This window comes from Macaca nemestrina, chromosome 7 (genome assembly GCF_043159975.1).
Source record: "Macaca nemestrina isolate mMacNem1 chromosome 7, mMacNem.hap1, whole genome shotgun sequence".
Lineage (NCBI taxonomy): Eukaryota > Metazoa > Chordata > Mammalia > Primates > Cercopithecidae > Macaca > Macaca nemestrina.
Window position 1 is genome coordinate 98,798,001 of NC_092131.1, and position 70,915 is coordinate 98,868,915.

At 46.1% G+C, this 70,915-nt stretch overlaps 1 protein-coding gene and 2 long non-coding RNA genes across 5 annotated transcripts; 1 reads left to right on the plus strand and 2 right to left on the minus strand.

Moving 5' to 3' along the window:
• The first annotated feature begins 5,840 nt into the window (after positions 1-5,840).
• On the plus strand, positions 5,841-43,011 carry LOC105479352 (family with sequence similarity 174 member B). Its single transcript, XM_011737299.3, has 3 exons — positions 5,841-6,304; positions 31,505-31,636; positions 42,397-43,011. Exons 1-3 carry the CDS (start codon positions 5,967-5,969, stop codon positions 42,398-42,400), a joined length of 474 nt encoding a protein of 157 aa, XP_011735601.1. The 5' UTR covers positions 5,841-5,966; the 3' UTR covers positions 42,401-43,011.
• On the minus strand, positions 11,221-15,121 carry LOC105479350 (uncharacterized). The gene is made up of 3 exons (XR_985824.3): positions 15,046-15,121; positions 12,366-12,554; positions 11,221-11,346 (listed from the first exon to the last, which is right to left on the minus strand). It is a non-coding gene; the product is annotated as an uncharacterized lncRNA (long non-coding RNA).
• On the minus strand, positions 28,644-38,271 carry LOC105479351 (uncharacterized). 3 transcript variants are annotated; one of them, XR_011626111.1, is made up of 4 exons: positions 38,140-38,271; positions 37,476-37,609; positions 29,308-29,479; positions 28,644-28,765 (listed from the first exon to the last, which is right to left on the minus strand). It is a non-coding gene; the product is annotated as an uncharacterized lncRNA (long non-coding RNA). The 3 variants fall into 3 exon arrangements; XR_011626112.1 differs by lacking the exons at positions 28,644-28,765; positions 29,308-29,479 and adding an exon at positions 35,807-35,937; XR_011626110.1 differs by lacking the exons at positions 28,644-28,765; positions 29,308-29,479 and adding an exon at positions 35,951-36,088.
• Positions 43,012-70,915: the final 27,904 nt, after the last annotated feature.

Below are 70,915 nucleotides of genomic sequence, written 5' to 3' on the forward strand. Positions count from 1 at the left end.
GCCAGTGATGGAATTCACAGGCAGTTAAGGAGACACTCTTACAAGCCTGGTGCATTGGCTCACACTTGTTATCCCAGCACTTTGGGAGGCCCACGTGGGCAGATCACTTGAGGTCAGGAGTTTGAGACCAGCCTGGCCAACATGGTGAAACCCTCTCTCTACCAAAAATTGGCCAGGAGTGGTGGCACATGCCTGTAGTCCCAGCTACTCAGGAAGCTGATCTGAGGTGTGAGAATTGCTTGAACCTGGGAGGCAGAGGTTGCAGTGAGCCAAGATCTGAGATCGTGCCACTGCACTCCAGCCTGGACAACAGAGTGAGTGAGACCCTGTCTCAAAAAAATAAATAAATAAATAAATAAAAATGCACTCTTTGAGCCATGGTCACAGTAGTGGCATCTACTGTCTGGTGGCTTTAGGAGGCAGTGGTGATGGTGGAGCCTGCGAGACATCTGCTGGACAGTGCTGTTTCCTAACCAGATCCTTCCTGGGTCTGATTTTGGCTTTGGTTCTATAAATCCAGACAGACTCAGTTCCTTGTTTCTTGCTTGTTGGAATGGGCGTTGCAGCCTGTTAAGTATCCATGTCTTCCCCTTTGTTCCCAACACAACCTTTTCTTTTTCTTTAATTTTCCTAGGGAGGGGGGTGGAACTAACCGTAGTTCCAAGGTCCAATCAGGGCATGATAGTCCTCGGGCTGTGACTCAAGATGGACTGATCAGACTGAGAGGAGGGTTTATGTTCCATAGTTGGAAAAAGTATTTTCCTCTCTCACCTGCTATATGTGAGCAAGAAAGCATTCCACCCTGATTGCCACTCCAGCTATCCTTGTGGATCTTGTGACCAGGCGGCCACCCTTCTAAGGTTGAAGTCAATGCTGTGGCCAGCAGTGGAGAGATTGAAAGATTTAGGACCCTTGACATTATGCACATGGCTGAATGAACCAATCCTGAAACCTCCCCTCCCAGGCACTTCCTTTATGTGCAAGAAGAGATTTCATTTTCATCTTTTAGTTTTGGTACAATGTGATTTAAAAAAACATTTTATGTAAATAATTTAAAAAATATTACGGGCACATCATAGTCATGTATATATTCATGGAGTACATGTGATGTTCTGATCGCATGTGTAACAATCACATCAGAGTAATTGGGGTGAAATTTCCTTTTTTATTTAAGTCAGCTCAGGTTGAATTTTCTGTTTTTTTATAGCAGAAAGTATCCTAATTGGTTTGCTTGTTTGGTTTGGTTTTGTTTCCCTAAGCTTGTTCCTCTGAAGTTAGCATTTCTTAGATAACTTTTTGGTCTCAGGAATCTTTTCCATTCTAAGAAATATTGAGGACCTCGAAGAGCTTTGGTTTATTTTGTTTTATATCAATATACATATTGATATTTGCTGCATTATAAATTAAAATGAAGTCTAAAATATTTTAAAATTCATTTAAAAACAAAAATAATACATTAGCATATTAACATCAATAAGATATTTTTTGGCTGGGTACAGTGGCTCATGCCTGTAACCCCAGTGCTTTAGGGGTGCTGAAGCCAAAGGATGGCTTAAGGCCAGGAATCCAAGACCAGCCTGGGCAACATAGCAAGATCCTGTCTCTACCAAAAAAAATGAAAGATATTTTAATGAAAAATAACTAATTTTCTAAAACAAAAATATTAGAGAGAAGCATGCCTTTCTTTAACTTTTTTTGCAAATCTCTCTAATGTATGGCTTAATAGAAAATAGCTGGATTCTCATATCTGCTTTTGCATTCAATCTGTTGCAGTTGGTTGTTTTGGTTGAAGAACATGAAGAAAATCCAGCCTCGGCCTGGCGCGGTGTCTCAAGCCTGTAATCCCAGCACTTTTGGAGGCCGAGGCGGGTGGATCACGAGGTCAGGAGATCGAGACCATCCTGGCTAACATGGTGAAACCCCGTCTCTACTAAAAATACAAAAAACTAGCCGGGCGTGCCGGCGGGCGCCTGTAGTCCCAGCTACTCGGAGGCTGAGGCAGGAGAATGGCGTAAACCCGGGAGGCGGAGCTTGCAGTGAGCCGAGATCGTGCCACTGCACTCCAGCCTGGGAGACACAGCGAGACTCCGTCTCAAAAAAAAAAAAAAAAAAAAAAAAAAGAAAAAAGAAAATCCAGCCTCACCTATATATTTAGTCAGAAAAGAGAGGAAAATTTTAGTAGCCTTTTCAGGTAGTTGTGGAGATTCTTCTTTGATACTATACCAAAATTTGCAGGTAGTAGTTTCTTAAAGATTATTTGCAATGTGGAATATGAAACCATGCAATGAATATTTTATATTTTGTTTCATCAGAATCTATTGGTCTGTCTTATACTTTGAGTGGATCATTTACTCAGAAATGAGTTTGTAACACTGTGCATTGGCCATTTGGAAAAATTTATGCAAATCTTTCAAATTTTGATATGTTTCATTACATAATATAAAAAACCCATACTTTCTAATATCACCACCAAGATCATCATAAAAATTTTGAAGCATTGGGAAGCTGTCAAGTTCATAGCAAAAACATCCTAATTGACAAGTTTTCTTAAAAATTCTAATTTTCACCTGAAGGCTTGCATTTTGTCATTGGCTACAATACTGTCAGTGGGTGTCCCTGAAGTGACAGCCTCATTTTGCTCATTTTTGACAAAATGCCTGCCAAAGGCCAAGTGTAAAGTTTATCAGTCACTCTCTTAATTAAAAATGTTGTTCCACGAAAAAAGTGGCTAGTTCAGTTTGCAACTCTAGGAATTGTAAACATACTTTTTCTTGAGTCAATCATTATGCGTAAGTGTACAGCAGAAGTGATTTATTCCTATTTCTCATTTCATCATGTATAATATTAAAAGGGTCTCAAGGGTCAAGATTTTAATATTTTCATGGCTACCTGAAGGGCATTCTAAAGTGAAACTGATTTTTTTTTCCTATAGTGTATAGTTGTGAAGAATACAATGACTATGAATATTGTTTACCTTGATTTGTGCTAAGGCACCATCAGTTTTCCTCACTGTTGCTTTTGCACTATTGGTGCAAATGTCAACATAGTGAAAAAGACACATAACATCTTATCATTATGGAATTAGTTTTCACTTCGAAGATTCCCTGAAAGGATCTGAGAGACCCCAGGAGTCCACAAATCCCACTGTTAGAATTTCTGCTTTAGCTTACAGTCATTTCTGGAAGCAACATGACATGCTTCCAATAATCTCCCCTTCTTTGAAATCAACCAGATTTGGTTTTGTTGCCCATTTACCATGTTAAAAATGTCATTGTTTATGGTTATTTGAATTAAAATGTTTTTAAGGAACTCTAATTGAGGGCAATTTTTAAGTAAGCAAATGATTAGAAGGAAAGATTCTAAAGTTTCACTTTATGAAAAAAGTCTAACATTTATGCTTTCTACATTCTTGAGGTTAACATTAAACAATCAAGCATTGTTTAATGACTGATGTAGACCATCAGTCCACAAATTGTGGCAAAATAAGGAAAATAGCACTGATATTTTCTCTGTTCTGTGGAAGCTCCCAGTGGCCTTGAGCTGGGTACTATTTGTCCCTACTTCAGATTTTTTTTTTTTTTTTGAGATGGAGTTTTGCTTTTGTTGTCCAGATTGGAGTGCAATGGTGCGATCTCAGTTCACTGCAACCTCTGCCTCCTGGGTTCAAGCGATTCTCCTGCCTCAGCCTCCTGAATAGCTGGGAACACAGGCATGCACCACCACACCCAGCTAATTTTTTATTTTTAGTAGGGACAGGGGTTTCACCATGTTGGTCAGGCTGGTCTCAAACTCCTGACCTCAGGTGATCCGCCCACCTTGGCCTCCCAAAGTGCTGGGATTACAGGCGTGAGCCACCGCACCCAGCCTATTTCAGGTATTAGAAACCTGGCATTCAGTGGTTAAATACTTGGCCAAGGCCATTCAGTGGTCAAACCTTTCATCCTGGCTAAGAGGCTCAAAGCCCAGGACCTCTTTGCTATATCGTGCAGGAATTTCTGATAAGTACAAAAATACAAAAATAAGAGGCTGTGATGGCTGAGGTTTATGCCCTGGAGAACAGTGCTCCAAAATCATGGACTCAGAGGTATTTCTTTAAAAATTTTCTTTTACATCTTCTATCATACTGATATGATGATGTTGACTTTTTACTAATGCAACATTTTTAACATACCAGAAGGTATGTTTCAGAGTTAGAAGAGACCTAAATTATGTGATCTATCCATATCTCATATCACTGGGACATATTTAACATGACATGCATATTTAACATGCATTTCAAAAGTACCTTCTGGATGATGGCTTCTGATAATCCGATTGTTGTCCATCTCCCCAAATCAAAATGAATTACACTGTATGTGGCAGGCAGCTTCTAGGATGGCCCCAATGATCCCTGCTTCCTGATATTCATGCCATTGTGTAATTCCTTCTGCTTGTGTGTGGATGAAACCTGTGACTTGCTTCTAACCACCAGAATATGACAAAGGTGTGAGAATGTCACTTCTGTGATGAGGTTTCATAAGACAATGACTTCTGTCTTGCTAGGTGACTCTTTCTATTGCTATCTTGACTTGCACACTTTGATGAAGCAAGTTGCTATGTTGGAAGGGCCCCATGCCAAGGAACTGAGGGCAGCCTTTGGCCAACTGCCCCAGGGGAACTGAGGCTCCAGTCCAACAGCCAGTGCAGGGCTGAATCTGGCCAAAAAATGCTGATTGAGCTTGGAAGCAGATCCTTCCCCAGCTGAGCCTTCAGAGGACACCCCAGCCCCAGCTGACACCTTGATTGTACCTTTGGGAGAGGCCCTGAAGCAGAGGACCCAGGTAACCTATGGTCAGTTTCCTGACCCACAGACTGTGAGATACTAAATGCATGTTGTTTTAAGCTGCTAGGTTTTAGGGCAATTTGTTATGCTGCAATAGACAACGAATACACTGTACTATATTTGTCTCTTTTTCCAGCAGGACCAGAAATGGGTCGTTTAAGGTCCCTGGGACCTTGTCATGTGTGTTTAACTGTTTACCCACCACTGAAAAGCTTCCTGCCAGGACCCATCTGCAGTGTAAAAGGGGAACCCTGAAGCCCTGGGAATGGCTTCTAGTACTTCAGGTAGGGGCTCTGTGCCCCCATCAATTCCCACCTTTGGACCTCCCACTAGAAACTCCTTAATTGTCTTTCTTCACCTAAGCATCATTTAGCTTTGTTACAAACCAGAGGCAGCAAGCCAACTATTCCCTGGAGAAACTTCAGCCAGGCAGGAGGGCATTAACCACACCAACTGGTGTTCCGCAGCAAAGGTATGAATGCAGAGATTCACATCCCAGTCCGGTTCATAAGCAGAGGCGCAGGAAATAAGAAACTCCTTTTGAGAAAGAGGGAAATTAGGAGAGATACTGAAATTATGCGTCACATAGGACATCAGGCAACCACTGTCGGCTTCAGTTTTTGATCTGCAAAATGGGAGTCTACTTCTAGGTCCCATAGTCTTTGATTCTTAGTCTGATACAATCGGGGTTGCTGTGAGCTGGCTCTTTGGGTACTAAGTCGACTATCAAATGTGGATAACAGAATACCTGTCTTCAAAGGGGGTTGTAGAATTAAATGAAATAAATAAAACACGTGAAACTTGCATCACAGGGCCAGCACGAGCGTCATCGTGGCAGTTGCTGCTTCACCACGGGGTCTCAGGTCCCAAGGAATTGGGGTCGCGGGCGGGCGGAGCGCAGCTGGGACCCAGGCCGGGCGGCCTGCCCCGCCCACGTGGGGCCGCGGCCCGTCGAATGACTCCTTGCAACGTGTTGGTGGTGGCGGCGGCGGTGGCGCGGGCTCTTCCGGGCGCCGCAGCTTCCTGCCAAGCACCGCGCAGCCGCCTCCGCTGCAGGATCCCCCGGTGCAGGCCTCCGTGCTGGTGCGGATCCTGGGGCTCAGCCGCGCGCGCCCTGCCTGATCCTGCGCCGACCCACCGCACTATGCGCGCGGTGCCGCCGCCCGCTCAGCTCCTGCCGCTGCTGCTGCTCGCGCTCCTGGCAGCTCCTGCCGCTCGCGCCAACAGAGCCGAGTCCATCTCCGCGCCGCGGCCGGAACCCGAGCGCGAGTCGCGGCCACCTCCCGGCCCGGGGCCCGGGAACACTACACGGATTGGGTTTGGGGCGGCGGGCGGCAGCGGCAGCTCCAACAGCAGCGGCGACGCCTTGGTGACCCGCATTTCCACCCTCCTCCGCGACCTACCCACCCTCAAGGCGGCCGTGATCGTGGCGTTCGCCTTCACCACCCTCCTCATCGCCTGCCTGCTGCTGCGCGTCTTCAGGTGGGCCTCCCGCCCTCTTCCTTCCCCCGCCGGTCGACAGGGCGGCATTGCCAACCTGCTGTCGCCGCGCGCCCGCCCCACCTGCACGCACAGGTGCCCTGGTGCGCCCCAGCCAGACGTGTGCCTCCTGCCCTGCCCGGGAGGGTGGGTGGGGGGCCGGGGTGGGCTCGTCTGGATTTTCCTGGTACACGTTTTAGGAATTTTCTTTCCTCTCTTTAACTATATATATAAAATAAATATTTGGTTCCATTTGTTGACTTTCTGCTAATGCTGAACACTAACAAGAGTGCTCCGAATTCTGACAGCTTTTTCCATAATTTATTTTTATAATCATTTCACAGATGAGGAAAACATTTTCAGAGGCAAAATGGCTTATCTAAGTAAACTCAGTGGTGGAGGTAGGATATGAACCCGGACCTGTGTAACTTTAATCTCGCTACTCCTTCTCCTTTCTACCATCTGCAGCTCCCTCACGCCGCGCCTACTTTTTCTTTCTCTTTTTTCTTTCTTCTTTCTTCCTTCTCCTTCTCCTTCTTCTTCTTTTCTTCTTCTTCTTCTTCTTCTTCTTTTTTTTTTTTTTTGCTACTGAAAGAAGCAGTTTCTAGCGTGGGGGGTGGGAGAATTGCCTGCAGGATTACACTGGAGGGGTGTTTTGCACCAGGGGTTGGAGCTGGGCTTCAGGATTCTTGGTGACCCTTGGTGGCCTCCCTTACTTTCTGTTAGTGGGGTACGCAGACGACTTTCTTAGGCTCCTGCCTAAGTTGCATTAGATGAACATTCACAGGGGCACGAGGGATCTTGGAGAGCCTTTTGTAGGTTGCTCACGTTCAGGGATAAAGTGTCTGGCAAATTAGGAAGGATGTCCCAGGTCCTTGATCCCTGTCCATCCTGGGGGACAGGGGTAAGAGGAATGCAAGGACATTTCCTTTAATGCCTGGGAAATCCTGTTTTTGCAGGAAATGAACCAAACCTGTCCTGTTACTGAGGCCCGCCCGCCTGGAAGTCTGGGTGTGTGTGTCAGCTGTTCAATGCTGCCTCCCTCTGCTTCCAAGCCTACACACTGTGCTTTGGTGTTTGATCAGCTGTGGAAGTTGGGCTTCAGGGCTTGCTCTCCTGGGAAGCATTTCCAGTGCAGGAGCAGAAAACAGACCAGGAAAAGGCAGAGTTGGGAGCCATCTATGTATTGAGCTTTGCTGTCAGTTGTGTGTGACTTTGGGTCCAGGTGTTTCCTTCTATGTAGAATTAGATGCCAGTGGTCTGAGAAAATGGAGAAAGGGGAAGTACGGTCCCACGCTCACCCCACCATTCCCTGCCTTGTCTCAGGCCACATCGTTCCTCACTCTGCTGGTCTCCTTGATGTACTCTGGGTTGAAATACTCCTGTCTTCTTCCCACTCTACCCCCTGGCCTTAATCCTCTGTTTACAAACTCTAGCAGCTCCCTGTGGCCCTACCTAGGTATGACAATACCTGGGTGTGGCATTCGGGGCCCTTGCAAGCTGGCCCCAGTCCACAATGCAGACATCAACCAGCGCTTCTCAGCCTAGTCCCTTGTCACTTGCTCCTTATGCTCTGTGGTTTCCCGTTTCTAGCCTAACTATATTCTACAAGTGCGTGCAGCCACCAAGGCCCAGCTCCCATCCTCCTTCCTCTGTATATTTTTCCTGGACATTTGAATGAGGTCACTATTTTCTGACCTCCTCATCCCTAATCTGTGCATCCTTCAGTCCAACCGTGCCATGCTGGCTTCTGCACTCAGCAGAGAGCCCTGGAGGTTGGCAAGTCCAGTCCATCTTCGTGTCTCCATGCCTGATGAGGGCCTGCCATCCAGCAGAGGTGCCATTGTCATTTACGTACTTCCTGATTGTTCAGTTGGAGTGAAGGTTAATGCCTAGAGCAGCTCTGAGTCTGGAGGTTTGAAACATTTAGCTCAAAATAGGCCATGGAGTCCACAAGGCTGTGTATTTCTTTTTTAGAAGGTATTTGAACTATTTTGCTAGTCTGCTGTTTATTACTCAGGAGTAGGGGAGAAAAGAAGGCAGCATGCACCCAGATGTGAGGGGTGCGAACCTCATGTTGGAGTGGGTAAGCCAGCACTCTGGCCTGGAAGAGATGGATCTTTAGTGGCTTGGGTGTGGAGTGTTGAAAGAAGTTTACGACTTCATAGGAGAAGCTGGTTATGGACATGATCTATGTCTCTTCCCAGGAAGGCAATCTTGTTAGGGTGAATTTTCAGGTGGACAGCTGCCACCCCAGATTCTGATCTAGACGGGACTTTGTAACATTTTACAGCTTGGAAGGGCCCTTATGGTGCACAGTCCCCATATGTTTCTTTGCAGATGAGAAAGTTGTATCCCAGGAAGTGGAATAAGTCATTGCTAGATTCTAGAACACTCTGCAAGTCTGTGTAGCCAAGGCAGGGCCAGCACCTCATCTGTGCTATTCGGTCTGTACTGTGGCCTTTCCCTTGTCCCAAGCTCGCCTGTAACCTTGGTTAGTCAGTTCACCAAATGCCTGCTGGGCTAGCTGGGGGCCCTCCTTCCTTTCTCCCTCTGCAACTCCTTAGCATGCAGGCACCGATCCTGGAAATTCCACCACCTGAGTCTCCTAGAGACTGTCTCACCTCTGCCCACACCAACTTCCCTGGTGGAGCTTCTCCACCTGCCACTGTTTCTACCTTGTCGCTCCTGAATTGCAATAATATCTCTTCAGCTGGGGTTCCTGCCTCCAACCTTGTCCCTCTCCAGTCCATCCTCCCTCGTCTGCAGGAATGCCTGTCTCATCCTTCTTCCACCCCTCCCTGCCAATTCTCCCTGCATACAAACTCCTTAATGTGTGGGCAAGGCTGACTCTTTAGACCGGGGTGCCGCTTCCCTCTTGAGCCCCCATCCCGGCTCTGCTCAGTGCGCCTCCTGCTTTGCTGGACTTCCGGGGGTTCTCCGGAGGCATTGCGTGGCCTGAGCATCTTGTCCCACTCTAACCCTCTGCCTGGAGTCCCCTCTGTCACTAAGACTGTATGGTCAGTTCGGTGCTGTTTGACATCATTGCCATTGCCTCCTCTGAGAAGCCTCCACAGCTAGGGCGCCTCTGTGCTTCCAAAGCACATTCGATTTTTGAATTCCATCTCTTCAGAGTCAAGTGTCGCTGAACTTCTTCTGAGCAGGACTAGGCATTAATCTTCTGTGTTTCCCTAATACCTAGTGTGGTTCCAGGCACAAGCTGGCATTTAATAAAGATATTTTTAGCAAAAGAATGTTGAGCTCTCAAGGATTTTACATTGCTGATGTCTCTCAAAATGTGCCAGACTAGCTGCATGATTGATGCTGGATACCTGCAAGGTAGGAATTTGTACAGTGTAGATAAAAGGGAGTGTAGTAAGTATGATTGCTTATAAAATGGCAGTCCTAGCCTATTTGTCTGTTTTCTCTGAAAGAGTCACCTTACCAGACAACAGAAAAAATTTGGATCCAAGGAAATTAGAAGCAAAGAATATGTATTTTAATGAAAAAGATGTATACTTTCAATCAAGCGATTCCATTCTTAAAGGATGTACATTTTCCACCGCACTATATATTCTTTGCTTCTAATGTTAATGATTAGAAGAGAAAGCCAAGATGCACTGCAATGATATTCAGAGAAGTTCTGTTTGACAGTGAAAAAGTTTAAGTAATCTAAGTATCCAACAATGGGACATTGGTTAAGCAAATTATGGTAATCTTTATGGCAGAATACTATGCAGCTGTTAAAAATGATGACATTGAGATAATACTTGCTATATATTTTTGAGTGTGAAACAGGTCACAAAGTGACATGTATCAGCTCATTTAAATAAATTATAAACATGTATAGATGAATGTGCAAATAAATCTCTGTGATTGTGGATGACTATAATTTTTTTATTATTCGTGATATGTTTCTGCATAGTTTGAATTCTTTTACAATCCAGAAGCATGTAGTTATGATGTGTGTATGCTGCATACCCCTGTGTGTATACTCACCTCCTGGCTGCATTCTTGGATGTGTCTTTCTGAGGACCAGTATGAGAGCATCTGGGGTGTATACCTGGGAGTGGGGCTTCTGGATCCTGGGGGGTGCTCATTCTTGATTTCCTTGAGTAGGCACCAGTGTAGGTTTCCATCTGCAGAGCCTGAGGGTTCTCAGATTCTCACATCATATCCAACACTTAGTATTGTCTGACTTTCTAATGCTTTCCAATCTGATGGGTATAATTTGGTATTAATTGTTTTGTTTTATATTTCTTCATTTTCTACCAAAGTTGAGCCTCTGTCTCTTCCAAATGTTCTCCTTAATCAATCTGATTTCCCCATCTATAGAATCATGTCCACCTTTTTAAATGTATTTCATCATTAAGGCAAACCGTTTTTACACAGGAGACAAAAATCGGAAGGAGGGAAAGCTGGTTGGAGACTGAGTGCCCTCTGCCGGGTACCTTCACATGTGTGAGAGCAGTCCTGTAGGCACCCGGTGTGGTGGACCCCCTGGGTCTGCTACTTGGCAGGTTTATGGGAGCTGAAAGGGAATCAGCAAAGAGGCTGTCTCTAGGAAGTAAAAAGCTGTGTTTCTCCTAATTTTTTGATATTGGGAAACGTCTGGTGATGTTACATGGATTCAGGACAACACACATAAGCCAAGGACTGCTGGTATCAGTACCCTTTGGCCCCTACATTCACTCAGAACACTTTATTGTCTGAGTTCTGGAAGGAATCTGACTTTACGCTCTGGTGTCTCATGAGCAGAGTGGGGGCAAGTCAGGAAAACCCTGCCACCTTGAAACCACAATGTTCCTTTCATCCTGGGGATCCTTTCCCAGTCTTGGAGAGTCTCCCATCTCCACAATGCAGGCTCCACTTCTCCCAGATCTCTGTTGGCTGCATGCCCAGCCACTTCTTATTTCAAAATCTCTGTAAAATCCTCTTATCTGAAAGGAGGGTTCTTTTGGTGCTTCCCGAGGGATTGGGAGGTTGAATTCTAAACGGTCTGACGTTGCCCAGCTGTCAGTGGAAAAGGTGCACACTGCCATGCCCTGAAGACATTGGAACCACAGATGCTTAGTTAATTTTACTAAGCCTGGTCTTTGAAAAGGACGAGAACTGTCCTACTTATCTTGTATTTCCTAAATTTTTTATTGTGTGTGTATTTACATTTGTAATAAGAACAGTTATTTAAAAGAAAATATAAAAGCTTAATACTTTTAGCATTTAGGGAAAGTTACCATTAAATTTTTTTTGTCATTGCTTATTATTTAATAGTATATCAATGTTATTTTAATAAATTGGAATTTTGGGTGGAGCCATGGTTAGAAGATCCAGCCCCATTTTCAGGTTTGAGAAAGGATGTGGGACTTGTTTAGCATCAGTCAGTCATTTCTCATTGCTTGCCCGAGGCTTTGAATTGAAGGGAAAAAACTATAGAAGTGACAAATGTTCATCTTCTTTCATGTTTGATATTATATGCCACAGTGAAGAAGTGTTAAACAAATTGGATACAGCCAAAATCCAGATTCTTTAAATAAGAGAGTAGAGAGCAAGCCCTAGATTCAATTCTCCAAAACATCATGGTATAGGGAGAGAACAAGATCGCTCAAATGTTTCTTAACTGGGGAGGATTTTGCCCTCTGGTGTTATTTTGTCATATCTGGAGACATTTTTGGTTGTCAGGGTGGGGAGCGGCTGTAGGGATAGGGAGAATTTACTACTGGCATCTAGTGGGTAGAGGCCAAGATGCTGCTAAACATACTACAGTACACAGAACAGCACCTCCACCCCCACCCAAAGAATTATCCAGCCCCGAATTTCAAGGGTGCCAGGGTTGAGATATGCCGAGAATCTCAGCTTCAAGGCCTGCTGGTTGTCTGATACGGTCAGTTTATTGAACCTTTCTGGGCGCTGTTTCTCATCATTAATTAGAGTACATGCTTCCAAGGGCTATTGGATGTTTAGAATGAGAGTGTGTCAACTAAGTCTCTGGCTCTCCTTTAAGCAGCCAAGTGTCCTGTTGTATTGAAAAATATGATTCTGAAAACAGATGTAATTTACACCCAACCTTTTGGTCTTGCTTCTGTCCATAAATGAGGATGCAGCCATATGACCACAATTATCAGGCAGGTGCATCTGTTTCTGGACTTAAGTCTAGGGGCTTGGATGCTCAGCTTGGCCCTTTCTGGGCCTCCAAGATGTGGTAGGCTGAGTTTGGCCCTGTCCAGCCAGGTCTCCCCAACACTGAACCCAGCACCTAGGAGAAAACATGGCTGAGTAGATAGTGTTCTTCCCATGGTGTTTAGTTAGCACCCACTGTGAACATAGGGGTGCCATGGGACACATCAGAGGTCAAGGACCATCCAGCTCAATCTAGGGGATAGGATAATGCCCTTTGTTGACAAAAACCCCAAACTCTATATGAGTGACCATATTGGCTTGGGGAACAATATCAAGAGGTCCTGAGAACATGGGCCTGAGGTGGTCAGGTTTCAGCCTGGCTTTCTACATTTTAGGGAGATAGAAGTTACAGGCAAAGACATGAATCAATATATGGATGGTTTACTTTGGTTCAGCACAGAAAGGTAGGGCATCTTGAAGTGGGGCCTATAACCCTATAGGCCATAGGCAGATTCAAAGAGGTTTTGATTGACAGTTGGTTGAAAGAGTTAAGCTTTGTCTAAAGACTTGAAGGCAATAGAAAGAAATGCTTGAGTTCAGATAAGAGGGGTTGTGGAGACCAAGGTTCTTGTTATGTAGATGAAGCCTCCAGGTAGCAGGCTTCAGAGAGAATAGGTGGTAAATGTCTCTTTTCAGACCGTAAAAGGTGTCAGACTTTTAGTTAATCTCTCCTAGATCCACCAAAGGCCTAGCTGCATTAATGAAGATTCTCTACAGATGCAAAAATTTCCCCATAAAAGATGGCTTTGCAGGGCCATTTCAAACTATGTCACAGATATTTTTGGGTAAAATTTCATTTCCTTCGGGGCCTGCTATTTGTCATGTGATGCTATACAGAATCAGGTTGGAATTTGCTATCTTATTGCCACAAAGAGCCTTGTTTTGCCAGTCTTATGATCTCTATTTCATTATTGATGCTGGTCATTTGTGCCTAAACTCCAAAAGGGAGGGATATAATACAGCATGTCTGACCTTCTTTCTTGTCTAGGCCTGGAATTTAGTTTTTCAGGTTTGAACAGCCATGTCTGTTCAACTGGCTGGGGGGCTTAGAATTTTATTTTTGACTTATGCCTTGAATGATTCTACTTGGCAGATAAGGAGCCATCCAGTCCCACAGGGGAGCCATGTATTAAAAGCAGTGCTAGATAAACTGAGAAAGGATGGGTACGGTGGCTTTGGTTAGGGACCAGAATAGTCTGGGAAGGCATGGTGGTGGAGGAGGACTATTAGGACTTGGCAGGATGGGAGGAAGAAGAGGTTCTTCCAGGACCAGATGGGTGAAGCAAGCTTTGCCGAGGGTAGGGTTTGTGAAAAATGATCACTTGGAAATATGTGATGATGATGACCATAATGACAACTAATATTTATTAAGCCTTACTGTGTAATGGACTCTGTAATAAGCATTTTATATGTTTTCCTCGTGCCTATGAGTGGTGTACTGTCAGTCCTGTCAACAAAAAGAGTCAAGCTCTGTAAAATATTTAAAGAGATTTATTCTGAGCCAAATATGAGTGGCCACTGGCCCATGACTCAGCCCTCAGGAGATCCTGAGAACAGGTGCCCAAGGTGGTTGGGGTACAGCTTAGTTTTATACATATTAGGGAGACATGAGACATCAAATACATGTAAGATGTACATTGGTTTGGTCCAGAAAAGGCAGGACAACTGGAAGTGGGGATGGCTTCCAAGCCATAGGTGGATTCAAAGATTTTCTGATTGGCAATTGGTTGAAAGAGTTAAGTTATTGTCTAAAGACTTAGAATGTCTGGGTTAAGATAAGTGGTTGTGGAGACCAAGGTTTTATTATGCAGGTGAAGCCTCCAGGTAGCAGGTTTTGGAGAAAATAGATTGTAAATGTTTCTTGTCAGACTTAAAGGGTCTATCAATAATTCCAAAGGGGAGGAGGGTAGAATCAGGTATGTCCAGCCCCCTACCCTTCCCAGCATGGCCTGAATTAGTTTTTCAGGTTAGCTTTGGCACTGCCGAGATTCCAAATTGCCATCAATAGCCTTCCTGAGAGGACGGGTTCATTCATGTGGTCGAGGGGCTTAGAATTTTAATTTTGGTTTATCATCCCCATTTCACAGATGAGAAAACCAAGGCTCAAGTGGTGAAGTGTCTTGCCTGAGGATGAGCAGCTGGGGAAGGGGAGGAGTCTGGCTCACCCTTCCCATCGCAGCTGGATTTTGGAAGTCAATTCTAGCTGGAGGATTTGGGGATTTGTAGTGGGTGAGAGGAGCAAATGGAGGATTTGAACACAGGAGTAAAGTAATCACAGGGCTTCTGTAGAAATGTTGGTCCAGATTAGATTGTACCAGGGATTTACCAAGAATGCATGAATAGTTACGTGGCTGGTGTAGGGGGTGCAGGATGGCTGGGGAGACCTGTGGAAGGTGCTGGAAGGACCACTTGGGAGGACTGGAGGCCTGAGTGGATGAAGAGGAGAAAGAGGAACGTGTTAGACTGTCCTGAAGGGCCCAGAGAAGGAGGGCATTGTGAAGGACGTGGCCAGAAAGGGAAGGGTGTAGGTTTGGTGAGGAAGAAGAGGACTCATAGGTGAAACTTACTCATGAAAACTCCAGTCATGTAGCTGGGCCTTGGGGCTGGGTGGAGGGGGCATTGGGAGCATCTGCCTAGAAGGAGTGGGTGGTGAGGACTGACATTCCCATGCCTCCCCTACCCAGGCTGCAGGGATAAGTGGTACTGAAAGGGCCCCTTATGACTTGTGTCCCAAAGCACTGTGACCTCAGAGTTTCCAGGTGGTGGTCAGGTCCCCTGGGTCCACCAAGGGCCCCTCTGAGTCATCTTGCCACTGTCCTTGACTCCATGGAGCTGCCCCTAGAGGCTACCTTCTCTGCTTTAAACCTCACTTCCCTCCCCTGGCACCTTATATAAAAACAAAGCAGAACCAACCCTTTGCAAACACACCCGAGAGCTGGAGGAACAGGTCTTGGGGCATTTGCTGTTGCTGGATTTAATGTGTACTGCTTTTGTCTTGGAAGAGTAAGCATTGGATCTGTCCCTCAGGGACTGAGAGAGGGAAAGAGAAACAAGGTGGGGAGCAGATGGAGGGTAAACACTTTACTGTAATGAAGAAAACCTGAAGACTTGTCATTGAGCTCTTCAGGTTTGTCTGGACCATGCTGGATGATCCTCTATGAAGCATAAGCCCCCAGGGGCATAGTCTGTGCAGTGTGCTGCATGCCCATCCTGGGGTCAATCAACAGTGCTAACACTTGGTTAACTAACCCCAATGGGATGGTGCCCAGGAGGGAGAGGAAGCAGCTAGGTTATATAAATAATGGTCAACACTCCTTAGTCATGGTTGAACTGTTGGTGAACAGAGATAAGGAAGGATTTGGTGGAACGTGCATATCATTACATCTCTCTGGACTCATGATTTTGAGCCAAATTACTAAATATCACTCATGCTTGGCACATAGGACCTAATGAACCATGGTCAGGGAACCAAGTCAGAGATGGCAAACTGATGGCCTGGGGCCGAAAAATCTGGCCCACAGACATTTGTTTTGTTTTTTGGTCTGCACGGTGTTTTAAAAACTAAGATAGTTGAGAACACTTATAAGTTAGGAGCCTTTATATAAAAATCTAGATTTCCTGCTTCTTTTGACAGAAGGGGATACATGGAAGTGCAAGACCTCTGTTCCAGGGGCAGCCGGACAGGAACTGGGTGGCTGCCACTCTACCTAGGCTGGGCAGGGTGCCGCTATTTGTGCCTTTTTGACTCGAAGACAGAGCATTGTCCACCACTTGTCACTGTTGTTTGTTCCCTCGTTTAGGTCTTGGCAATCCTGCTGCTCTGGTTTCTTTTGTGTACAAGGCCTTCGGGCATTTGAGTTATTGACCTGGTATGTTGAGCCATGGTGCTTGACTGGGTGACTGGGTGCTGAGTGCTGGAACAGAGGGGCTACAGTGTGGTGGGAGGGGGTGCCCCAGGACAGGGGTGAGTCGAGGGTGCATCCAAGGTCTCCCCAGCCTCTGTGTTGGGGAGGGATCTGCCGGAGCTGGATTGTGTTGGAGCTTGGCTGCTGGAGATCTGGAGGCTCTTGCTGCACTATAGGAAAATACTTCTGCCTCGTGTGACTTATTGTTTGTCTGAAGTGGCCCACCTGCAGTGGAATAAGATGAGATTTCTATCACACTGGTGTTTGCCTCTCAGTGGCATGTCAAAAATGCTCTAGGTGGAAGGTGTCGGGTGGAGCTCAGAGGGCTGTGCCCAGGGCAGAAAGGGAGGTAGGCTGGTTATTGGGAATGTGTCTTGGTGGCAGGCCATGGTGGCAAGACCCTGGCTAGCCTGTTGATTGTCCAGGGGCCTCCAACACCTGCTTCCTTAGAGGGTGGGGCAGAGGCTAGGGCTGAAGAGTGGGTTCTGAGTCATGTTCTTCATTTCTTCAAGTGTAGCTGGTTTTCTAAGGGAAGCTCTGTTACTTCTTGTGTCCTGAGGAGGAGGTGCAGTGTAGAGCCTGTTACTTCTTGTGTCCTGAGGAGGAGGTGCAGTGTAGAGCTCAGAGGGTAAAAGCGAGGCAGGTCTGTGTCCTCAGAGAATCAGAGGGACCGCCTGGCTCAGGGTCGCCTGCTAGTCCTCCTGTCTACACTGGCAGCACCTGTGTGCTTCAATCTTCCTCTCCCACGATCCATTTTCATTTTCTTGATTGCTTTTTCCAAATGTCAGAGTTCACATTTGCTGTTTGTTGACAAGTAATATAGTTTGGGCAGAACGCTGGTCCTTGGGCTACAGAACTACTTCAGTGGAAACAGCCAAGGTGGAGGAAAGGTTTGAGTCACTGAGTTTGGGTTCTGAAGTCACCAGTAGAGCTGGGTAAAGCCACACGGAGGTGGCCATGGGTGGGCTCTGGGGAAAGGGTCGCCTGCCAGAGGGGCAGCTGACATAGACTTAGTCCATTTCAAATTTATTTTAATCATTTATATTGAATTTTATTTATTTACTTGGTTTTAAAATAGGTCATATGTTCACATGGTTCGAAATTCACAAAGAACAAAAGAGGATATAACAAAAAGCATTCTACTCTTTAGCCACACAATTTTCTTCACTTTATGTTGTCAATTTCTTGTCAAATCTTTCCAGGGAGATTTTATAAATGTAGAAGCAAGTGAATGTAATATATACATGCATACACACACACACACACACACACACACACACACACACACACATTCCTTCCCTATTTCTTATAATGACTTTAGTGAGATATAACTTATATACCATATTCACTCATTTAAAGTGTCCAACCCAGCCAGGCATGGTGGCTCATGCCTGTAATCCTAGCACTTTGGGGGCCAAGATGGGAAGATTGCTTGATGCCAGGAGTTTGGACCAGCCTCGTCAACATAGCCAGACCCTATCTCTCTAAAAAAAAAAAAAGTGTCCAACTCAGTGGTTTTTAGTATATTTACAAAGTTATGCATCTATCACTGAAATCAATTTTAGAATACATTCATCACTCCAGACTGAAACCATGAATCCATAGTAGTTAATCCCTATGCATCTCTGAATTTTCTTTATGTGTATAGATTTCCCTATTCTGGTCTCTCATATACATGGGGCCATACAATGTGTAGTCTTTTGTGAATAGCTTGTTTTATTTAGTATAATGTTTTCAGGGTTCATCTATGTGTAGCATGTATCATTTCTTTTTATTGCCGTATAGTGTTCCATCAAATGGGTATACCATCTTTTATTTACCTATCCATCAATGGATAGATATTGTACTAGCCTGTTCTCAGGGGCTGCTATAAAGAACTGCCTGAGACTGGGTAATTTAAGAAGGAAAGAGGTTTGATTGCCTCACAGTTCTGCATGGTAGGGGAGGCCTCAGGAAACTTATAATCATGGCAGAAGGGGAAGCAAACATGTCCTCTCATGGTGGCAGGAGAGAGAAGTGCAGAGCGGAGTGGGGAAAATCCCCTTATAAAACCATCAAATCTCATGCGAACTCACTATCATGGGAACAGCATGGGGGAACTGCCCCCATAATCTTTTTTTTTTTTTTTTTTTTTTTTTTGAGATGGAGTCTCGCGCTGTTGCCCAGACTGGAGTGCAGTGGCGTGATCTCGGCTCACTGCAAGCTCCGCCTCCCGGGTTTACGCCATTCTCCTGCCTCAGTCTCCCAAGTAGCTGAGACTACAGGCGCCCGCCAACTCACCCGGCTAGTTTTTTGTATTTTTTTTTTAGTAGAGATGGGGTTTCACCATGTTAGCCAGGATAGTCTCGATCTCCTGACCTCGTGATCCACCCGCCTCGGCCTCCCAAAGTACTGGGATTACAGGCTTGAGCCACCGCGCCCGGCCTACCCCCATAATCTAATCACCTCCCACAAGGTCCCTCTCACAACACATGGGGATTATGGGAACTATAATTCAAGATGAGCTTTGGGTGGGGACACAGCCAAACCATATCAGATATTTAAGTTGTTTCCTTTTTGGGGCTATTATGAATAATGCTGCTCTGAACAAGTGTATGAGTTTTTGTGTGGACATATATATATTTTGATGGCTCTTGGGAATATACCTAGGAGTGGAATTTCTGGGTCATGTGATAACTCCATGTTTAACCTTTTGACAAACTGCCAAATGGTTTTCCAAATTGCTGTACTAGTTTACATCTCACTAGAAGTGTATGAGGGTTATGATTTCTTATATCCTCACCAACATTTGTTATTGTCTGTCTTTTTGCTTATAGACATCCTAGGGAGTGTGAAGTGGCATCTTGTTGTGGGTTTAATTTGCAATACACTGACGGCTAGTGATGTTGACCTTGTTTGCATTTGTGTATTGTGCACTTGTAAATCTTCTTTCAAGAACTGTCTATTCAGGTCTTTTGCCCATTTTACTTTGGATTATTTGTCTTTTTATTATTGATGGGTAAGAGTTCTTTATATATTCTACATACAAATACTTTGATCAGATGTATAGTTTGCAAGTGATTCCTCCCATTCTGTGGGGGTGTCTTTTCACTTTCTTGATTATATCTTTTGAAGCACAAAAGTTTTAAATTTTGATGAGTCCAATTTATGTAGTTTTTCTTTTGTTGGTTTTGCTTCTGGTGTCATATTTAATAAGCCATTGTCTAATCCAGTGTCACAAAGGTTTATGCTATTTTTTCCTATAAATTTGGCTCTTACATATAAGTCTTACATACTTATATGGAAGCTCCATTTTGAGGTAATTTTTGTATATGGTGTGAGTGAATTTTTTTACATGATTTATAGGGGTCCAACTTTATTCTTTTGCATGTGGATATCTTTTCTATCTCTTATACATACACTATGCTTGTCATCTTGCTTTATAAAAATATCTTGTGTGTCTGGATGGTTATTCCTTGTTAGGCTATAAAAAACTCTTCATTCGTTTATATAGGTGCTTAGTGTTCATTATATGGATGTAACATAATTTGTTTAATCAGTCTCTAGTGTTCATTATATGGATGTAACATAATTTGTTTAATCAATCTCTAGTGTTCATTAGATGGATGTAACATAATTTGTTTAATCAATCTCCTGTTAATGGACATGTAGGTGTCATTTCACACATGTGGAAACATACCTGTAGGACTATCGGGGGAAACCCCACCCCCGATATTCAACGTGGGTTCTTTTCTATTTCCCTAAGCATTAGCTGGTCTGAGAAATAAAGGGAAAGAGTACAAAAGAGAGATTTTAAAGCTGGGTGTCCGGGGGAGACATCACAAGTCAGCAGGTTCCGTGATGCTCCCTGAGCTATAAAACCAGCACATTTTCATTAGCGATTTTCAAAAGGGGAGGGAGTGTATGAATAGGATGTGGGTCACAGAGATCACATGCTTTGCAAGGTAATAAAACATCACAAAGCAAATGGAGGCAGGGTGAGATCACAGGATCACAGGACGGGGCAAAATTAAAATTGCTGATAAAGTTTTGGGCACGCATTGTCTTTGATTACATCTTATCAGGAGACAGGGTTTGAGAGCAGACAACCAGTCTGACCAAAATTTATTAGGCGGGAATTTCCTCATCCTAATAAGCCTGGGAGTGCTATAGGAGACTGGGGCTTATTTCTTCCCTTTGGCTTCGACCATAAAAGACAGCCACCCCCTAAAGTGGCCATTTCAGAGGCCTCCCCTCAGGGACGCATTCTGTTTCTCAGGGATGTCGCTTGCTGAGAAAAAGAATTCAGCGATATTTCGCCTATTTGCTTTTGAAAGAAGAGAACTATGGCTCTGTGCTACCCGGCTCACCGGTAGTTAGAGTTTAAGGTTATCTCCCTTGTTCCCTGAACATTGCTGTTATCCTGTTCTTTTTTCAAGGTGCCCAGATTTCATATTGTTCAAACACACATGCTCTACAAACAATTTGTGTAGTTAACGCAATCATCACAGGGTCCTGAGGCGACATACATCCTCCTCAGCTTACGAAGATGATGGGATTAAGAGATTAAAGTAAAGATAGGCATAGGAAATCACAAGGGTATTGATTGGGAAAGTGATAAGTGTCCATGAAATCTTCACAATTTATGTTCAGAGATTGCAGTAAAGATAGGCGTAAGAAATTATAAAAGTATTAATTTGGGGAACTAATAAATGTCCATGAAATCTTCACAATTTATGTTCTTCTGCCATGGCTTCAGCCATCCCTCTGTTCAGCGTCCCTGACTTTCCGCCACATAGGACAAATTCCTAGAAATGGAATTACTGGTTAAGGGCTATACCTTTTGTAACTGATGGATATTGTCACACTGCTCTCTGTATGTGTTGTAACAATTTACATGTCCACAAACAGGTAATGAGAGAGTGTTTCTCTACATCCTTGCCAACAGTGTGTTTTCAGACAGTTCTATTTTTGCTAAATTAATAGGTGAAAAACTGAATCTGTGTGAAGATCAAAATTACATTTCTCTTATTGAAAGTGAGATTGGACATTTTTTCATAGTTAAGAATGCGGAGCCATTTGGGTTTGTGTGTGTGTGTCTGTGTGTGTGTGAACTGCCTGTGTTATGTTCTTTACCAATTTTTCAATTAGATTATTGATCTTTGTTATTGGTTTGCAGGGACTATATATATATTAAGGAGATTAAATTTTAAAACATTTATAATGAGTTAGCTAGGTGCCGTGGCTCATGCCTGTAATCCCAGCGCTTTGGGAGGCTGAGGTGGGTGGATCACTTGAGGTCTGGAGTCAAAATCAGCCTGGCCAACATGGTGAAACCCCATCTCTACTAAAAATACAAAACTTAGCTGAGTGTGATGGTGCGTGCCTGTAATCCCAGCTACTTGGGAGGCTGAGGCAGGAGAATCACTTTAACCTTGGAGGCAGAGGTTACAGTGAGCCAAAATTGTGCCACTGTTCTCCTGCCTGGGTAACAGAGTGAGACTCTGTCTTAAAAAAAAAAAAAACAAAAAAAACCCCACCAAAAACCAAAAACCAAAAACCAAAAACCAAAATTTGTAATGAGTTGGAAATAGTTCTCCCAGTATATCATTTACTTTGACTTTTTGTTTGTTTGTTTGTTTGAGATGGAGTCTCACTCTGTCACCCAGGCTGGTGAGCAGTGGCGCAATCTCCACTCACTGCAACCTCTGCCTCCTGTGCTCAAGCAATTTTCTTGCCTCAGCCTCCGAAGTAGCTGGGATTACAGGCGCCCACCACCATGCCTGGCTAATTTTTGTATTTTTAGTAGAGATGGGGTTTCACCATATTAGCTGGGCTGGTCTCAAACTCCTGACCTCAGGTGATCTTCCCACCTCGGCCTCCCAAAGTGCAGGGATTACTAGTGTGAGCCACTGCTCCCGGCCTATTTGCCTTGACTATAAGACATTTTTATGTGTTTACATTTATCATCCTTTTTAAAAAACGGATTTTGGAGTTCTCCTATATTTTCTTCTAGTACTTTTATGGTGTTATTTTCTACATTTAAGTCTGATCCATCTAATTTATTCTGATATAAAGCATGAGATATAGGTGGTTATCAACAAAATATTTAATGAGTTACCTTTTTCTCACTCATTTGAAATGCCATCTTTATCCTATACTAGATTCCAGTGTGTATTTGGGTGTATTTCTGGACTTCCTATTCTGCTATAGTATCTGATTGTTAATGTGGGAAGCCACTGTGTATTAATCTGTTCTTGCACTTCTATAAAGAAATACCTGAGACTGGGTAATTTATAAAGAAAAGAGTTTTAATTGTCTAATGGTTCTGCATGCTGTACAGGAAGCATGGCAGCTTCTGCTTCTGGGGAGGCCTCAGGAAGCTTCCAATCATGGTGGAAGGCAAAGGGGGAGTAGACACTCACATGGTGGGAGCAGGAGCAAGACAAAGAGCAAGGTGGGAGGTATCACCCACTTTTAAACCACCAGATCTCTCAGGCACTCACTCACTATCATAAGAACAAAAGGAAGAGAATGGTGCTAAACCATTAATGAAGGCCCACCCCCATGATCCAGTCACCTTCCACCAGGCCCCACCTCCAGCACTGGGGATTACAGTTCAACATGAGATTTGGTTGGGGACACAGTTTCAAACCATATCACCCCGTGTTCAGTTATTATAGTTTTACGGCATGTTTTACTATCTAACTCCTTTACAGAATTTTCCTGGCTATTCCATTCTTGCTGCTTCTCCCATCCTCATGAATTTTGGAATCAGCTCATATAGATCCTCAGTGGAAATTGGTTGGTATCTTACTGCATTTCACTAAGCTTGCAGATTAATTTAGATGGCTTGAAATCTTCATGAGACTGAAACTTCCTAGTCAGAGGCACAGCGTGCCCTCCTTCTGTTGACACAAGCTTGTTTTGGTTGCTTTTGGTCATCACAGGAGCTGGCTGGCAACCAAAAGAACTTGCAGGGGCACCTCTGGGTCCTGAGAAGTGTCTGTTGAGTGTTGAGTCGTAGGGTTGGGGCACATCCAGAGGTCTGAGGTGAGTTCCTATCCTCTTGCTGGAGTGTGAAGGGCTCATGTTGTGGAGTGTGATGGACTTGGATTTGAGCCCTGCTTGCTTCCTGGGGCAGGTCACTCAGTGCCTTCTGGCCTTGGTTTCCTTGCTTTGATAACGGGAGCCCTCCTTGCCTCACTGGCTGGAGGCTGTGATGAGATCACATGTGCATTACCTGGCACTCAGGGTTGCCGTCTCACAGTGCCTGCTGGTACATCCACAGTGCTGTGGATGATGCAGGAGGGGCCCGCGTGCCTGGAGGTCATGTGTAGATGGTGCCCAGTGGCAGGGATGTGCCTATGAAGAGGGGCTGCAGGATTCAGAAGAAGGAGAAAACCCAGCCTGGTTGGGATGTCCTGGAATGGCCTCAGGAGAAGTGAGAAAGCCTGTGGCCCCTTGGAGTAAGTAGAACGAGAGGTGTTAGAAGCTCTGTCATCAGAATCTGGACCACACCTGCTAGGAAGTAGAAATGGATGAAGAAATTTGGGTTCATGATGAGAGGCTTGCTCAGAAGCACACCAGCAAGGGAATTGCAGGGCTGAGCGCTGAACCTCAGTCTCTGCACTTAGAGTCGGTGGCTCTGACTGTCACACTCAAAACTGAATTGAGTCTAAAGGGTTTAGTCCTGTTTTGTTTTCTTTGTGGGGAAGGGCGAGGAAGGAAGGCCTCCCCCCTGTGGCCTGCTGGGGGCTGGTGTCCTCCCTCGGCCTCCTTGTTTGCATAAGTGGGATGTATGAGCACTCACACGAAACCTGTTTCTGAGCAACTGGTGAACAGTCCGTTGAGTAAACAAACCCTCTGGCTTCAGGATTATATTTCAGACTAAAGTAATTTGGAACCTCTCCTCTCTCGTTAGAAATGAGTTTTGGTTTGGATGGAACAGTGCTTTATCTCTTCTAGAAATTATCTGGCCTTGCCTGTTCCTATGAAGACAGTATGGACATTTATTTATTAATAAAACGACCACTTTACGTCTCAACCAGGTTGACGCCTCCTGGTTAATAATAGCCTATCTCAGAAAAGAAAGATTCCCGCTGTGGACGATGGGCCAGCAGTGTCTTTTCACTTCTTTATTTCCCAAAGTTCCTTTTTCGATGGGGGGTGCTCGCTGGGCTGCCCTTGTAGGCTGCTGTCTCACTGGCCCCCAACATCACCCAGTACATAGCTGAGGGGACAGGCTCTGGACGTGGGGGCACCAGGCTGCAAACCCAAGTCTGATTGCAAACCTGGGCTCTTTCTAGAACCAGGCGCTTTGTCCTTGAGCTGCGTGTGTCTCTGGGTAAGATGAGGGTCCTGTTCCCATGGCTGGCCCACTGCCCGCAAAGGGACCCAGGGGACTTCAGCTTCATCACAGCCATGTAGTCTCTGCCTTCACCTCAGGCTCATGGCAGTTCTGGGAGGCGCAGTCACCGGATGTTTGTCCTCATTGAAAGCCTGCTCATAGGTAGCCCTAAGCAAAAAAATCACTCTGCTTCTGTGTATATAGTTCATTGTTTCTATAAGGGGCAGAGACCTGGGGTTTAAACAGACTTGAGGATATAGGAAAATTATACTTACATGTGGAAGGCTAACTATTAAAATATGGAAAAAGCCCCAAGAAGGTATTGTGATTACAGTGGTGGTTTCCCTTCGTGCAGTGCCTTCCCTGAGACCTCGAGGCAGTTAAGGTTTGCTAGGTTATGTGTGACAGAAAACCCGGCCCCAGCTGGCTTTGGTGAAAAAGAGAGTTTGTAGTTTTTAAGGAGAGCTGGCTTAGTAGTCAATTTAGGACTTGGTCTCTCTCTTTCCAATCTGCCCTCCACCATATTGCCTTTATTTTCTGTTTCTAGATGGTGGCATGATGGCTTATGTCATCTGGGCCTCAAGGCTATTGGGAGGGGCACCCACCTCCCCTGTTCCAGCCTTCACAGCAGAGGGTCATTGGCTCGGGTTGGTCGTGCCTTCCCCTCCCCACTGCCCTGCTCCCCTGCCATTGCCATGGCCTGGGGATGGCAATACCTGGATTGGCTCAGGCTCCAGGCTCACGTCCACTCCTGGAACTGGCAGTGTGGCCAGGCCCATGTGGGAGGGGGCTTCACCCAGGGCACAGAGGATATAGATGCCAAAAGGAGGGAGGAAGTGGTTGTGGGCTGGCTGCAAACCAGCACACCTCCTGCGGGAGTCACAGTTTAGAAAGGGTTTATTAGAAGTGTGTCCAGATCAGTGTGGAATATGAAAATGTGAGCTGCGCAAAGTGACATGTTCCGGAAAGTGTGATGAGGGAGGGCAAAGAGTTTTTTAGTGCTGAAGTCAAGTGGCCGCGAAGTCTGGTGTCACGTGGAGTGGGGCTCTTGTATGGGAGTGAGTGGGAGTGACAGAGCAGGGCATGTCAGGGATGGCTTAAGGCGACCTGTTGGGGAGGTCTGAGCTGGAGCCCCCCCTGGCCCTCTAAAGGGTCATATGTGCTCACTATGCCCTGTGATTTTCCTGAGTTGCTTCCATAGTCTGTACTCTCAAGCCCCATGCAGCCTATCTCCGCGGCACATTTCAGACCATGGGTAGTTGTGTGGCACTTTCACTCACCCATGTGGGAAGGAGGCCCCACTGCAAGTCTTCTGGTCATTGGACTGCCTGCTTCAAACCCTGGCTCTGCCACTAATTAGCTACATGGCTATGGGTAAGTCGGCTTCCCTGAGCCTCAGTCTCCTCAGTTGTAAGACAGGGATACCAGCAGCACGTGCCTTGCAGGGTGCTTTAGATGTTTTGCATTTGATCACAAATTTAAATTGCTTAGCTGGCACCCAGGAAAAATTCAACTTTTAGGGACTATTATTATTATTTTGAATCAGGCTCTCACTCTGTCACCCAGGCTGGAGTGTGGTGGTGAGATCTCGGCTTGCTGCAACCTCCGTCTACTGGGTTCAAGTGATTTCCTGCCTCAGCCTCCCAAGTAGCAGGGACTACAGGCGTGAGCCACTGTGTCCAGCCTTATGGACTATTATTTAAAAAGACATGTTAAAGAATCTACACTTAGAGAAGAAGAGCCAGACTTGATTAGGTTTTTTAGGCTTCGAATGCACTTTATTTTCCCATTTTCTCACATTCTCTCTCTCTGAGGCAGAACTGCACTGTTCTGTGAGCCCACTGTTCAGACAGGCTTGTGGATCTCAAGGTATGTGGAAAATGCTGATTGGTTCTGTTCCTAAATTTCCCGGCTTCTCACTGGTGCACAGTTAGTTAAGGAAGAGTTCTTTTAATTTGAGAAATGTGCTGGGCATGGTGGCTCATGCCTGTAATCCCAGCACTTTGGGAGGCCGAGGCAGCAGATCACCTGAGGTCAGGAGTTTAAGACCAGTTTGGCCTACATGGCGAAATCCCATCTCTACTAAAAATCCCAAAATCAGCTGGGCATGGTGTCAGGTGCCTGTAATCCCAGCTGCTCCAGAGGCTGAGGCAGGGAGAATTGCTTGAACCTCGGAGGTGGAGGTTGCAGTTAGCCAAGATTGTGGCACTGCACTCCAGCCTGTGCTACAGAGTGAGACTCTGTCTCAAAAAAAAAAAAAAAAAAAAAAAGGTGTGAAGATTTCCCGCACCCCCACTCCCACTGCCCTGTCCCTGTACCCCCAACTCCATTTATACGCTGTGAGGTTTCCTGCCCACCATCCACAGAGACCCTTGTCAACACAGCCGGTGCACCTCAGCTGGGAATGTGTCTCAATGTCTTTAAACTTCTCAGAAGTCTCAGTTTTATCCCTATTAACACACCCAGCAGTGGAAACAGCAGAAATTGCTCTTCTTTTGTAAAGAGAGTTGTGTTTCAGAGGGTTGTTTGTTTGAAATGTAATTTCTTCAGCTCATTATGTCAAAACTGGCATTTGAAGCATACATGAGGACTCTTGCTAACAGCCTTTTGTATTTGGATTCTTCAGGGAAACAGAATCAATAGGGTGTGTGTGTGTATGCGTGTGTGTGTGTGTATGTGTGGAGAGATAGCTAGAGAGAGAGAGAGGAGGGAGGTGGGGAGAGAGAGAGAGAGAGAGAGAGAGAGAGGCTTATTGTAAGGAATCAACTGATGCGATTATGGAGGCTGACAGTCCCAGGATCTGCCATCTGTAAGCTGGAGACCCAGGAGGGCTGGTGGTATAAGGTCCAGCCTAAATGCAGACAAGCTGCAGAGTCACAAAGAGCCGATGTTTCAGTTTGTGTCCCAAGGCAGGAAAAAACTGATGTCCGAGTTGGAAGGCAGTTAGACAGGAGGAGTTCTCCTACTCCCTGAGGGAAGGCTCTGTTTTTTTATTCTATTCAAGCCTTCAACTGCGTGGATGGGGCCCACGCACATTAGGGAGGGCCATCTGCTGTACTCAGAACCCGTTGATTCCACTGTTAATCTCATCTAGGGCCATCCTCGCAGACAGTGTGACCAAACGTCTGGGCACCCTGTGGCCCACTCAAGTTGTCATAGAAGCATTAGGCATCACGCCTTTGGTATATAATCTTGGGATTTTTTATTTTCTGGGGTTGCTTGGCTGCAGAGGCTGGCATTAAAGCATCATGGGCCACAGTGTTCTAGATGCTAGTGTAGTTTTCTTCCTTCTCCCATGGGTTGGTGTTCAAGGACCTTATTTTAGCTCAGCAGGCTAATTTTCTTATTGTAAGACTCTATACATGAACAATAAGATTATAGAGAAGGAAGAGTGATTTTATAGGTTCCCGGGATTCACTCCCACAAGGCAGGGCCAGGGCTGAAGTCAGAGCCTCCAGAGCCTTCTCCCAGGGTCAGCCATCAGTCCTGCCCCAGGGCCAATGACTACATGAGACACCAAGTTCCAAGTATGCAATGAGGTTTGCGAATCCGATTTTGCATTTTCTGGGCTTTGCGATGCCTGAAAAAGAGTCACAAACATGACTATGACTCCTCAGCCTGAAGCCATCTGGGTGTGTCCTTTTGAAGGTCCACAGGGGTCTTTCTCATGTCCTTGGGTTTGCAGGACATTTCCTTTTCTACTGTTCCAGATGCTTGTTCAGCTGCATGTCAGAAATGGACAGTCCAGCCTTGCCCCTTTGCAGAAGCCAAGCTTTCCTGCCAGATAGCCAAAACTTGTCTGGACAGGGATTTAGGGCTGTCTTCCCGAGAAAGGCGTGTAGATCAGGAGTTTGACCCTAGACTCAGAGGTTTGAGGATGGGTGGTTTTTCTTGTGGTTTTGTCTTGGATTGCTTGTGGCATTTGGATCCACTTCTGGGCTTAAATTTCCCCCTTCCAGTGTTGAGATGGAATTGGTCCGGGATCATAAGTCATCCAGGGCAGAATGCAGAGATTTATTTTACTCCTTTGGAGGGAGGTGGAGAGAAGAATCTCTTGGGGGAGAGAATGTGAATCCAACTGTTTATAAAGTTAGCATTTAAGTCCCACACAAAGCTTGCTTCCTAAATACTGTTGTCCCAAGGCTACTGGCAAGGTGACTGGCTGTATGCCCCTTTGGTTTATCCTCTTACCACAAGGCTTGGCATCTGCACCATGCTTTATCCTGTGTTCAGAATCCAGGTAGATTCACACCCATGCCTGTGCTCGCGCGCGAGCGTGTGTGTGTGTGTGTGTGTACCTGTGATGAAAGCAGAGAGGAAAAATGCTGTGTGATGAGGCTTGGGTGTCATCAGACTTTACAGCTGATTTTTCCCCCTCTTCCAAAATCCTACTCCTTTTCTTTACGCAAGGAAACATGAGAAGTGGGTGCTGTGGGTTGTGTAGGTTGCTTTATGCCAAAGACATGATGTGACACTTTGGTAAACCATGTTTTTGGTAAATCATATCAGTTAAGACAAGACCAAGTTGCTGTTGCTAAGAAATTTTTAGAAAACCTGAAAGTGAAGTTCTGTTTTCATTCATTTTGCCAACTTACTGGAGAGTTTCTCTGTGCTGAAGACAAAGAGATCTCGCGTGTGTCTTTGATGTGGTCTCCACTCAGGAATAGCTTACAGTCAGCAAGAAGAATGTGGAGGGAACCTGATTCTTCAGTGCCCTGTTTATGACTTTCTGGGTTGGCTGGTTTCTCATAGACAGTATTAAATATTCTGAAAAAGGAGGGACATCAGTGAATACAAAGCAATTAGGAAAAAGTTCAAGAGAGTGGAGGAACAAACACAAAGAACGTTAGTCATCACACTAATAGTGTTATTCCCAGTGGTATCCTAGACCTTCTAGCCGTGTTCTGATACATATCACAGCCTTTGTGCAGAGAGTCTTAGGCTAGAGGCTGAAGTGGCTTGTGTCAGTGCTTTCCCTGCAGCCCACGGTGACTCTCTACCATCCTAAAGGTAAAAACATAGTGTTAGGTCTGGCTTGGTGGCCCATGCCTATCATCCCAGCACTCTGAGAGGCTGAGGCGGGAGGATCACTTGAGTTCAGGAGTTCGAGACCAGCCTGGGCAACATAACAAGACCTCATTTCTACTACAGATAGAAAAAAAAATCCAGCCAGGTTTGGAGGCATGTGCCTGTAGTCCCAGCTTCTCAGGAAGCTGAGGTGAAAGGGTTACTGAAGTCTGGGAGGTTGAGGCTGCAGTGAACTATGATTGCACCACTGCACTCCAGCCTAGGTGATAGAATACGACCCTGTCTTTATTTTATTTTATTTTATTTTGAGACGGAGTCTCATTCTGTCACCGGCTGCAGTGCAGTGGTGCGATCTCAGCTCACTGCAACCTCTGCCTCCCGGCTCAAGTGATTCTCCTGCCGCGCCTCTTGAGTAGCTGGGACTGCAGGCGCTTGCCACAATGACCAGCTAATTTTTGTGTTTTTAGTGGAGACGGGGTTTTACCATATTATCCAGGATGGTCTCAATCTCCTGACCTCGTGATCTGCCTGCCTTGGCCTCCCAAAATGCTAGGATTACAGGTGTGAGCCACCACACCCAGCTGAGAGCCTGCCTTTAAAACACAAAACAAAACAAGGAAACAAAACCAGAACACTGTAGTGTTGTAACCATTTTCCTCATGAATCCTCATGATGGAAACAAAATTGACTCATTTTCACAAGCCCTTGACCTAGGAGAAACGATGTAGTGATGTAGCATATTTAACTCCTCTTTATCATCCCTAATAGTGACTTTTGCCAGGAGCCTGCTGTGTGCAGGCATAACTGCATCATCTCATGCAGTTCTCCCTCACCTGTGAGGAAGACTTTTCCTATCCAATGTGGTTTGTGAGGGAATGGAAGCTCAGGGAGGTGAACTGACTTGCCCCTGATCACACAAGCACAGAGCAGCCCATTTCTGACCCAGCTCTCCCCTGACTGGCCCATAGGGCAGCACCCTCAAGCATCAGGCTGTGACAAACCTGGTCCTCTTTGGACATCTTGATCTTTGGGGTTTTTTTTAAAAGCATGAATTTTGCCTTCTTAAAATACTACGTTTGTGGCTGGGTGCCGTGGCTCATGCCTGTAATCCTAGCACTTTGGGAGGGCAAGGCGGGTGGATCATGAGGTCATAAGATCGAGACCATCCTGGCTAACACGGCAAAACTCCTTCTCTATGAAAAATACAAAAAAAATTAGCTGGGTGTGGTGGCGGGTGCCTGGGACTCAGGATGCTGAGGCAGGAGAATGGCATGAACCTGGGAGGCAGAACTTGCAGTGAGCCGAGATCACGCCACTGCACTCAAGCTTGGGAGACAGAGTGAGACTCTGTCTCAAAAAAAAAAAAAAAAAAAAAATATATATATATATATATATATATATAGAGAGAGAGAGAGAGAGAGAGAGCGAGAGCATTTGTGTATTCTTTATCTTGCTTACTGAGTTTTTAGTGCTCAGGCCAGGGACCTCTGCTTTAAGGGTTAGCAAGGCCAGTCACTCACTTGAGGTCCCATGATCGTAAGTGGGTTAGCAGGGCGTTCACCGAATCTGCTGGGAGTGGTCTCAGCAGCCAGGCTGGAGGCAGCAGCATGGTTTGCCTTCTGTCAGATCCTCATGCTCTCAGACAGAGGAAGGAAACCTGACTTAACACCAGCTGCTAAGTTGCTGTCAGGTCCTCTGGGGCTTGGGCCCAATGACTCTTTCTCTCTCAGCTGTGTTCTCATGAATGTGCTTCTTCTCCTACAGGTCAGGAAAGAGGTTAAAGAAGACCCGCAAGTATGATATCATCACCACTCCAGCTGAGCGAGTGGAAATGGCGCCGCTAAATGAAGAGGATGATGAGGATGAGGACTCCACAGTATTCGACATCAAATACAGGTACAGGGTGGAGACAGAGGCTTCCTCCTGGTCTTGGGGCAGTGGGTTGGTGGGACCTCAAGGTCAGGCATGATGTCCATGTGTTCTTGTTTTTTGGTTAAGTGTTGGGCCCTGGGGTGTTCTGCACATGGAGAGACCTGCTCTGATCTTGTATTAGTCCATTTTCGTGCTGCTAATAAAGACATACCTGGGACTAGGTAATTTATAAGGAGAAGTTTAATTGACTCACATTTCCACATGGCTGCAGAGGCCTCACAATCATGGTGGAAGGCAAGGAGTAGCAAAGTCACATCTTACATGGATGATGGCAGGCAAGAGAGCTTGTAAAGGGGAATTCCCCCTTATAAAACCATCAAATCTTTTGAGACTTATGCACTGTCAGGACTAGAGCAGCACGGGAAGACCCACCCCCATGATTCAATTACCTACCAGGTCCCTCCCACAATACATGGGAGTTGTGGGAGCTACAATTCAAGATGAGATTTGGGTGGAGACACAGCCAAACCATATCAGATCCCTTCCTAGAACACACTGCACCTGGAAACCCAGCAGAGAATTGCTTATTTATTGCTTTTCCCAAATGAGAACACGAAGTCACCTTTAAAGAAGGAAAAGGAGGATTGTGCTTCAGACAACAAGCTAGATGTCCACTGGCTGTGGGGGTCCGGCCCAAGCAGCCATGTGTGCCACACACTGGGCACCCAAACAGAAACTTATCTTTCAGCCTCACTTATGTCAATAGCTGAGGATGTGGGTGACTGGGTAGGTGGCATTCCTGCTTGGATGGAGTTTACCGATGAGCTCCAAAGGCAGGTGACTTTGTGACTTTAGGATTGTAGTGTGTGGGTTTTCAGATCATTTTGAGGTGTACTTTGAATATGTGAGCTTCTTAATGGAAGAGGTGAGGATGAGCATAGTTTTGAGATGAGGGCTCGAAGATCCAGAGAAGGGATCTTGACCAAAGTCCCAATTAGTAGTAAAAGTGGAATAGAAATGCAGGCCTGTCCCTGTCTGGGCTCCCCACATTCCGTGGCTTCTGCATGTCCAGGAAGACGAGCCTTCCACACCTGTGTTCCTCAGCACAGCCTTGGCGGTCCTTGGCCCTTCTGCATAAATCAGTTGTCAGATTCAACAAGACAAGTGTTTGGGATTTTGATTGGAACTGCATTGCCTGTAGATCAATTTAGGGAGAATCAGCACTTTTACTTTGACTTTTCCAATCCATGAATAGAGAATGGATTTTCCATTTATTGGGTATTTAAAAAAATGTTTTTCAGTACTTTTTTTTTTTTTTTTTTTTTTTTTTTTTTTTTTTTTTGAGACGGAGTCTCGCTCTGTCACCCAGGCTGGAGTGCAGTGGCCGGATCTCAGCTCACTACAAGCTCCGCCTCCCGGGTTTACGCCATTCTCCTGCCTCAGCCTCCCGAGTAGCTGGGACTACAGGCGCCCGCCAACTCACCCGGCTAGTTTTTTTTTTTTGTATTTTTTAGTAGAGACGGGGTTTCACTGTGTTAGCCAGGATGGTCTCGATCTCCTGACCTCGTGATCCACCCATCTCGGCCTCCCAAAGTGCTGGGATTACAGGCTTGAGCCACCGCGCCCGGCCTTCAGTACTTTCAAAAATTTACGTATAAATGTTTTATACATTTTTATTAGATATATTCTCACAGGTGTTTTACATTTTGATATGTAAATTTTTTACTTTAAAGTACTATTTTATTTATACTCATATCTGGAAAAAAGACTGTATTATCACGTTTACATACATACTGGTTTTGGAAGCTGAGTTTGTTAGTGAATCACACCTAAATCTTATGAAGAACTTGAAAGCATTAAAACGGATTGGTTATGGATAGCAGAATGGGAGAAAAATCCCCTTAGCTGTAATTTGCATTTTAGGTAAAGGGCAGCACCCTTTGAAAACAATCAAATCAATTGGTAATATTTATCCATACCACAAAATAATGCACAGTTAGCCCTCTGTACCTGAGGGTTCCACATCTGCAGGCTCAACCAACCACAAATTGAAAATATTCGGGCATGGTGGCTCATGCTTGTAGTCTCAGTACTTTGAGAGGCTGAGGAGTGCAGATCTCTTGAGCTCTGGAGTTTGAGACCAGCCTGGACCACATGGTGAAACCCCACCTCTACACAAAAAAATAATGCAAAAATTAGCCAGGCATGGTGGTGCATGCCTGTAGTCCCAGCTACTTGGGAGACTGAGGTGGGAGGATCACTGGAGCCTGGGAGGTCAAGGCTGCAGTGAGCCGTGAGCATGCCACTGCACTCCAGCCTGGGCAACAGAGCAAGGCCCTGTCTTAAAAAAAAAAAAAAGAAAAAAGAAAATTTTGGGAAAAAAACAATACAACAGTGAAAATAATGCAAATCCAAAAAACAATATAGTATAACAACTATTTACCTCGTGTTTACATTGTGTATTAGGTATTAGGAATAATCTAGAGATGATTTAAAGTATACTAAAGAATGTGCATAGAATACTTGCAAATACTATACCATTTTATATAAAAGACTTGAGCATCTGTGGATTTTGGTCTTTGCAGGAGGTCTTGGAACCAATTCTCTGAGGATAACAAGGGATGACTGTGTACATAGGAAAGTTAGTGACTCTATTGAGTTTATCGCTAAGCCATTTTATCTGTCTCACACTCAATACAAAGAAGTAAAATATAATGTGAAGAAAACCATGTCCTCATCACTATTCACAGTCAAGAGTCCACTTCCTCCTGCAGGGCTGGGAATATTGTACAACAGGGAGCATTTAATGGTTCAAGTGGATCAATGTAGTGTTTTGATTCTGAGCCACTGAACAGCATCTCATCAATCTTTGGTGACTGAGCTAACTCCATGGGAACAATGATAGACGGAACGATTTTTGTGGTATCTCCACATCCCACCAAATAAGAGAAGACCCTAAACAAAGAAAAATATAACGATCAATCTGCTCAGAAATTCTCTTTATAGACTGTTTCCTAGAAGGTGGGAAAAGGGGCCTTTCCCTGAGGGCATAGACATCCGTATTATTGTGGCCTGGTTGCTGGACTGATGTTGTGTCTGGTATGATGAAGATAAGGCACACATTGAAACCAGTGTCAGATTAAGAAATTTCCACAGCTTGTCTCTGTTCTTCAAACAATGGAGCGAGTTCCTTTTCTAGGCTGACAATGAGTGCCATATTGGCACTGCTGCTGGCTGTGAAACAGACTAACTACTAAAGGTAAACCACCTGGTGGGTATTAAAGTTAACAGACAAGTCCAAGCTTGTGTTTTGAAAGTCCAGGTTGGCTTGCTGGCTGGCGTGTTGCAAGGGCAAAAGTAAGTGAGACCCCTGGTCTGCAGGCATGCTCTGGGTCATTTTCGTTGGCCACTTTAATGATGTGCATTCCATCTCTATCTGACACAGCAATAGTGCGGGACCCGTCAACACTTGGTGGTTTTTTTTTTTTTTTTTTTTTTTGAGATGGAATCTTTCTCTGTCGCCCAGGCCAGAGTGCAGTGGCACTATCTTGGCTCACTGCAACCTCCGCCTGTCAGGTTCAAGCAATTCTCCTGCCTCAGCCTCCTGAGTAGCTGTGACTACAGGCATGTACCACCATGCACAGCTGATGTTTTGTATTTTTAGTGGTGATGGAGTTTCACCATGTTGGCCAAGATGGTCTCAATCTCTTGACCTCGTGATCCACCTGCCTTGGCCTCCCAAAGTGCTGGGATTACAGGTGTGAGCCATGGCACCTGGCCAACACTTGGTGGTTTTCAATACAGGAATAGTGTTAGCTTCCTGAAGCACCTTAGTGGTGTCTCCTCTGCCCCTATTCTAGGCAGAAACTCCGGACCCTGCAGATCCCTCTGTATTAGTTTTCCGCTCCAGACCATCAGCCTTAAAGAACCCCTTTGCCCCACCGATCAATCTCCATGCCTGGGTTTCTGCTTCTGGGGCTGCCAGGTTCTCTCTGCTGTCATTCTGGGGACAGTGTCAAAAGCAGATTTCTCTGCAAGCCGCCACCTCATGATTCATGACTTTGTCTCTGATGTCTCTTAAAAAAATATTATCCTTAAACTTTTTGTTTATTGCAGTTATTTTTAAAAGATACTGATTTTTAAACAAAAATCCAGCAACCTTGCTAAACTTTTATTAATTCTTGTAGGATAAATGTGGAATCTTTTGGTCTTCTGTGTAGATATGTCATCTGGGACTAAGAAGAGTCCTTGTCCCTGCTCCCAAGTCCTTAAACGTTTTATCTCTTCTTTTGCCTTTTCTGCTTTCCTTCCTTGAGAAGTTTGTGCTGTTTGTGGTTGAAATAAAATCAGAATGTGAGTGAACTTGGAGGTGAGTCACTAGACACGAGCCCACTGCAGTCCTCAGGCCTAAAGATGAGTGACTGTTTAGAAAGACTAAGTAGTGCTGGCTTTTCTTGTTACAGAGGTAATGTTAAGCTGTAGAAAATACAGATAATAAACAGGAAAGATACAATTACCTATCATCTCACTACTTACCAGTAACCACTAGAGTGTGTGTGAGTACATATATGTGGAACTTTCTTTTTTATAGAAATAAGACTGTATTATACACGCTGTTTTGGCACATTTTTCTACCCAAACAATGAATCACGAGCAACTTTTCAGGTCAACAGGTGTGAAAGAACAAAGAGTTTAGGACATTGCATGTTTGGTTTAATGTTTTTGTGAACTTCTTTGTCTGCACATTGCTAATCTGTTCACAGGTACTTGTTTTTCCCATTTAGACATAACTCAGCCAAATGTTTCAGTTCTCTCTAGGAAACAGACTACATTTAAATCAGATGAATCATGACTTTGGGTTATTTTATGATTGAGTGGAAAGAGGAAAATCACGTTTTTGGCACCAGGGCAGTAAGGCAGAGTAACCTGCTTCTTATTCTTTCCCAGGCAACTCTCTGAGAACATCTTGTGACCTAGAGCCTTTGCCTATCAGCCAGGTTTTTTTTTTTTTTTTTTTTTTTTTTTTTTTTTTCCCCCTCAAAGTTTTCAGCCAGGTAGGAAATGAAGGAGGAATAAGAATACAGGCAGCGTAGGAGATAAGACCTCAAGTGTGTAGGGCCAGAGTTTGGGGAGGGAGGGAGGAGTTCTATAGAAATGAGTCTCTAACTCTGTACTTAAAAAGGCTAATTAGAAGGGAGAAATGATAGCTAACTGGAGTATAAGAGTACCCTGGGGTTTTGAAATGGTTCTATCTTTCAAGAGGCATTTGGGTTTCCGCTGCATGTGTTTTGAGCTTTGTTGCCTAGTGTGCAGTTGTGTGGATGCTCTGGGCCTCTTTGCATTCCCGGTTTATTACAGGAGACTTTGGTGTCCCCCAGGACGAGAGAGATGTGGGCTCTTCCTCCTGTGTGTGTGGCAGGCGGCCCAGCAGCTGTGACAGGCGCAGCCCAAAGGCACACTGCTGGGAGAACGCGCTGCTCCTGCCAGCCCTGCCTCCCTGCCAAGAGGGAGGTCCCTGTCCCCGCTTCTTATATGTGGAAAAGATGTGGCCCCGTGGGGTGTGTGGACGTGCATTCTAGAAATCCCTGCTTCCCACCCTCTTGTGGGTAGGGCTTCCTTCGGGAGTATAATTAGAAACCCATGAGATTTCCGCTGTAATGCTGAGGGCTTTGGCTGGTGTCTTGTCTTGGAAACCAAGGGCATTTTTGTGCGGCTTGCAGCATGAGGCCTCTGCAGGGTAGGCAGGGAGTATGGGAAAACAGACCTGGCTTGCTACCCGGGAGCTCTGAGTCCCCATGGATGCCCTCATGGCAGTTGCTAAACACACTCAAGGCAGTGACTTCTTGCAGCTGCTTCTACTTACTGAGGACCTCTGAATGGCTGAGCACCCCATGCTTCCTTGTGGTCTTCTGAGGGTGAACTGTTAGGAGCATCAACAGATGGACAGCTGCCTGGGCGGTAGGTATGGAAACAATGGGCATCATGAGCTTCTGAGGCCTGGAAGGAACCGGAGAGGAGCCAGTGACTTGCAGGGTAACTATCTGAAACAGCATCGGAAGCCATCCCCAGACCAGTTTGAATAAACCTCTGCCAGTCCTCTTCCTTGCAGAATGCAGAGCATATGTGTTAAAAATGGGCATCGCCCGGATAATTTTTGTTTGTTTGGGAAGCACTATTGGCAGCCTGCGGGCAGTTTTCATTTAAGGTGTCTCGCTCAAAGCCAGGGCACCTTAAAAATTCTTGTGTCTTACGTCTACAAGGATGGAACCTATGTGAACAGGAATCTGATCAAACAAACAAACAAAGAGGAAAGGGAAAGAAAGAAAAAGAAACGAGGGAACCAAGGAAGGAAGGAAGGAAGGAAGGAAGGAAAGACGAACAACACAAATCATCCTAAGTATCAATGCTTTTGCAAAAGCAAGCCATGTTTTTCAGGTGTTCTTTTCTTGTGTGTCCCTGGACGGAAGCAGGGACACATGACACATGGTGGTGGTGTCCCCGCATCTCTCTGTCTCAGACATACTCACAGACAGGCCAGGCCTCCTCCCTCTGGCTTCTCCGTCATTCACTCGTGGGGCCGCTGCGTCCTCTTCCCAGGGTGTCCTTGCTGGCTGCACAGAGAGGTCAGCTGCCAGGGTGCCGGACGCCACTGACAGGTGCTGCAACAGGTGCTCCTGTGTTGACAGCTATTTCACCGGTCAGACAAGCTTCTTGTAAAACATGGGCCAGACGCAAGTGGGGACATGTCATTCTCCTTGTGTGGGATGGTTGTAACCCGGTGTCATCCTATAGCACAGTGGGAAATCTGAACAAGCCTGGGCCGTGGCAGCTAAATATGCCTTCACTTCCTACAGAGATTTTGGTGGGGGTGGTGGTCGGCATTGACTCTTTCTGACTTACCTTAACAATGAAATGTCACTAGCTATTTGGCAGTTCTGGGGAATGAGAAGGGGGGCTGAGAGAGGCCTTTTGGAATCTCTGCTTGTCATCTAGAGTGTGTCTAGTTGGTGAGCCTGATAATTCCCTTCACCATGAGTACAGGCTAGGTAAGCCTGGCCTTGCCCTCGAGGGGCCTGTGTTGAGAGTGGGAGATAGCAGGAGCATGGCCACTTGTTTTTTTTTTTTTTTTGAGACGGAGCCTCACTCTTGTTGCCCAGGCTGGAGTGCAGTGGCCCGATCTTGGCTCATTGCAACCTCTGCCTCCCGGGCTCAAGCGATTCTCCTGCCTCAGCCCCCTGAATAGCTGAGATTACAGGCGCCTGCTACCACGCCCAGCTAATTTTTGTATTTTTAATAGAGATGGGGTATCACCATGTTGGTCAGGCTGGTCTCGAACTCCTGACATCAAGTGATCTGCCCGCCTTGGCCTCCTGAAATGCTGGGATTACAGGTGTGAGCCACTGTGCCTGGCTGAGCATGGCCACTTCTAAGACCACCTGGCTCTCACAGAGGAAGGAACAGGTGCTGTGGGCAGCCAGGAAGGGGGCAGTAAGTTCTTCCCAGAGGAGGTGAAACTTACGAGTTTGAGAGGACCAGGAAGTGAGCCCAAGGTGGCTCAACGTGTAGGGAGTAGTGAGGGCATTCCAGGGAGAAGTTACAGCAGGTGCAGGCACAGGGACGTTTGAGCCAGCATAGGGATGTTGGGTGAGCGGCAGCTTTGATCCTCTGTCCCCCAAGCCACTCCTCGGGGGAACCCCAAAGCTTCTGGCCCATAGATGGCCACAGGGAAACAGCTAGATGACGTTGAGAGAGCCAGGACTTTACAACCAGCCTCCTCTGGAGACAGCCTGTTCCCTCCACTGTCCCTGGAGTATTGTTCGTGAGTCCCAGTCACCCCAGAGAGCCTGAAGGCCCAGCCAACTACATGGCTGAAACTTGGGGTATGGCTCTACCATCTCCTGGAGAGACCCAGAGAGCCAGTGGCCAGGCCTGACCTGGGCAGGCGTTGGCATGTGCAGGTGGACTTCTCCCCGTGGAGGAGCGTGAAGGATTCTGCGATGAGCAGTGTGGCTCCCTACCTTGTGTACGTGTGGGCGTTTCTTAAGTACACGGATAGAGACAGCAACCTGAGGGTGAGGTGAGGGCAAACAGCCTGGTAGGGGATCCCCGTAAGATTCAGAGCAGTCCCGTGGGATGCCCAGACACTCACAGAGGTGAATTTCAGCATGGCAGTGGTACAGAGTTTGCATCTCCGTTGATTCTGCCGGCTGCTTTCTCCAGAGCCCACAGGCCTGCTGTGGCCAGATCTGCTCTGGCACAGCTATGGTGATCAGGTCCCTGCCCTCAGCTCTGATTCTTGGTCTTTGAAATCTTCACTGCTCCTCCTCAGTTCCTGTGCCCCCACCCCTCATCCTTGACTTTGACCTTGCAGCAAGAGGCAGTGGAAGGCCTGATGGTGGAGTCAGACCTGGTAGGAGCCTTAACATTGGGGGTCCTTAGTCCCTTCCTCTTTGCAGTGGGGGATATGAGTGCTTGGGCTTTGAGATGTTGGTTTGAGAGGATAGATCCCCCGACTCCCCAACCCACAGAAGGGGCCAGGGGATCAGTATAAGAAAGCCAGCCTCCTGTACAGCTTGGACATGGCTTGCTGGAGACTTTTCTCTTTCTCTAGTCTGTTGAGTAGGGTTTTTTTTTTTTTTTTTTGAGATGATCTTGCTCTGTCACCCAGGCTGGAGTGCAGTGGCAAGATATTGGCTCACTGTAGCCTCAACCTCCTGGGTTCAAGTGATCATCCCACTCAGCCTCTTGGGTAGCTAGGACTACAGACACACGCCACCATGTCCAGCTAATTTTTGTAGTTTTTGTAGAGACAAGCTTTCATTATGTTGCCCAGGCTGGTCTCTAACTACTGGGTTCAAGCGATTCTCCTAACTGGACCTCCCCAAGTGCTGGGATTACGGGCATGACCCACCGTGCCTGACTTATGTTTTCTCTTTAAACAACTTTTTATGTGGAAAAAAAATTAAATTTCATGCAAAAATAAAAATAGTGTAGGGAACTCCCTTGTACTTTTAACTCATATTTTCCTGTTAACGTTTTTTGCCTGTTTGCTTTCTGATTCATCCGTGTATATATGTGTGTGTGTGCACACAAACGGTTTTTACTAAACCATTGGAGGGTAAGTTATATATATCATGGCCCTTTCCTGCAAATAATTATGTATTTCCTAAAAATAGGATGTTTACATCTTCTAGTAAATAGCTACCTGATATGGTAATGTATTTGGTGTTATGTAATATTATGACAGGCAGTTCATTATTTTGTAAATTCTATTAAATCCTTGTTATTTTTGCTCATGTAATTATATAATGCCCATAATCAAACATCAAGAGGTGATGGTGGCAGCTTTAACTGGTCAAATTTTCCCTCCTTTTCTAAAGTCCCTTTTGATGATGTCTTGAGCAGATTCAGTTTTTTTTTTTTTTTTTTTTTTTTTTTGAGACAGAGTCTTTCTCTGTCACCCAGACTGGAGTACAGTGGTGCCATCTCAGCTCACTGCAACCTCTGCCTCCCGGGTTCAAGTGAGTCTCATGCTTTAGGCTCCTAAGTAGCTGGGATTACAGGCGTGTGGCACCACACCTGGCTAATTTTTGTAGTTTTAGTAGAGACAGGGATTCACCATGTTGGCCAGGCTGGTCTCGAACCCCTGACCTCAAGTAATCCACCCACTGTGGCCTCCCAAAGTGCTAGGATTACAGGCGTGAGACACCACGCCTGGCCGCAGATTCAGTTTTTAAACTTATTTTTTTTTTTGAGACGGAGTCTCGCTCTGTCGCCCAGGCTGGAGTGCAGTGGCGCAATCTCGGCTCACTGCAAGCTCTGCCTCCGGGTTCATGCCATTCTCCTGCCTCAGCCTCCTGAGTAGCTGGGACTACAGGTGCCCGCCATCACGCCTGGCTAATTTTTTGTATTTTTAGTAGAGATGCGGTTTCACCGTGTTAGCCAGAATGTGATCCACCCGCCTCGGCCTCTCAAAGTGCTGGGATTACAGGCTTGAGCCACCATGCCTGGCCTAAACTTATTTATTGTACTTCTTATGTTGTCTGACACTGTGGTGTGGGCCTGGGGTTTAAAGGTAAGGAAGCTTAGACGTGGCTTTTGTCTCAAGCTTCCAGTCTAAGCAAGAGACCAACGCTAATCAGATACATAAGCCAGGGGTCAACAAACTATGGCCCAGGGACCAAATCCAGCCCGCTGTCTGTTTTTGTACAGCTCAGGAGCCAAGAATGATTTTCACATTTTAATGGTTGAAAAAGAACTAAAGGAAAAATACTATTTTATGACAAGAGAAAGTAATATGCAATTCAAATTTCAGTGTCTATAAATAAGATTTTACTGGAACACAGCCATGGCCAAGCATTTCTTGCCGTGGCTGCTGTTCCACCACCACAGCAGGGTTGAGGAGTTATCACCGTGATTGTGGGACCTGCAGAGTTTACAGTATTTCCTCTCTGGATTTTACAGAAGAAGTTTTCCAACCCCTAGTGTAAACACCCTGGAAGTGCTGGCAAGGAGGGATAGATACAAGGAGAAAGAGGTTATGTTCTAGGGAGTCTGTGTGGGGAGCTGGGGGAGGGATCCTTAGTTGGGAGCTGAGGGGAGGGAGGGGGTTTGCTGGAAGAGTGGATTGTGCCTTCCAGACAGCACACTCAAAGGTCCTGTGGCTGGGGACTGTGACCTTTTCAATGGCTGAGAGGGTGAGGGATAGAGATGCTCAGGAGGGGTCAGAATGGGTGCGGGGCTCTGCCGGAAGGGGCTGACTCTTGTCCTTCCCTTTCTTTTAGGTAAAACCTGTTTCCCAGCCTGTTGGCATCCTGTGGAAAGTTGGTCAGCTGCAACCTGGGGTGTGAAGACCTGGAAGCCCTCTCACGTCAGACGTGTTGAAACCAAAATGAACGTTATGTATAAAACCCCAGCTCCATTGTGGGTGTCAGGCGTCTGCTCAGAGTGTCACTGGCAAGCTCGTTTCCACATCACCACAACGGAGTTGCTTCTGCCACCCTTTGGGCGCCCCTTTAAAGTGTCCCCCACTTCTACTCCCCGTGTGAGAGGCTTTGTGCCTTGCTACGGAGCAAAGGGTAGAAACATGTTGATTTTAAAAAAGTTTTTTTAAGACAATTGTTGACAATAGTAAAAGAGATCAGGAGGATCAAGAACCTAAAACAAGCCTGAAGGATGTCCAACTGTGTATTTAGAATTTCTGACATTCTTCTCTACTGGATCTACACATTGGACCCCATCTGATCCTTTGCTGTTTTTTTGGCTTGGTCAGGTCCTGGCCTCATTTTGGCATTACCTGTGTCAGAGTTCAAGGTGGATGTGCTTAGAGCTGGTCAGCCCCTTCCAGACCTGGACACATCTGTGGTTCCTTTCCCTCCCTCCCTCCCTCCCTCCCTCCCTCCCTCCCTCCCTCCCTCCCTCCCTTCTCTCTCTCTCTCTCTCTCTCTCTCTCTCCCCTTCCTTCCTTCCTTCCTTCCTTCCTTCCTTCCTTCCTTCCTTCCTTCCTTCCTTCTTTCTTTTCTTTCTTTTCTTTTCTTTTCTTTTCTTTTCTTTTCTTTTCTTTTCTTTTCTTTTCTTTTCTTTTCTTTTCTTTTCTTTTCTTTTCTTTTCTTTCTTTCTTTCTTTCTTTCTTTCTTTCTTTCTTTCTTTCTTTCTTTCTTTCTTTCTTTCTTTCCTTTCTCTTTCTTGAAAAAAATGTTCAGCAGAAATCAGCATGGCTACTTCACAAAGAATTTCTAGTATCAGGGAAAAACTGTGTGCACTTGTGCTCATGTGCACATGTGTGATAAAAGTTTCTCCTTCTCTGAAGGGAAAGGAAAGTGCTAGGCAGCTTGTGATTAGCAGCATTCTTTGTGCTTTTTTGTTGTTCCTCTGCTCTGTCACAGTTCTACGTTGTTTGCCTTAGAAATGTAATTTTTAAAAACCATTTTAAAAATGAACGGTGATTCAGCTGGCTGGAAAAAAGCACACTGTCAGGGGGACTATATTTGAAGTCAGTCTAGACTGGGCTGGACTAGAAACCCGCCTGGACCCAGGAGGCCCCACAGGACCCAGGAGGTCCCTGCGGGAAGGCAGAGGTTCAGGTGAGAGTGGCTCACCTCTGAGCTGGTGAAGTGAAGACTCGCTGGTGATGTGACCCAAAGATCTGCTGCTGGCTTCTGGAGACAGGGCCTTGGGCTGACTTCTCAGGTTGATCGAGGCCTCCCGACGAGCGGTGTTCCCAGGCTAGAGGTGATTGGCTGCAACAAAGACGCTTCTAGTAGTCTATTAGCAGTGCCTTTGGGACCCTGGGATTTTGCTGTCTCTAGAAATGTGTTTTTTATTTTTTTATTTTTTATTTCCCCCTTTTTTCCTGGCGTTGCTCCAGGGTTTATGTATTTGCCTGTTTATTGTCCTGCTCTCTTTTTTTGGATGAAAACTCCAGCCTTTCCTGACTCACCTCCATCTTCAGGTTCTTCAGTTTTCTGAGAAGAGTGGGGATATGTGGGAAGGGGCATGGGAGCTCGGCAGCCTCCACCTGCCAGGAAGGCAGTCTGGCCTCTGCAGGAAAGAGCAGAGCCCGTGGGAAGCCCTGGGTGAGGATGGCGCAGCTGGCCCACCACGCATGGCATTGCCAGCCACGGGGGGCCTGCGTGTAGTCTCTGCTCCCTGCATTTCACCTTCTTTGTTGACTTTCCTTCTCTGTTTTCCCCCATCTGTTTGCCAGAGGGGTGGGACTGGCAACAGAATAGCCGTGGCTGCTTTATCTCTCCTCTCCACGGTGTACTCAGGCCTGAGTGGTGACTCACGGGAGCCCAGCCACCTCGCAGCTGTTCGCCCCCTCAACCTTTGAACTGGAACTGCTGGCTCATACAGGGTTTTCGACCACTGCAGCTGAACCTCATGGAAAAGCTGGATTCCTCTGCCTTACACGGAAATACCCGGGCTCCATCTGCCAGGTGCTCGCCACTGGTCCTGGTAGAAGTGGCAGCTGCTGAGAGTGACCTTCCAAATCCTTGGTGGCACTTCAGCACTACAGGCTCTCCAATAAAAACCCTTTAGACACAAACCCTGTGTACCTTGGGCTTGGATGTTTTCTGTGGTGCAGGCCAGCGAGGCGCCTTTTGTGAAGACAGATGTGGGCCCAAGGCTGAGGAGGAGGGCGGGGATGGGAGCTGGGTGGGAGGTATTTGGATCCTGGTGATTTAGAGAAAAGCTTGGAAATGAAAAAGGCTTGGGGGTGGAGGGGCGTGCATGCTGTTTTTACATCTACATACACAATTTACATTTACATATACAATTGGAGGCTCACTTGCTCATTTCCTGGAAGCTTGCTCCTTGGCTAGGAAATACTGAGCCCTAATTGTTTCCAGAGAATCTTGGGGCATCTCCAGAGAAGACAGAATCAATCACATAAAAAACTGCTAGCTTGTAACTGCCTCATACCTGGCTTGCTTTACTCTATGAGTAAGTGTGGAATGTATCTGGGCTGGGTGCACAGCGAGGTGAGCAAAAGCCAGAGGAAAAGCCCATTTGCTGCTGTTCCAACTGGTTCCCTTGGAGGTCACCAAGAAGCTGGGAGTGTGGTCTGTGTCCCTCCTCCGCGAGGAGCTACTCCTGTGCTCGGTCTTCTCTACAACCGCAGCAGTGACTAAGGTTCTCCAGGGTAGCTCTTTCTTCAAATAGCTGCATGGGAAGCCAGCCCTGGAGAGTGGGTTTCCCCACCATCTCAGTCTTCTCAGAGAGTGTCCTCCACTGAGTACCCATCCTGTCAGGTTGGCTTGTTCAGACGCCCGGGGACAAGCCAGCCTGACGGTGAGGAGGGTGTTTCAGCGTCTGCAGCGGTCTCTGCATGGCGGAGGGTCGGCTGGTACTGCAACTTGCCTTTTGGTTTTGAAGATTCTGTTGAGGCTCCATCCTCACCTTGACCTCTTCTACAAAATCTGTTTCCCCTGCTGTGCCGTGGAACACCTGCGGGAAGCCAGTAAGTTAAAGTCCTAACATCAAAGCCTCTCCCTCTACTGCCTGCATCTCCTGTTATGAAAGCCTGAATTGTATGGTTATTCTTACACCATGTGGGGATGGGAGATGCTTTATAAGGACATGGCACATTAGCCTCAAAGGGCCCTTGATGCAGTGGTAAGTTTGTGTCCCGTGCTTGCCCCCTTTGGTGAAATTCTTGGGTGTTGGTATCATTTTAAGGGAATCAGGGGAAATTACCCAGAAGAGCAGGGTCTGTAGGAGAAGAGGGGTAGGCATCAGTGACCCAAAATTGCTGGTGAGATTTGGCAGCTGAAGCCATTTAAAGAGATTGGCAGCTGGGCGAGGTGGCTTATGCCTGCAATCCAGCACTTTGGGAAGCGGGTGGATCACCTGAGGTCAGGAGTTCAAGACCAGCCTGGCCAACATGGCGAAACCCCGTCTCTACTAAAAATATAAAAATTAGCCTGGTGTGGTGGCAGGTGCCTGTAATCCCAGCTGCTCGGGAAACTGAGGCAGAAGAATCACCTGAACCTGGGAGGCAAAGGTTGCAGTGAGCTGAGATCACGCCACTGCATTCCACCCCGGGCAACAAGAGCAAAACTCTGTCTCAAAAAAAAAAAAAAAGAGTTTAGCACCTTGGTGTTGCCAGTTGCTGAAGAGGGGAGAGGAGGGTTATGTTACAAGCATCACCAACAAAGAGCATTGTGACTCATCAGAGGGGAGAGCAATAGTAAAGACTTTGGGGATGATGCTGGGCTGCCTCCCCAGCCACCCACCTTCCCTGCACGCACTTCTTGTAGCAGCATCATGAGTTTGCAGGTCCAGATGTTGCTTGTATTGTAACCACAGCGCCCTGTGCCCGCCTGTGCCTCCTGTATTTGGGTTAGATATTTTCTTACGCAAATAAATGATTTAATCTTTTCAGGGTGAGGAGCGAGCCCTGGGGACCTGGAAGGTGTTCACTCCAACACCACTAGTTCAGGAAAAGGGTCTGCCCCATAAGGCCCCAGGCTGCTCCTAATGACAGGTGCAAGCCGGTGCTTCCCTCCAGCCCGGTGGTGCCACAATTGCTTGTGGTTTTTATTTATCAGAGAATTCAAGAACACCTGATGTGGACTCAGTGTACACAACATACCACTTGTGAAAACCGAGTTTGTTTTCCATTATTTTCGAGAACTAAATAGAAGTGACTGTTCGGGTGGCTGTCGTGAGCTACTCCCTGCCTTGCTACCTGAGTCTTCTTGGGTCCAACAAGTACTTGGGTGTGACTTTCCTTGTAAAGTGCCTCAAAGTTTGCTGGTATTTCTTGTTATGCTTAGTTGGTTTATCAGCAAGCTCATTTTCCCTGGGATGGGTTTTTTGATGAGCCGAGTTGATGTGGACGGGAACACAAGGAGCTCTTGTGTATCTGTTGGCAAAGCAGGTGGCCCACTATCTCTAGTATAAATGTCTCAATGGCTGATCTGGCCTGGGTGCTGTGAACAGGCTTCTTATTGTGAGCAGGTAAGAGTGTTGTGAATGAATTATCCCCAGAGTCTGCAAGACAGCCAGTCAGGTGGTGCTGAGTGTGGTAGGAAGAGGAATAGGATGCAGACAGACAGGCGTGTGTTTCCGGCCTCACTGTTCACTCACGAACCCTGTGATCTTGGCCCTACTTTTTCCATCTGCATTATAGGAACACACCTCTTTGGTTATTGTGATCATTAACATATGTAATTTAGCCAAATATCTGCAGGTGCCTGGCACCACCAGCACCACCAGGAATGGTCGTCACCAGCACCACCACCTCTACCATGAATAGTTTTTGAGTTCTTCCTGGGTGCCAGGTGCCTTTGCACACACACTTGTTCAGTCCTTAACAGCATCCTTTAGGTAGGTATTATTCCTGGAACAGACTGACCATTTCCATAGGCCCAGGGCTGTTTCCCCTGGATTATATTCACCTCCCTGACTATCCATAAGAAAACATTGATTTGCTTGGCACTTTGTCATCCTTTGAGTCCTGCCAACAGGGTGGTGAGGTAGGTGTTTGTCTTCATTTTGTACACACAAGGCTGGGAAGGTCAGTCACGGCACAGGATCACATGGTTTCTAAGGGGTAGGTCTCAAACCACCAGTCTCCTGCCCTCTTCAGTATTTTTCCCTGAAGGGAAGAGGAAGGGACTTTTCTTTTGAGACCAAAACAGCTCACACTTGGGATAGCATAAGACATCAGCTCTGGGCCAAAGAGACAAGGTCATATGTTCCAAGAGGCTCCCACTCTGGCTGCAGCTCCCCAATGGGGAAAGAGGTCTGCAGGGAAAAAGGGACATGTCCCCTGGACCCCCAGATCCTTCCTTTTCTATAATTCTCTGCCCAAATGCGCCTTTGCTAGCTCCCAGGGCCTGCACAGGGTTCATCTTCCCTAGGGCCACTTGTATGCCCATGCCTTGGCTGAGAATGGCCAGCTGTGACTGAGATGTGGACATGGCTGGAGCTCAAATATGCAGCCTGGGGTGTCCATACTTATGTGCAAGGCCCCTTGCTACAATGACTGGATGGGGATGGCAAGAGAAGGGGAATGGGCTGCAGACCAGGGGCCTCCACCGATATCCTGGTGGAAGGGCGGTGTCCCTTTGCCAAGATGCTGAAATGCCCAGCTTGCCCATGAGGCAGTGGGAGGGTTGAATGAGATAAGGCACACACAGTGGGTGCTTGATAAATGGGTGTCATCTTATACATCCGCAGGTTTTCAGAGAGCTACAGGCATGATGCTGGGGCCTGCTGGAATGCAAAGGTGGACAAGACAGGCACACTCCTGATTCATAAGGCTGTTGGTGTAGGAGGGAGATGAGGTTTGTACACAGAGCACTGGGTGGCCGCCATCTGCTTTACTGAGGCATCCCAGCAGCCAAGAGGATCAGCTACTATTTATTGAGCTTTTAATATGTTCCTGGCATTGCGTTGAAGACTTTACAGGCATTGTAAAGACACTCATTTGCATAGTAAAACTAGTTTAGACTCTGGAGCCAGACTCCCTGGGCTGGAATCCTGGTTCTAACATTTGCCACTTGTGTGGCCTTAGGCACATCTCTTAACCTCTCTTTGATACCCTCTCTTTATCTGTAAAAGGGAAACAACAGCAGTACCTACCTCATCTGGATATTATGAATTGGATGTTTTGATGTCTTTAAAGCACTACCAGGCACATAGCACTAATTCATTAATGTGTCCAGCAACACTACAAAGTAGTTTCTCTGTTGGGATGTTTACTTGTCAAGCTAGGAAACCAAGGCTTTGGTAATAAACGCACCCAGATCCCTTGCTAGCAGTGGTCTGTCTGCTGCTTGGAGGCCTGGATGCTACCCACAGTGCTACATTGCTGGGACTTGGCCTAAGGTCAGGGCCAGCCTTGCAGAAGGGTGGGCCCTGATCCCAACCAGGTCCCTCGGCTCTCGGCCCTGCGAAAGCTACGGAGTTGTGTGAGACTGCAGAGGCCCAGAGAGAGTGCTGAGGTTGGGGGGTCCCCTGAGGCTGTTCTCTTTCTTGGGGGTAAGAAGTTGGTGGTGACTGGTGCTTGGGAGATTGGGGCCCATGGATGTATCTTTGGTTAGAGGAGGAGGATGAAGGTGGAGAGGAGGCCGCAGAAGGGCTTTTTTGTTTACCTGCATAATCCAGCCCCTCCATTTCTTTTCTTTTCTTTTTCTTTTTCTTTTTTAATTTGGAGAAAAGGTCTTGCTCTGTCACCCAGTGGCATAATCATGGCTCACTGCAGCCTCAACCTGCCGAGCTCAAGCGATCCTCCCACCTCAGCCTCCCAAGTAGCTGGGGCTACAGTCTCGTGCCACTACACCCAGCTAGTTTTGAATTTTTTGTAGAGACAGGATCTTACTGTTACCCAGGCAGGCCTCACAGTCCTGGGCTCAAGTGATCCTCTCTCTTGCCTCGGCCTCCCAAAGTGTTGGAGTTATAGGTGTGAGCCTATAACCCCAACAAGGTGACAATATCCATTTCTTAAAAGCAGAATGAATTTAGCTTCAGGGAAGCAAAGTCGGGCAGGTTGGAATATTATACCCAGTAGAATGTCTGAGATCTCCCTCTGAGATCTCCCTCTTGCCACCTTTATTATGGGCACTTCAGAGGTGGCAACTTTGGGTGACACAGGCCCACCATCTTAAGGGTTACTGTCCATGTCCCCAGTGCTGCTGTCATCTTCCCTAAGGGGAGCACCTGTGCTCCCCTTCATCCTTAGATGTGGGGTTCTTGTTTAGATTTGTGGGGCACCTTGATTCCAAATAGTCCCATTTCTTTAATGAGCATTTAGGAAACTGTCAGATCATGTGTCCCAATGTTGGTTCAAGACTTGACCACTTTGATAGACATGAACTAATTCCAGTGTCTTCTAGATTCATTAGTTAAAAATAGGACTTGGAGTTATGAGAAACCATTTCAGATGGATTTAAATCAAATAGCTGAGTTTTGATAAAAAGTATATTTATTATAAAAGTGATCTTTTAACTGGTGAAAAATTGGAAGACTGGTAATTATAAAGAAGATAAAATAAGGTATCTAGATCATAACCCTGATTAGCATTTTGGTAGATTTTTCTCTGAACTTTTCCCCTCTCTGCCTCCCTCCCTTCCTTCCTCCCTCCGTCTCTTCCTCTCTTCCCTCCCTCCCTGCCTTCCTCTCTTCCCTCCTTTCTTCCTTCTCCCCTTTCCCCACTTCCCTCCCTCACTCTCTCCCTCCCCCTTCCCTCCCTCCCTTCCTTCCTTCTCCCCTCTCCTCACCTTCCCTCCCTCTCTCCCTTCCTCCCTTCCTTCCTTCCTTCCTTCTCCCCTCTTTCTCTCCCTACCTCTCTCCCTCCCCCTTCTCTCCCTCCCTCCCTCCCTCCTTCCCACCCATCCATCCATCCTTCCCACCCATCCATCCATCCTTCACTCACTCATTTGCAAACGTGTATTGAACTCCTGCTTATGCTAGGCACTATGCTAATTGGAAGGCTCAATAAAGTGAATCTGGGGAGGACCAGGACACATCCCTGCCAGGGATGACAGAGAATAAAGTGCTGTGACAGGGACATGGGGGCATCTGATGCCTGACAAGAGAGGGACCGACTACCGGGACAAAGAGTGACCTCTGGCCTTGTGTGTGCCTTGCTGTTGTTTCCTCTACAAAAGTGGGTCATCTGACCTGATTTTTTCAGTTAATTTTATGAGCATTGCCCTCTGACCATTAATATTTAAAATGGCCTTTTAAGAGACAGCCTTCCCATTGTCTTTTGTGGGATTGCAATACTCAGTGACCTATCTCCAACCTGTATTGGCAAAAGCCATGGACGAGAGAGGCCTCATGGAAAAGTACAAAGGGAGAGGCCTTGGGGTCTGACCTGGCTCCCGAGAGCTCAGATTCTGGGTAGTCTCCTTCCCTCCCCCTTGTTCTTCCCCTTGGACCCCCTTTCAGTCTTTCAGTCTGAACCTTAGAGAAGGATGCAGCCCACCTAAGTGCTGAGCCCCACTTGCTGTGACCGTCCTTGTTTCTGCACGGTGACCAGGGAACATCTGCTCCCTGCCAGGCCCAGCGATTAGGACCAGAGTATGTGCAGTTCTGATCCTGTGTTCTCCCCTCCCCTGGCAGAGAGAAGCCCAGTGACTGTCCTTGTGTCATTTGAGCAGAGCCCACAAAAGGCAGCTGCTGCCCACGGGGGGCCTATCAAATGAGGGCTCAGTGGGCAATGTGAGCTGAAGCTCCTTGACCACGACAAGCCTATCAAACCCCACTGGCTTTCCCCCAACCAATGCAGGCTACAAGTACCCCGGTGACCCTGATGTGCAGTGAGTGTCCCTGAACCCTGTCCCTGAAGCAGCCATTGTGTAGGGTATGGATTCAATTTTATTTTCTCGCAGGTGTCTATCTAATTGTCCCAGCACCACTGCCTTTGGATGCCGCTTGTGTCTGAGTCTACATCATTTGTCAGAGTTTTGTGTATCGTTTTTCTGAGGTAGTAATAGTCATCCTCTGGACGAGGTCCTAGAACCTGGAAAGTTCCAACCTGAAAGTCTGTACCCAGGGACAGAACCCTGTTGGGCAGGATGACAACGAGGAAGTTTCTAGAGCGGGCGTTCACCTTGAAGGGGACCTTGGAGATCAAGGAGTTCAGAGTCCTCGTTCCATACCCAAGGACCTATGGGCTTGGAGAGTTCATATGAATTCCAACCATTTTCTCCATGGGAGGGAACGCTCTCTCTGAGCCTGGACATCTGTCCTGGAGCCCTAAGCAAGTCTCTGTGGGAGGCCAGTGGCTTCCTCTCCCTGCAGTTCTTCCTTCTATACCTGTGCCTTGTGGCTTTCCTGCCCACCTCAAAGGAGGATATCCAGGGCGTATCAGGTATACACAGTCACCCACATCCAGACTGTGAAGGGCGTGGCCACTGCACACAGGACCAGAGAGAGGATTTGGACACGTCTGTAAATAAGCCTCAGGTTCACAGCACGGTGCCTTTCAAGGGAGGCACTGTAAGTTCACTGAGCAAGGGACCCAAGAGTCTGAAACCCTCGAACGTCACCCTGTGGGAGATCAGGACACATTGTGTAGGGCTGTGACCCCAACTGGATGGTCAGATCCAGTGTGGTCTCTGCCGTGGGGGCTTCAGCTGCATGTTTCTTGGTCTGGAGACCCCAGCAGAGCCTACCCAAGCTGTGGGGAGGAGGCTCCACTGCTGGGGGTTCTTTGACAGGGTGTTTGGTGTTAGAGGCCCAGGGCCAGAGCACCAGGGGCCCCAGTGGGAGGACCCAGGTGTAGGGATGCCACCAACCGGCCCAGCTGCGGGAGGCCCGCAGAGGCTAAGTTAAGGTGGTGTGGAAACGTCTGGGAAGTCACCTAGGAAGCCTGGATGGAACGCGCTGTGTTCTGATTCAGTGGATCTGCTGTCTGAGACGCCGCATTTCCAACAAGCTCCCAGGAGTTGCTGGTGCTGCTAGGCTAGGAAGCACATCTTAAAGTGTGAGACTTTTAGGCTGCTTTTTTTTTCTACATCCTGCTTACAGCTTCTGATTTCTAGCCCTGGAGGTGTAGGCCACAGCCCCGAGTAACTCAAGCCCCACCTGCTTCTCTCCAGGGTTCCCCAGCCCTCCACTCTTCTCCCAGCGTCATTCACATCATCTTTGATTCTGGGTTTTGTCTGCCCCCTGATCCCCCTCTCTTCTGCAGCACTTCTCAGATAACCCCTGTATTAAAATCACAGAGACCAGACACAGATGCCCTGGCTGGGGGATCACACATGTGAGCCTGCAGACAATTCCATATACCCAAGGCCAGGAAGGCCCACGTGAGGATGTCACCCACCCTAGAGGAGACTTGGATGGGGTGGCAAATTTCTCTTTGGAGGAAGAGGGTTTCCAGGATGGCAGATGCCAGAAGATGGTCCTGATGTCTGAGGAAGGGCCACGTAGTCTGATAGGATGGTGGGTCGTGAGCACACTCAGATATTTGGCTAAGTCTTTCTGATGAGTGGAAGAGACTTCAAAGAGTACTACAGAGTGTCCTTTCCTTCTCAGTAGCCAACAGGTGAAAAAAAACCCAAAAAATCTTGATTCAGAAAGAGAGGGTCTAGCCGTTGAGGAGTGTATCCTGCAGGGCCTGCCTCATCTTGCAGGACAGATTGGCAGAGAGGAAGTCTTGCCATGATGTCCTGCCTGCCAAGTGTGATGGGCAGGTCCCAGGGAAAACAGGCACTGCTGGGCTCCCCAGGAGCCAGTGCATCCAGGAAAGACCAGGGCCCAGGGGGAAGTTAACACACATAAAAAGATGCTGCATGTACTCATGTGTGTGATTGGGGTTCACTCTGGGCTATAGAAAGATGAGCTTTAGGCCAAATAATCACTATCTATACAGGGGAATGATGGCAGTGGGACATATGAATACAGCAAAGGACTATTTGGAAATTAGCTGGGCAGTGACACAAATTGGCCCAAGAAAGATATAGATGCAGAGGAGAGAAAGAAAAATATTCTGAAACTCTTGAGTGCAATGTCCACAAAGCAACAAGTTCAAACTTTGCAAGTCGATGTAAAGAATCCTGAGACAGGTGTGTGAGAACAGTAGACCTGCAGGTGGGGGATTGCAGATGCCATGAGGAATTGCAGACTTTTGTCCATAGGATTCTTCAGATTTGTAAGGGTTCCTTTTGTATGTGGGGGTCTACATGGTATACGAGAAAAGGCAAATGGGTATATGGGCAGCTGAGTGGATTCTCAGCAGGTCGGGAGGAGGACAGCAGGATGGTCCTTAGTCTGACCCCTAGCAAGAGCCAGCAAAGAGGACAGGTGGCAGGTAGGAGCTGCCTGGCTCAGGTACCCTTGTAAGTGCTCTAAGTCAGGGGGTGTAGGGATGGCTGCCGAGGGAGTCTTTTCATGTGCCCCATATCACTGTCCAATGAGACACACAGAGACCTCTCTTAGCCCAAAGCAAGGTGGTATGGGGCCTCGGTACACTTGAGAGGACAGAGGAAATTGGCACTCTAGAAAAGCAGCGTGAAACTCAAGAGATCCTCCTGTCTCTCTTCCCAAAGAGCTTTTCTGGCAGATTTCCCTGCCAGCTGATGTACCCCAAGCCCCACCTGCTTCTCTCCAGGGTTCCCCAGCCCTCGAGTTTCCTCCCAGCATCATTTGCATCATCTTTGATTCAGGATTTTGCCTGTCCTCTTCTCTCCTCTCCTTTCCCAGCGAGAGGCTCACTGGTTCCCATCATTTCTCCAGCCATTCCAAGTCTCAGTCCTTCCTTTCCCCCCAGCAGCCCCTGTTTCTGTCCAGACCCTGAGCTCCTGCAGAGTTTCCTAACTGGTCTCTTGGCCTCTAGGCACTCTCTGCTCTGCCCTAGGGCCCCTCAGACACCTCTCTTGGGGGCATTTTTCTCAAGCACTATTTGGCCCAGGTCAAACAAACGTTCGGTGGTTCCCCATTGCCAACAGGTTAAAAGTCCAAACTCTTTAACTTAGCTTTGAGGTTCTCTGAACCCTGCCTCCCAGCTCTTCTTGCCTCTTTTTGCACTGGTTTCTGGCATAACCATTGCATTTCTGCCTAGCTAACTTCTTCAATTCATCCTGAATGTGCCATGCCTACCCCCCGATCTCCCAATGCATGGACTTCTCCAGCCAAGGTCCATTTCAACTTCCAAATCAAGTTCCACTTTTAGGTGGTGACGTTGCCTACTAGGAGGCCAGGCTCCCTTGGGATTTAAGGTCTAGGGAACTCAGATGAATTCCACTTTGCATGATTTCTTCGGAGGTTTGTGACTGCGTGGCCGTCACAGCCTTCTGGTTTCTGCCTTCTGTACATCTCTCTGCTCTGTTTACCCCATCATCTGGGTGTAAGATGTGGTCACAAATCAACTGCAAGAAATACTTAGGGGTCATGTTTTGATATTGTGGAGAACTGGGCATGTTCTGGAGAAAACCAGCCTTGTATATGGCAAACATACATGCACACACAAGTATTTTTTAAAAAATTCTTCCTACCCCCTTGCCATTGGAATGTTCTCTTAGCCCCAGGTTGGCATCCGGCCTCAAAATTTTACTGCTGTGGCTCTTTCTGCTCACACTCTTCAACCTCTCACTCAGTGACTCCACCCACCCCTTCCCCCAAGCCAGCCCTCTGCACCCCTCCCCTGTCAAAAAGAAAAATCAAAATCCTTCTGCTTGTCTCATGCAGTTTGGTTCACCCTCTCCTCTGAGCCTTGGAATAGGCTGCATTAGACCTGTGGGACCTCACATTCTGCCATAAGCGCTGGTCAAACTCTCCCACCCCCACCCAAGCAAATAGCGTTCTTTCTCTAAGAAGGCGCCAGCTATTCAGACATACCCCATGTACTTGGTTATGCCTGTGCAACATCACTCCATGGCTCCCTGGTTAAGGCTTTCCTGGGGTGGTCCAGTTTCATTATGCGCCCAGACTGGACTGTCAATTCTCTTTGTGCCAACCTTAGGTCTTGCATTTGGGCAGTGGGGCAGTGACCACTTTTGATAGTGACAATGATGGTAGTATGAGAGCCCACTGCTAAGTCACTCTGGGAGCTTTTTTTGAGAGGAAGATAAGAGTCCACCAGCACTTTAAGAGTACTCTGAAAGTGCCAGACGGCCCAGGTGCCTGAAAAGTCTCCTACAAAAGGAGGACACACAAGAAGAGGAAAACACAGCCAGATAAAGAGAGGGGCTCCCAAGATCGCTGGAGGAAAGGGAAGTCTATCCCTGCAGATGTAGTAGGGGGAAGCCTTGGGGCTGCCTGTCCCAAGTTTCATTCATTCATTCCAAAATATGTGTCTGAGTCCTACTCTGTGTCAGGAACAGTTGTAGAAACTGGGAACACACTAGTGGACAAGACAGACTTGGTTTCTGCTTCCATGGCAGTTATACTAAGGGAAGAGACCACCCCTCGTATTGTCTTATGCCCAATTTCTGCCTCTAAAGAAAGAATAAGTAAAAACTGAAAGGCAGAAATGAAATCCACAAGCAGACAGCCTGGCTCCACACCCTGGGCCTGGTAGTTAAAAATTGACCCCTGACCTTATTGGTTATTTGCTTAAAAAAGCACTGTGAAGATCCCTGTCCTGTTCTGTTCTAATTACCAGTGTATGCATCCCCAGTCACGTACCCCCTGCTTGATCATGACCCTCTCACACGGACCCCCTTAGAGTTGTGAGCCCTTAAAAGGGACAGGAATTGCTCACTCTGGGAGCTCGGTCTTTGAGACAGGAGTCTTGCTGATGCTCCAGGCCAAATAAACCTCTTCCTTCTTTAAATAGGTGTCTGAGGGGTTTTGTCTGTGGCTCTTCCTGCTACAATACTACGCAAAAGACAGACATTAAGCAAATAAAAATCTTGTGGTTGTGCTGAGAGCTCTAAGGGATGATGGAGGGATTGCCCAGTGTAACCCACAAGCTCAGGCTGTAGTCAGTCCTGAATCGAATTCACAGGGACAGGAAGGGATGTGGGCGGGGTCAGGGAGGACCAGGAGGGAGGCTCAGGAGAAATGGCCAAGAGGTGAAATGTGTCCCAAGTCCAACATGAGGGAAACCTTCCTAACGAAGAGCCTGGAGCCTATTCCCCAGGGCTAGATACCCTCTCTGGGACTGGACTAAATGATTGCTGAGAGGTTTTTACAGCTTCTTGCAAAGAAATGCGGGAAGGAAAGATGATGAGTTTTAATGGTTCTAATTTGTATTTTTTGTTTATTTCACTTAGCGGGAAGAGGCTTCCTGCATGGAAACAACTGATTTCACAGAGAGCCTGCAGCTGGATTCAAGTTCAACCCAGAAAAACTGACAGTGAGGGCTACCCAAAGTTTGGGGAGGGATTGCATTTGTTCCAGCCTCATGAGTCACACAATATTACACCATCTTTGTGGAACAACTTCCATAAGTCTTTTTGAGGGAGTGACCTGCCAGAGTTTCTTGTGGGGGAGGCTTAGAGTATGGCTCTTTCTTCGCAGGAATAATTTGAAGCCTGGGATGCCGCTATCATTCTTACAGAGAGTGTTTTCTTCTTCTGACAGATGCTGCTGGCAGTACCAGCCTGGGACACCATAATCCAAGTTCACAGCCTGAGTTTCCCTGGATCAACCTGACAACACGAAGTTAAGTTCCAAGTCCATGGAGGGTTGGTTTACTTCGGGCTCACCCTTATTCTGAGAGTATAGCCCTTCAGAATTAGCGTAAAGGAGATGAGGGGACCTATTTGGGCCCCCAACTTCGGTGGCGCTGGGCTGCAACTTTTGTCTGTGAGCCATCAGACGGGCAGTGTGTTTATGACCACATTCTTTGGATCCACCAGTGGCCTCAAGGCAAAAACAGCTTTGAGCACTGGGCTTACAGTCCTGCATTCTCTTCTCTATGACTGACTCTGCCCCGTCATTCTTCACTGTCTTGTTATTCTTGTTATCTCTTTGATGTCTTTAAGAAGACTGTTCTTTTTTTTTTCTTTTGAGAAATGTGGCCTTGCTTTGTTGCCCAGGCTCCTGTACTCAAGCGATCCTCCTGTCTCAGCCTCCCAAAATGCTGGGATTACAGGCATGAGCCTCCATGCCTAGTGTTTATTTATTTATTTATTTATTTTCAATGTCCCACCCTGCTTTCATAACTGTCCTCAGAGGATAGTTCCAATGGCCCTGTGGGCTGTTTCGAGAAGGAGAAATCTTAGCTACTTTTCTCCACCTTTCCTTGTGGTGGGGCTTCTTGCCAGCTTCAGAGATGTACAGGCTGGGGAAACTGGAGTGCAGCAGAGCCTAGAGGAGGGGAAAGGGCAGAGAGGAATGTGGCTGTGCCCTAGGGTGAGAGTGGAGGAAGCTGGTGCTTCTGGTCTACCCAGAAGAGCCTCCAGAACTGGCATCTACATTCATCTGCCATGCAGTCCATATTTCTTGAGGGGCTTGGCAGATAGGGACAGCCCAGAAAGAGAGAGGAAGAGTCACAAATGCCGGAGTGACCTGCAGAACTCAGAGGATCAGAGAGGTGCAGGGGGGTCAAGCACCAGGGAGGCCCCTCTGCAGACCATGCTGATGGCCTGTGGGACAGATGTCTTTCTTTCTTTTCCAACGATTACCTTGGCCTTAAACTTTTACCATTTTTGGATGCCAAGGAAAATCAGGCTTCTGAGCTTGCGAAGGCTGAGTGGAGTTCCATGTGTCTCCTCTGGCCTTCATATGGCTTCCAGGAAGAAGCATCCCCTTTAACTTCATAATTGCACAGGTCTTCTTTCAGTTTGTGAGAAATCTATCTATTCACTTATTCATTCATTTCACAAATATTTACTGAGCACCTTTTATGTACCGAGTCCTATTCTGGGCACTGAGGACATACCAGCCTCCAAAACAGACAGACAGAAAAAGCCCGCCCATATAGATTCCACATCTCAGGAATGTTTCCCTGCATGAGGGTATGTTTAGAGATCTTTCACCCGCCTAAGTCATCAGGGTAAGAGTTTGCTCTGCTAGTGGTACAGATTCCACAACTGCCTACCAGGTATACTTGTGCTTTTGTGCAAGGAAGATTTTCTCTCCAGTACTCGTATTTTTTTAAGGAAGATTTTCTCTCCAGAACACGTATTTTCCAACAGCCCAAGATGCATGGAGTTTCTTTAGCTTCTATCACTAGCCTTCTGGGGGTGGGCAGATCCCTCTGCCAAATTTACACCTGCAGGGTGAGGTGGGTTGCATAGCAAACCAGAGCTCAGTGTTGAGGCCCACAAGGCTTCCATCAAGGGAAGAATGCTGGTGGAGGATAACGGGTGGGTCTCTCTAGATGTTCAGAGGGGGCCTGTGGCTTATTGCCTGGGTGGGCCAAAATGTCAGCTAAGGGAACTACAGTAGAAGCTCATTTAGTTGGAATGTCAGGATCTGAGACCAGGTAATGACTTTGCTGGCTGGGGTTTAGATGTCTGCCTAACTTCACAGGAGTACAGAGATTGAAAACACTTGATCCAGTCACAATATCTTCTGGATACATTCATTTGCATTCTCTTTCTGTTACACAGATTAGGAAATGGGCCTGCCTCAGTTCTAGTGAAGCTCTTGTGCCCCAGCATTAGAGGTAGATGGGTGAGGCAAGGGCGATTTCATGCCTTCCTTCTAGACAAGAGGGCAGCCTGTGTGTCTTGAGGGCCATGCTTCTCCACCTACCTCGATGAATAAAGCAGTTAGTGGGGGTCCCCCAGGTGTGGCTATATTTGGGGATATTTTAACAGGAATGCAGAGAGGCTACAGATCAGGTTCGACAATTTGCTGCCTGCCAACACACACTTTACTTGTGTTTTAAAATGTAAACTCTGGAAACATCCTACAAGGTTCACAAGGACGCCTTAGTAGCTGACTGAAGGAAGTGTCTTTCTCTAGCCCAGGTAGCATTTCTGCCAGTCATGGCTGGTGCTGGGCTGACAACAGCAGTTTTCTTTCTAAGACCCAGTTCCCTTCTGGAAGGAGAATTCTAAAGGTGGAGGAAAAGCGTCATCTCTTCTAGAACCTCTTTGTTTTTATCTTTCTTATACCACATTAGCACGGTAGTATTCTCCAAGGATCTTGGCAGGCAAGAACTGGTTTGGTTACTGTATTTGATTGCTTTTGTGGAGTCCAATAAAGAGGACTATTGTTTCTAGAAGGTCACTGGAAACAGGCATATGGCTTTCTGGTAAGCACAACATTAAGACCAGTGTGAGGCTGAGGGTGTCCTGAAGCCCTGCTCTGAGGTAAGAAGACTTCTGTTCACGATTTCAGTCAGAATCAAACAAGGTATGCCCAGAGCTGAGATGCAGCTGAGCCAAGCAAGAGAGGGCAGTGTCCTACAATAAACTGCTGATACGTATCTCGCTACCATGTGCTGAATTCATTAGGGCAAGGGCTGGGTTCTTCTCCAGCATTCGTATCCAGTTCCTTTCCAGCAGCTGGACTACTTACAAAACTCTCAGTAGGCTTTTGTGAATTAAATTGTATCCTAAGATACCTCCTTAGAATTTCCAAATCTGTCTTCAAATTCAAATGAAGATACACATAGCAGAGGCTGACACCTCCAAAAGAGTTTGGAAGCAGTTTACCAATATGTTACCCTTCGTTCACATTTCTACCTTATTCTCTCTTTCCCTTAGTTATTAGTACTCAGAATTCTAAGTAGTTGGGTGTCTAGTCACTCAGTTGACTGATAGAAGAAAACTCAGTTCTTTGAGATTATGTCAGGGTGGACCAAACTGCAGTAACAAATAGACTCAAAATATAATGGTTCAAACACAAGAGATGTTTATTTCTTTCTTTCATAATATTCCAAGGCAGACATTCCAGATTGTTGGAGTAGGGGCAGGGGAGAAAGTTTGGCTCTAATGCGTCCCCTCAGGAAATAGGCTGATAGTGGCATTGCCATATTCCAATATTAGCTGGCTTCCAAAATTGCTATTACCATTGTCATTATCAGTATAGCTCATGGGACCTGGGGAAGAACAAAGAGGAGAACATCTGGGAGGTCTTATGGCCACTTGGAAGTGGTGTGCATCTCTTCCGCTCACATGGGAAAGAACATAATTAGACACACCCAAACATCCTGACTGGGAAGTGGGGTAGTGTACCTAGCCACCTTGGAAATGGAGGAAAATTTGGGTGGGAGTAGAGAGACTCAGGATCTTGGATCTGGAAGAGGTCTTAAGTGTGAACGCATCCAATGGCCAACCCAGGATAAGCACTGGCCTTCCTGCTGGATTGCTCCCTGCCCCCATCATGCATCTCAGCTGACTTTCTGATCTAGGAATACTAAGCATCAATCAGTGGAAGGAAAGCAGGAAGGGTCTCTTCTTTCAATACATTCTTTGCCACTTGACAAAAAATGCTGATACAGAAAAGGGAGAAAATAAATCCAGAGAAGCTGCCTGCATGGGGAAACTCATTCTTTACGGCCCTGTGAGGCAGAGATTGTACCTCACAGAAGGGGCTACATCACTGATGATGTTACAGGATCCATAAACACCATAGTTACTGCTTGAATCATAACTGCTGCTTCCAGTTGGCTGTGGTTATATTTCTAGAAGGATAACTACTTTTTATCATTTTGGAGATAAGCCAACATCAGCCCACATGTGACTTTAGAAGGCTTTTCTGAGTCCTAATTGCCTACCTCCTGAATAGGCTTTCTTTTAAGCTTGGTTGGCCTAATTTCTCCCATCCATCCCATTTCTACACACCCTCCCCATGCCCCCACCATAACTTGCTTAGGCAAACCCTGCAGTCCTGGCCTGCTGGTATCTGTTGATTGCATTTAGACTCTCATGTTCCTGCCACTGCCCTTGAGCTCCTATTTCACCTTGTGCAGACCATCCCAGTCAACTCACCCTGTCTCTAGGTCACTTATGGGCACTTATCCATTGCCTGGATTATTGCATATGTTTGTTCAATGTTAATCATGTTTTCTCTGTGACGTTGTATACTCCTTGAGCATTTGGGACTTTCTCAGGCTTGAGCGTGGTGCAGTGAGTATCCTGTATACATTTTTGGACAATGGCAGTCCGGTGAGAATCTGGGAGACTCTGCAGTGACTTGAGCCAGCGATGTAGATGAATGTAATTGTTGGATGGTGGGGATTGGTAAAACCCCTCTACTTTGGCTAGGAGCAGAAGAGGAGACTCAGCAGCAGGAGAGAACAACAAGAGGAAGGGCTCCTAGCTATACTCAGCATCAGTGAACCCTACCATAGCTGGATCAGATCTGAATTGGCCACACCCTGGGGCCTTAGACTGTCTAGGCAATGGCAGGGTGCTGGGAATTGGAGGGATGATGCTAGAGGCCGACAGTGTTCTTACTGGAAACACTCAGCTCAATGGATAGGACAGCAGCTTCCCGAGGAGATGGGGGAGCAAGGCCAAGCGAGGAAAGCAGGACTTGCAGAGGGCTTTGGGCCACCTCACCTACTTTCCCTGCCTTTTCCTCCAAGGGGCCTTGCAGACAATGCTTCTTGCCCAGAGAGAGTAAAGGGTGGGATGGGGAGAGGGCATCATTCATTTCTTGTGTCTGAGGTGAATGGGTGTGGATGAGCTCTGGGTCATTCTCTTCAAGCTGGACCTTAAAGGACTCCTAGCTGCCCCCACACTCCAGTCATTCATGGAGTGGGTGCCAAGCTCATCTCTATTTGAAACTCAGGGTCTGTCTGGGAGCCCAGAATTCCTGAGCAATTGTTTTATTGGGTATAAAGTGTTTCTTCAGCAGGGAGGATGATGTGGTGCAAGATGCACATGTATCCTAGAACTTAAATAAAAAAAAAAAAGACAGTTCTACTGTGCAAATTGACTTCAGACCTGGAGAGCATACAGGGAAACAAGCCACATGCCTCGTAGCAGGTTCCCTGGGAAATTCCTTGCTCTCCTAATGTCTTTCCCATAGGCAGCCCTCACCCCGGTGGGCTATGAGATTTTGCCCCCTCAACCTGAGAACCAACAGGGGTTAATCAGGGTGAGCACTGGAGAAGCACAAGTGAGATTCTGAAGAAGCGCAAGTGAGACTCTGAAGACCTCCGTAGTGTGAACTCTGCTGAGACCATTCAACGTGTGCCTTTCTTATGGCCCAAGTTCCAGCAGCACATTTTCCAATGTGGGATCCCTCTTCCCTGGCAGCAGCTCTGCCAGAGCCCTGGGTGTTTACTGTGACATACCACAGAGAAACAGGGAAGGAAGTCAAGTCTGTCATGACATGTCTTAGTTCTGGCCTTTCTAATACCTAAGAAGAGGCTGACAGAGTGGCCCCAGGGACACCACCTATCTCCCAAGGGAGTGCTTTTTATACCTCTACTTGCCACTCAACTGTGAGGTATGAAATACGTTAGTGGGCCTTGCACAATTTAGAATAAAAGGAGAATAGAAAATTTCAGTGTGCCTGGCACATAGGAGGGTATTGTTTTGTGAAACTTACATTTCCTCTTTAGGTACACCAAATAGGTGCAATGTGTACCCATATAAGATGTATTTCTTACTGTGGTCCTGGTTAAAAAACAAAACAAAACATCTAAGTGGTTCTATTACAGCATCTCAGCTGCTTTCAAGTATTCAGGGAGTGAGGGTGGAGGACAGAATGGGAATTGGGAGGAGAGTCTCAATCTCAAAGAACAGGTGGAACTTTTCTATCTGCCTCCTGAGCCAAACACAGATAGTCTCCCCACCCCCTTGAGGATCTAAGGGCCTTTGACTCAGCCTTTTGGGGCCTGAGAGACCACCATGAGCCTTATGCTTTGAATACTTCTTGCAGCAGGCCCTGCCAAAAGTACCTGGGTGGGAAGGGCTGCTCTTTAAGAACTTGAATTTAAGGACTTCGGTGGTTAGTTTTAAAAGCAAATGATGTACCAAGGGCTTTTATTTATCCCTAGAACTCCTGTAATTTCCAAGATGCATAGACTGGAAGAAGATAGCCCTGCTACTTATAGCTTGAAAGAAAGGAGGAGAGGAGAGGTTGGCCCACCTCTCTCCTGCTCTCTCTCCCTTTCCCAGGCCTCCTTCTCTCTCTTTCCCCTGTCCCTAGCAGGGAAGGAGATTGGAACAGGCAGCCTTTGGGGATTGCGGGACCCTCTTTCTGATAGGTCAGATCCATAGTGGCTCAGGAAGACCCTACCGGGGCAGCGAATAGTGTCTCTGCGGGGAGGGAAGAGTCCTCCAGGTGGGACCTTTGGTCACATGGCCTCACATGCTTTATGTCTCAGAGTGGCAGGTGTTGCTTGTTATAAGACACAAGAGTAAAAAACAGAGCAGACAAAGGCAGGTCCTCAAGGGAGATGGGCTCTGCAGGATTCCCTAAGAGCCAAAAAGGTGCACACGGGAGCCCAGTGGCACTGGTAGGCTTCTGAGCATAGGCACTCCAGGGCTTTGTTATTATTTTTTCCAAATGGAAACATCTTTAGAAGATCAACTGTCATAATTTGCCCAGCTACAAGCTCAAACATGGCTAAGAAACATTGCTCAAGGTCATTTCCAAAGTACGTTCTTCCAACTTTTCAAGGTCAGGGGTGGGGATTTGTGTTCTGTTCTCATTTTTGCTTGTGTCTTTGCCTGTGGTTGAACTGAAGAGGTCTCTCCAGGCCCAGTGTTTACAGGAAGATGGGGAGATTGGAACTATCCCCGGCCACTGTTCTCTCAAGGAGAACTGATGGGGAGTGATGGGTCCCTGCCCCGCTTGTCCACGTGAGAGGGAGGCAGGTGTGCTTGTACCAGAAAGAGTTCTCCAGGGGTTAGCACCCCAGAAATGCATCTATGCCGACTCTGCTTATCATGACTCCCCACCTTCGAAATACATCTTAGGGTCACTGCATATCCCAGAAAGTGGCAACACAGGGGCACCCCTCGATGTGCTGAGTATCCAGAGTCACGTTCTTGGAATGTGTGACCAGTGCGTAATTTAAGCAAATGTAATCTTTCCCAAATGTCTCCTTTTACAACTGAAAAAACAAATTAAGCAACAGAAGAAAAACAAATCCAGAGAAATAGTTTCTTCCAGGGAAGTCTGACCTCCCTGTCTAGAAGGTGAGGACGGTGCTGCGCCCATGTTTCTGCTGGCTGCTGCCCAGGGCTGTCTCCCAGACAGCTGCTGTCCCACTGAGTTCGGTTCAAGCAAACATGGCCATTGAGATCCAAAGTATTTCTGGCTGGTTCGGGCATGGGTCCTTTCTGTAGATGAATATTTTAATGTGGGAATTCAAAGGAAAGCTACGGGGAAAGCAGCATTGGTCAACTGGCAATGCTAAAGAAAAATCTTCAATGGTTTTCACGGCTAGTTTGGCACTGAAGTTTCTTTGCTGTTCTGACCTGAAGCTCTCCGTTAGGACTTCCTATTATTTTTCTCACAAGCCCTCATTCTCACTGACAGTTCCGATCATGCCCTGCGCATATCCAGTTCCCCCTGGTAGGCACGGCTCCTCCTGTCACCTCAATGCCCCCCTTTCCGCTCGGCCCAGGTGGGGACCCTTTTTCCCCTCCCAGTCCATTATAGTCATTTCTGTCTACACTGGACTCTTGCTACCTCTTGTTTTGGCTTATGTTTAATCTTACTTTTTTAAAGCAATATCTTCTGATTATGAAATAATTTATACTTTTTTTTTTGCAGAGAATGTGGAAAATACAGAAAAGTATAAGGAGAAGCATAAAAATTATTCACAGCTGCATCCTTGGAGGGAGCTGTCCTATACATCTTGATGAAATTGCTGCCCTTCTTTTTTCTGTGTATCTATCTATTACATGCGATAGTTTTTAAAACTGATGTCATTTTATTGATGTATTTTTGTTTCTTGCTTTATCCATTTAAGATTACAACATGAGAAATTTCCTCACTGGGGCTCTTCCCAAACCTAATATTTACTGACTATACCTATATTCTATTGAATGAGGGAGTGTCATAATTCAATTACTTATGGTTTCCAGAAACGTTGTGCTCATTTACACTTTCCTTAACGGCATATGAGGGTGCATGAATCCCTTCATCACAACGCAGTGGAATTAGGGGGAAATGCCAGTGAAAGATGAAGAGAGAGGGGGCAGGACTAGCAGGAGTGCCTCAGACATGCATTTCTGCAGGCAAGAGAGGAAAGGATCCTGTGGAAGGGTCTCCCACTGCTGTGGGATTCTAAAAGCTTTGGGCAGGGGATAGGGAGTCCCCAAACCAAAGCCCGGTGGCCATTCTGTGACAGGCAGGAACGGGCTACTGTGAGGACCCTGGTCATGTTGAAGGTTTGGCTGGGGGTCACCAAGACGTGGATAGCTGGAGCTGTCAGTCAACTCTGCTTCCCAGGGGCAGATTCTCTCAAAGGAGACCAGAACTACGTACCCCCTGCTCCCCCATGCCCACCCCACTTCACTTGATAAACAGGCAATATAATTAAAACATATAATTATGAACTGTGAAAATGGTCTCATTTTGCTGGTTTGCATTCTTCTGATTAACCTTGATGTCAAACGTTTCTCATTAATTTTGTTACTTACATACTTGTACTTCTAAGAATCGTGTGCCTGGGTTCTCTGTTTGCCTGTGATTGTTTTCCTTATTGATGTTTAAAGAGGATTTGCGGCTTTAAGCCTGTTAACTCTTCGTCCATTCTCTTCAATATTTTAACTAATTTATCACTTCTCTTTATATTTTATGTAGGATGTTTGGATGTTTTAAAATAACTCACTCTTCTGTTAAGATCACTTTTATTTACTTCATGTTCTGAAAATTCTTGCTCATCCAGGCTCTAGTTAAATATGTGCCAGTATTTTATTCTAGATACTTTTGGATTCATTTTTTTCTTACATTTAATACACTGGGGTTTTATTTCAGTGTATGGTATTAGGGAGGGATCAAACTTGATTATTTCCCCCCCTTTTAGCCACATTTTCCAATTTTACTTTCAGATAATCTAACCATTAACCATTTCTTCCTGGCGATTCCTTTCTCAGAGTTAAATTTTTAAAATATATATATGATCTCAGGACTATCTAGTTCTACTTCATTGGATGATCTAAGGAATCTTGTACCACCAGCACCACACTATTTTAATTAAGGTATCAATAATAATACGTTAGATATCTCTTAGAGACAGTGTCTCCTTGATATTCTTTAAGCAGTTCTTAAATCTTCTCATCCTTTTTTTTCCCTTCCAGATGGGCTTTCATCAAATTCAAAGAAAAAAAAAAAGATTCCACTGGGATATAATTCAGATTGCATTTCACCTAAAAATTGCAAGGATTAACAACAAGGATTAATAGCATTGCTGCATTCAATATTGCAGCCCAAGATTATGTCTATTTACTATTCTCCTTAATCAATCTCTGTAAAAAGTTTGCATTTTTAATATAGGTCTGGGATATTTCTTATTAGTGTTCTTTATATTTTTTTCCAATACTCTTATGAATGCATTTTTCTCCCTACATTTTCTGCTTGTTGTTAGAATAGGAAACAATATTTATTTTGGAGATTTTTATATTTTTATCTTGTATCTGACCCCTTCCCTAACTTTTTATTAATCCTAAGGATTTTACAGTCAGTACTTTTATATTATCTTGGTGCATAATCATACTATAGTCTGTAAGTAACAAACATTTTGTTTCCTTCTTTCTATTGTAGAGTTTGAAAAGTCATCAGTGTGTCGTCCTGTTGCCTTACTTGTTTGAGTTATGGGTTGAATTTATTCTGAAATTTCAAAAAACTTCAAAGGATGGTATGTTGTTTTTGTGTTAATCAAAATGAAAATGGGTTTAAAAAGCTTGAACAATGTCATCTTGCAGTGCCAAATGAATAGGATGGCCTGCATGTCAGGAGCATGCCCTCATTCCGGATGGAGTGAGTTTATTGTCCCTGATGAATCCCAGGAGTACAGTTATTCCATGATGCTGTTATTCCCCGGTGCTTTAGCATGCAGTGCAGCCAGAGTTGGCCTGAACTTTAGGAAATGAGGCCATAAGTTGAAAGAACATGGAATTGAGAAAGCACACAGAAGCAGCCAGGGCCAACATTTCCCCCTAAACAAGCCAATCAACAAAAAGCTATGCCAAACACGCCCCTTTGAAACTTTCAAAGTTCTCATCCTAGTACCTTCCTAGCACTGTAGGAGACATCTTTCAGCTGTTGACTTATGAACCCTGAGAGGCATGTGGAGGAATTAATAGAGATAAATATCTAACTTAAAAAATCTTCAGTAGGCATTTTTAGACAATCCACCTTTAAAGAAAAGTGTGGATGCTCTGTGCATATATTGACTGCACCTGTAGGGGTATAGCTGGAGAACACCCAGTGAGCATCTTCAGGAACCAAGTCATGCAGGGACTCAGCTCTCAGTCCATCACGACAGCTGCCATGATGCCTTCTGACCTTTAAACACTTTAAACTCTTTTCTCTCATCCTCTGTTATTTGCTTTAGACCCATAACAGACTCATTAGTTAAAAATAGGAAGCAAAGGTAATCCTGATGTTGAATTACAAGTTAATGCAGAGCACAGACATGAAAATAATTCTATGGATTTGCTGCAGCATATTCCTTGCCAGATCTCCAAGTTCCATTGATCTAATGAAAAGCCTTAGTTTGAAGAACATTTTGGAGAACCCTTGCATCAAGAGGTGTCCAGTACCTCAAAAACCAGTGTTCAAAAGGAAAATGCACATGCATTTCAGGGAGGTGGGAACAAAAGCCTTCCTTTGCACAGTGTGTTACATGTGGAAATGTGGAATGCACATGATCATTCTTACTGTTAAAAAAACCCCACAAAGATTATAAAAATATGTCAGTTTTTTTTTGTTCAAAAACTCACACAATTAAAAAGATTATACTATGAAAGCAGCTTTGATCTATTCTTGAGTCATTTCTGTGACGTGTGGTTAAATTTTAATCTGTTTAAATTTTTTATTTGATTCTTCCAAACCAAAAACAGTATCTCATTTTAAAACATATCTGCTGACAGAGGTTTTTCTTCTAGCCTGAATCATGCTGAAAACAGGTGTAACCAGATGTCCTCTTAGCCTACAAACACATTTCAGAAAATCGTTATAAGATGCTCAATTAACTTTGAGCAAAGTAGTTTCCTGTATCCTTCAAAGAAAGACATGTTTTCAAAATGTCACCCCAGCAAATAAAAGTGTTGACATGCTGTGTACGGCTATTAGTTTATGGGGCCAGAATTCAAACTAGCTGATTGGAAGTAGGGCCAGCTGTCTATCAAAGTATTTCTAATTTATGGCAATGAAATCATATTATCTGCATAGAAGAGAACTCAGCTCTCCCTACTTCTCTATGGTAGGGGATCTATACTGTATCTGGCTCATCTAAAAGTGGTTCCAAATCTCTAACACATAGGAATGAGTGTTAGACTATGCTCCTATTCACCCCCACTGGAAAATCTTATCTGACAAAAGACAGTTTTGATGTCCTTTGCTTTGATGTTAAAGTATGGGCTTCCTGAATACATCAATACCGGGATCTGAACTGATCTTAGCACATTTCAAAGCATTTATTGTCAATGGGAGTCAAAACTCAATGCAAGCTACAGCCTCATGTTATTCCTTTAACAACTCTCCTCCCTGGGTCTGCAGGACAAACTCTGGTCTTCCAGCAAGGATTTATTTTATCTGAAATTTATTTATGGCAAAGAGATTTTTATAATTAATACTGTGATAAGACATGACCCTTTGACCAGGAATATTTTTTGGGGAGCGGGGGTGGGGGTTAGGATTCGAGGTCTTATGAAACAGTCAGAAGGAGTTTAATTAGAAGGCACAATCACTTGCTAGGTAGCAAGAGAAAAAATCCTGCCCCTCATTGTTTTCTGGAGATTGCTGTTGAGGGTTATGTGACAAATCAACACATGGCCACTATGGCTTGGCATACTTACTTTCCTAATCATCCAAATCAAGTATTGCAAACACCTGAAAAAGAGAAATGGAACCAAATGTGATATAATCTATGATCTTGGCCCCAGAGTAGAAATGAGGTTTGTTTTTTCAGATTTATACCATGTACCACATTGAATGTTATCAATACTGTGCATGAATACAAGGGTTGAGGGATTTTGTTTCCATTAAGAATCTGTTTCCAGGAGAACAGCCCATGGGAAAGTATTGTCCTTTTCGACTACAGATATGGAGGGCCCCATTGCCTATGTTAAAAAAGAATCTTAGAATTTTGGCTTAGGCAATAAACTCTTTAATGGAACATACAGAGTAAATAAAAGATCGCTAAAGGGAGACCACAGGCCCCAAGCAGACAGAATGGACCAAACATACAGAAGGAATGTAAATATAGCTGACTTCAGGTTTTTTTTTTTTTTTTTTAATGGAGCTAATTTCTTCCCTTGAAAAACCCACTTGAGCATACCTCTTGGTTATGCAGAAACAGAGTAAGCACTTGTTATATTTTATGGATTTAAAGTGTTCCAGAACCTTCTGGACTTGCCCTGAATCTCCCGAATGCAAAGCTAGTTATATGAGGAGGTGGGCCTACTTACATAGGCGCTAGTGTCTTCTGGGAAAGACTCCAGCCCCTAGGTCCTGGTATCCAATGGTCCAAAGTCTTTTGGAATGGATAAGAGTGGACCAGATTAAGGCATAAAATAACAGCTTGAGAAAAGACTGGTGACCCAGGCTTACTGTACAAGGAAGGTGTAAGTTGGAGGAAAGGGTGGGATTCTAGTACAAAATGTGGTAGATGTGGATGTGACTCCCTAACCCAGTGACACAGACATACTGGATGTGCTTTGGAAATAGTGACTGTGTGTGTGTGCTCAAGGGAGCACCATGTATTGAGTTTAATGCCATGGAAGTCAAAATGCCATCTTCCTTTGAAGAAGCCTGCAGCCTGCACAGGGCCATGCAAAATCGTCACTGCTGGATGAGCAGAAGTCTAGGCGACTGCACAGGGTCGTGTGTGTTCAACAGCGACACCATGTGGCAGCGAGACCCAACAGCCAGAGAGAAGCTGTTGGAATGCAGGTCTCTTTCCCTGTGACATTTGAAAGCATCAACGACATTTGAAAGCATCAACACAGTCTTCGCAGGGGAGTCCAATCAGCCAGAAAAGGGCAAAGAAAATCGGCCTTGTATTAAATTCCTGGAAGTCAAACTTCTTGGTCCAATGAGGAACTTCTCAAGGACCCTCGCTGGAGAAAGGGTGTTCAGCAAGAACGAAGGACAGCGTCCAGATGGATGAGCTTAGTGTGTTCTGAGCCGTGAGCTTACTGGGGCCCAGGTAAGCTGCACAACAGATTCTTCTGGGGGATATCAGGGCAAATACCCACTTAGATCCACCCCAGGGAGCATTGCCTTCCTGTTCTAAATTAACCTTAGATTAGGTAGGACTAATTCTAGTTGTACAGTCACAGGGGTGTACAAGCTGTAAATTGG

Bases quoted from the DNA above. Each gene is read 5' to 3' on its own strand.
- LOC105479352 (XM_011737299.3), top strand. From the start codon at position 5,967: ATGCGCGCGGTGCCGCCGCCCGCTCAGCTCCTGCCGCTGCTGCTGCTC. The intron at 6,305-31,504 runs GTGGGCCTCCCG...CTTCTCCTACAG, and splicing joins CTGCTGCTGCGCGTCTTCAG to GTCAGGAAAGAGGTTAAAGA.